At 43.5% G+C, this 60,948-nt stretch overlaps 1 long non-coding RNA gene across 1 annotated transcript; it reads left to right on the forward strand.

Annotated features, from left to right (window-relative positions):
- The first annotated feature begins 40,748 nt into the window (after nucleotides 1-40,748).
- LOC137341870 (uncharacterized) lies at nucleotides 40,749-60,721 on the forward strand. The gene is made up of 3 exons (XR_010967144.1): nucleotides 40,749-40,797; nucleotides 56,984-57,928; nucleotides 60,525-60,721. It is a non-coding gene; the product is annotated as an uncharacterized lncRNA (long non-coding RNA).
- Nucleotides 60,722-60,948: the final 227 nt, after the last annotated feature.

Genomic DNA, 60,948 nt, shown 5'->3' on the forward strand with positions numbered 1-60,948 from the left:
TCAGTGCAAGAATGATTGATTAGATTTCAAATTTAACTGGTGTACTTCTGTATTTTATTTTCAGAAAGTTCCACTCAATTTCAATGATTAAAATAATGAAATTAATCCTACTGTTGAAGAAGCCCATTTAAAAAAAAATCAGGCAGTGCTTTCCCCACTTCAGATTCTTTGGTTGTTACTTTGAACTCTGTAAGTAACTGTGAATAAGGTAAGTAGTGAAATGTTCAAATGTTCATCTGTTGTTCCATGTTCCCCAAACTTTGACCTGCATAACAACACAGAACCTCCACAAACCGGTGCATCCCCAGCTACACTTTGATCTGTCAAACCCTAACAATGTACAGAATAACATAGTTATGAGGTACCCAAAGGGCCATGTCTGTTTTCTAAAATTCCCTAGCTTCAAAGTACTTCTCAGCTGCTTGATTGGCAAAAATCCAGAGACATCATCTGAGAACTCTTTTGATTATCTCAATTTTCTCTTCATCTGAAAATTTAATATTATACATATGCTTCATATCTCCACTTCTGGCTTCAGAGGCAATATTCCTCTTTATCTGCGGACGGACTATGATAAAAGTTGATTTCACTTTCAAGATGGTCAATCTGTGCGAACAGCAGATGTGTCTGATTGTTAGATTGCCTGCACATCTGCCGAACCTCACAATATCATTAATCAATAAATCAAGATGCCACAATTAATATTTTATAATGGGGTAGCCACTGTGGTCAGTATCTGACAAATTAGCTGCAAGAAACTGGAAGGATGGATGGGGAATTCACAACGAACAGCATATGGAGGGTCATGTCAAACAATGAAGCAGTGTTATTGTGCAATATATCATGTTCTAATATGTTCTGAAGTTCAATGATTTGGATAAAAAGGTAAGCATCCTTCCTGTTTGCTTTTACTCCTACACTATTGATGCAGCCAAAGCAAAATAAAATGTCACTCAAGAATAAACAAACCTAGATCACAGCCATCATTAAAGAGTGGGAGTACTTCTGTATGAAGTAAACATCTAACCACTATCTATAAATTGTAATATGCAACATTGGAATAATGTTTGCCATCCTATAGGAAGTGATCCATAATCTGTTTTACTTTGGCCACAATATGAATGCATCCAACTTTGTTAAATTGAAGGTTTCTTGACATGGCCTTTTAGTCCCTGCAGGAAAGGAAATGTTTATTATGTGGTAGAGATCAAGAGAAAAGCTGTGAATGCTGGAAATCTAAAATAAATCCAGAAAATACTGGAAATTCACAGGTCCGTCAGCATCTCAAAGGGAAAGATAGGTTAATGAAGCAGTTAATGAAGTAATGGAAAGGGTTGATGAGGGTAGTGCAGTTGATGTTGTGTATCTGGACTTACAAAAGGCGTTTGATGAAGTACCACACAATAGACTAGTTAGCAAAATTAAAGCCCATGGGATTAAAGGGACAGTGGCAGTGTGGATACAAAATTGGCTAAGGGATAGAAAGCAGAGAGTAGCGGCGAATAGTTGTTTTTCAGACTGGAGGGAAGTTTACAGTAGTCTTCCCAAGTGTCAGTATTAGGACCACTGCTCTTTTTGATATATATTAATCACCTGGACTTGGGTATACAGGGCATAATTTCAAAGATTGCAAATGAAACGAAACTCGGAAATGTAGTAACAATAAGGAGGATAGTAACAGACTTCAGGAGGACATAGACTGGTGAAATGGGCAGACACATGGCAGATGAAATTTAATGCAGAGAAGTGATACATTTTGGTAGGAAAAAAGAGGAAAGGCAATATAAACTAAAGAATACAATTTTAAAGGAGGTGCAGGAACAGAGAGACCTGGGGGTGTATGTACACAAATCTTTGAAGGTAGCAAGACAAGTTGAGAAAGCTGTTAAAAAAGCATATAGGATCCTTATCTTTATAAATAGAGACATAGGGTACAAAAGCAAGGAAGTTATGCCAAACCTTTACAAAACACTGATTAGGCCTCATCTGGAGTACTGTGTTCAATTCTGGGCACCACACTTTAGGAAGGATGTCAAGGCCTTAAAAAGGTTTACTAGAGGCAGAAGAGATTTACTAAAATGGTACCGGGAATGAGGGACTTCAGTTATGCGGAGAGACTGGAGAAGCTGAGGTTGTTCTCCTTAGAGGTTAAGGGGAGATTTAATAGCAGTGTTCAAAATCATGAACGGATTTGATAGAGTAAGTAAGGAGAAAATGTTTCCAGTGGCAGAAGGGTCGGTAACTAGAGGACACAGATGTAAGGATTTTTGGCAAAAGAACCAGAGACGACATGAGGAAACATTTTTTTACGCATCAAGTAGTTGTGATCTGGAATGCACATGGAAGCAGATTCAATAGTAATTGTCAAAAGGGAATTGGATAAATACTTGAAGGGAAAAAATTTGCAGGGCTATGGGGAAAGAGCGGGGGAGTGGGATTAATTGGATAGCTCTACCAAAGACCCGGCACAGGCACGATGGGCCAAATGGCCTCCTTTTGAGTTGTATCGTTCTATGATTCTATGATTCCATAATGTCTTGGGTGTGACCCTTCATCACAAGTCCTCTAGTCAAGTACCCATGGCAGCCTGACTGAAAATAAAAATTCATGCCCCGCCATTCTGACATTACACATTGACATAGCAATGCCCAAAGCAGCTGCTACTTTATTTACTCTTTTGCAAAGTTCAGGCTTTGACGAAGGGTCCCACACAAAGCATTAATCAAGCTTTATCTTTCAAATGCTGATCAACCTGTTGTGTATCTCCAACATTTTCTGTTTTTATTATACTTGGGATGGTCCTGTTCAAACCAGATTAATTGCTGGTTTGGCCATCATTAGTATAAATTAGTTGGCAAGAATTGCTTTGGAACAGGGAGAACGTTACAAGTTTGATTGCATCTGGGGACAATCTCTTATCTATTGATACATTTTCATCATAGTGTATCTGGAATCACTGTCCTTCAGATTAGATACTACGATAACCTCTGCCTCACTGCCACCTGTCTCTCTGAATTATATATAAAGAACACTGATTCTAGTGTCTTGGTCTATTTTTTTCTCAAGAATATTTCCTATTTGTTATCTAGAGACTAAACCTACAAAATGGCCAGACATATTGGGCTCGATGTTACCAGGCCTGCGGGTTTCCGGCGGGTTGGGTTTCGGGAGCATGGTCAACACGCTCGGTGAAATTAGTGGGTTGCCCGCGCGATCGTAGCAGGCAACACACTAATAGGAATCAATTACCTGATCCTCCGGGGTCCACGCTGCTGGTCTGCGCGTCGGGCGGGCTGCGCATGCGCAGTACGATCTGTCAGCTGGAGGCGCTCTATTTAAAGGGGCAGTCCTCCACTGACAGATGCTGCAACCAATGGAACAAATTACAGCATGGAGCAGCCCAGGGGGAAGGCTGCTCCCAGTTTAATGATGCCTCACCCCAGGTATCATCAGATGGGGTGAGGAGGAGGGCGAAGACAGAGATCTTCCACCCGGCGGGCGGGAGGAAGTGGCCAGCCTCTGCCACCAAGAAGGCCTGGCTCGAGGTGGCAGAGGGGGTCACCTGCGCAACCAACATATCGCCCACCTGCATACAGTGCAGGAGGCGCTGCAATGACCTCAGTAGGTCAGCCACAGTGAGAACACGAAGTCTTTCCCCTACACTCCATCTGCCACAACACTGCCCCAACCCCACATCTCCTTCGGCACCGCCAACACTACTCTGTCACATCACCCCTCACACCCACTCAAACCCCATCCTCATCTTACCTCCACCTACTCACCTCGCCAGTACTCATCCTGCCACTAACACGCAACCCAATCCTCATACAATCTCATGGCTCTATCCCATACTCACCCTCTCGTGCATCTCCCTCACGGCCAGCCTCACTCAACCTGCCACCACCTGTGCTGCAGCCACAGGGCATGCATCACATATGTGCAGTAGGCAGCGTAAGGCAAATGTTTCGTGAGCATGAAGGGGGTGCACAAGGGTGTCGGAGGGTTTGCCATGGGTGTCACCTATATTGAATTTCAGAGCAACAAACAGCACACATTATATTGGCACCACCACTGCCATGTCTCCGCGAATCCTGTCTGTTGTGTCCAATAATGCCCGCTCCTGGGTATCACTATGAGGACCCACCACTGATGCCACCCATCGTGTTACTGCAGAGTAGGTGCAGGTGTATTTGCAGGGCTCTTCCGCGCAGACGACTGAGAGACATCGGCGGTGTAGCCGGCTGCACCCTGGAAGGATGCGGAGGAGAAGTTGTGGAGGGCAGTGGTGACTTTGACAGCGACAGGTAAGCAGTTGGTGCTGGGGCCAGCCAGGAGCAGCTCGGCATGAAAGAGCCTGCAGATCTCCACGACTACATGTCGAGCGAATCTGCGCCTCCGTGTGCACTGCTGCTCGGAGAGGTCCGGGGAGCTGCGCCTCGGTCTGTGGACCCTGTGGCGAGGGTAGTGCCCTCTGCGACGTGTCTCTCTCTGCGGTAGCCCTCCCTCCTGCTGTGCAGATGGGCGTGCAACAACACCGTGTTGGGGGGCTCCACGTCTCTGCGGCGGACAGCGTGGACTGCGAGGCTGCTGGGGCTGGTCATGCTGTTCGTCCTCCGAGGGTGTCCACGCCCCACCCATCTGGCAGGTGTTGGTCTGAGGGGTTGTGCAGGGTAGGTGGGTGGTTCCTCGGACTGGGGCTGCGGTTTCGTGTCGGTCTGTCCTCTGGCTTGGCGGGGGGTGGTGGGGGGCAGGGGTTGCCCTATGTGACGCGGTGGCCTCCTGCGTGGGTGAGGGCTCTCCCCCATGGAGTGCACCTTGGCACCTGCCACAGGCTGCTGGCTGCAACACGCCTGGTTGGAGAGAGACTGTTTCCCCCAGTGTGTGAAACACTCTGCGATGCAGGTGAAATCCCACACTTCCTCTTTTGACAGCTGATTCAGCTCATTAACTGACCTCAACAAGCAAGGTAAGTACTCTCAAGTGGAACCCCGCTGGCTTTAATTGCCTGCGGGATTCCCACCAGCGGGGGCCACGCACGCAGCCCCGCACGTCATCGGGGAACCCGGAAGTGGTCGGGATCGCGGCGCGATCCGGTCACGTGACCGCATATCGGGATTTTCGGGGCCCCCCCGCTGGAAACCCGCAGGAAACCCGACCCTAAAATCGAGCCCATTGTTCGGCACAGTGTGCATGAGCATCAAATGTGCACAAGCTGTGCTTAAGAATTTATACAGTAGTATTTGAGACTGAACCCAGCTCCCTTAGCTTTCAACATGAAGGAAGCATGTCAATACTTTTATTAAGGATCTTTAGAAATGCTTAGCCATGACCGTCCCTATAGAATATGTAATATACAATTGGATCTCTTATGTTTTAGTTACTATATCGAAGCATAGCTATTAATAATTTAATGGAAAAGCAGCCAGACCTTAATACTCATTTTGCCATAATTGTCTATGCAAAGTTATCCTATAGTGAAGTAGTTCAGTAAATTTTAAAGACACTTATATATCTATGGTTCTACCATGGGTAATGAGATTTAGATAAGGAGCTAGAAAACAGCTGACATGAATCAGTCAAGATTGCAATATCTTCCTCAGCACCTCACTCTTATACAAAATCCATCCTTTCATCTTTAGTCACACACAAAACTGTCTCCATCTCACACACTCATTCACAGACACTTTGCAATATCGCATATTCTCTCTTCCCCTCTCACATGCATTGTTTTCTGCTGGCCTTACACACACTCGCCATCTCATGTGTCTCAGGAGTGCTAATGCCATCTCATGGGAAGTTAACATTTACAGGTGCTGTTTGGATTCCATTCACCTGCCTGCTATTAAGGATTATTTTAAGTAACAGACACAGTTTCTTTTGAAAAATGTTCAACTGGAATAATGAAAAAGTAGATTCTTTTTTCTACATAGCCCAATTGAAGAGTAACAGACCGAAAATTTGAATTTAGAATGGGCTCACACCATTAGCAGTGACTTGGATTTTCCACATTCTGGCATAAGAAAAGGATTATAAATCAGTAAAGCTAGTTTGTATATGTAGAGCATCATTGAAGGTAGAAAGGTTAAATGTGGACATAGATGATTGTATAATCATAGAAAGTTACAGCACAGAATCAGGTCATTTGTCCCATTACATTTGCACCATTGTTTTTTGAACCACATGTCTAAACCCCACTCTCCTACTTTATTCTCCTACTCCAGTATTCACCTTGTTCAAGCAACAGTCTAATTCCTCTTTAAAAAGTATGGACTCTGCTTCAGCAACAGGAAATACTCTATGGAGATGAAAATTGTTCGTGGAGATACCATCTGTAGATTATAAAATTCTGGCATTTTGCTCCATTACATTTTACGGCCAGGGAGAAATTTCACAGAACTTTATTATCTTGGAAGCATTAGCTGTGGTTACCATCCTCCCCTACTTGATTAAATAAACTAGCAGATCTTCTGTGTCATCTTTCAGTTTTATATGTAATGCACAATGTATTATTCTGCTGCTAAGATACAGCTCTGTGCAACTGGTGTGTCTCTTTAAGACCATAGGTCTAATTCAGTAAATAGGTACATCTTGAGGTCAATTACAGACCAGTCGCTCTTAACCAGATCCGGAAAATAATTAGGCAGTATTTTCTGTTGCTGGGATGCTTCTCTGTAGATTGTCAGCTTCTTGTAAATCCTCAGCTCCTCTCAAAGGTCGGAGGAAGCCACCAAGAAATGACTGGCTTCTATTTTTTACACCTTTCTTTTTAAATGTAATGTGGAAATTTGCATGTGTAACACCTGATGGTCTGTTGGAAGGAGCTGGCTTAAAGAGCCAGAAGGCCTTTTTCATTTTAGACTTTCTTATAATAAATGGATGACCTTTAAAATATCAATAGTCTGCTCTTTAAGCCCAGTTGAACACTTAAATATATGATTATATTTTTACTGACTTTCATCAAGTTTGTTGTCGATTTTATAGAGTTTTGGGCAACCTACATCCCTGAAAATAAATCATTGATTTGCAGGCCAACATTGATATTAGAAGCCATGAAGTGTATATTCTGTCAACCTGCTCATGGTTAAAAAGAAGGAAATCACAGAGGAGAGTAACTAACTAAAGGAGAAAATAAAGATGGAATAATGAATCAGTTACAAAAATATGGACTGTCATTTGTTTTTTAAAATTATTCTGAGGAAAGAATACATATCAGTATCGATCAGCCATGATCTAATTGAATGGCAGGACAGGTTCGAGGGGCTGAATGGCCTACTCAAGTTCCTATGTTCCATATATACATTTTATGAAGTCGCTATGCAGTTTTGATATGGAGTACATGCAGGACAATATGTTGGCAAATTGGTGTGAATATTCATCTTTAGCACTCCCAGCATGCAAAACTCTGTATCAGGAGTGCAAAAGACAAAAACGTACCTTTATTGAGATATTGGCACAGTTAAATGAACGCTGAGAAAAACACCCGTTTGGGGATCAGAGTAATTTGACAGCGTTCCTCTGGCTCAGCTAAACCAGGAATATTTCAAGGGTCTTGCCTGCCTAGAGATGGGGTATCACAGGCTTAGGTCATTGCCCCATATGGGGCTTCAGTGGCATGAGCCCTTATTATCCATTTTCATATCACACTGAATGCACAGAGATAACCCATTGGTTCATTGGCATCATGTTGCAAATTTGATTCCTGGGAAAAGGGATGCTTCTGCTTTTATGCCCTTCAATCATACGGTTTGGGGCTGTTGAAGTGTGAATCTCGCAGGATTTATCCCATGTGTGAAATCAGCCCAGAACTGTTAAAAATGTCAAGGAAAAGGTAACAGCGCAGGGTGTTGATTTTAGTATATTGAACTGCTTTTGTATACCTGTCAGAATTATGTTATTACAAAAAGTCTAGAACAAATACTCCTTTATGCAGAATGCTAAATATTCCAGGTTGGCTCCCTCTTTCTTTCATGAAAACAGGTTTTGATTTTGATCTCTGGAGAGCTGTGTGTAAAAAAAGGTAACGGTTTGCCTTACTGCAAAATTAGCTCCCTCTGGATTTGAGGTGTAATTTTCCTACCATTTGATACTACACTTAAAAGTGAAAAGGCATGATAGATGTCATACCTATCATTTTAAAATACTATTATACGAAGGCATCAACTCCAAGCTAAAATCTGCAAAGTAACATCTTCCGTATAAAAGGAGTCAGAAGAAAACAGTAACAATAGAAGTAGGAACAACAACTTAAGCCATGGTTCAGCTTGTTAAGGTAGTGAGTAGTTGGGTTTCCACCACACTTCCGGTGAAGTCACTATGGATCAGGAGCAGCTCCAAGGAAATTCCTGGCAATTATCATGAAATAAAGTAAGAACAAGTCTATCTGAATCCTAAAACTTTATGTGTCCATATATATGTATGATTGTATATAGCTACAATAATGTAGTGTGCCAAGTAGTTTTCTGCTTGGGGACCACTCAGGTCCAATGATCGCATTCAAGAAGAGACACAGAAAGCAGATATTATATTTGTGCATCAAAAAAACGATGAATTTAAGTAAGCAATTGTTGGTGATAAAACCACACGTTATCACAATTGGCAACTATTTACAAAAAAGAACAGGACCAAAATTCTCTCTAAGATTGTGAATCAGAATCAAATTGTGAAGAGAATCATCCAGGGAATAAATATTAACTGGGCAGAGTCTGAGGAGAATGGAGTAGGTAGATGGCCACATGTGGCTCATAACAAAGGAGATTTATGCAAGTAATATATGAAAGAAAGATTTTATCCGATCCATTCATCTACCCTGTGACCTTTGCAATTAGTTTCATCTGTGACAGCATGGTCAGTGTCACAAAAACCTGACAATATAAATGGACATGTTTTCTCAGCACAAACAACAGTTAATTCTTATGGTACAGGTGGGATTTACTGTTCCATTAAATATTTAAATATTTAAACCATCTGATCTGTCCCCCATCATACTCAGACAGTTTTTTTAAAAAAATTGTGACATTCAGTCTATTCCACTTGAGTGGACAACAAAGCAGGAAACTTACACTCCTCACTGGTAGATTGAGATACTAAATTTGAGTCAAGTACCTTGATATATTGGGTTTAGAGAGAACTGTCCTGAGGTCAACCATCTCCCACTATTAATAAAACTACAAAAATGAATCCCAAAGCCAATCTATGAAAAATTTGCATTATTATCAACACTTGTAAAAAGTAATTGCATTATATGTATATGGGGTTACGTTAGTGTTTGTATTCAACGTAACCCTAACAGCTTTCTCCAGGATCAGATGGAGTTGAAGACACATTGCGGTCCTTCAAAACAGAACACACTACAACAAATGGCCAAACAGGTTGCAGACACATAATTTCACAACCACGCCTAGTAGTTTTGCTCCGAGCCACTTTAGTTCCTGCTATATTGCAATTCACTGCCAAGATAGATAGGGGAGAAAGAGAGTGAAACTCATGTTATAGTTCCAAATAGTTCTCTGCTTCCCATCTGACATTGTATAGGGCCAAGACATCACTTAATTTAGCCAATCAGTAACTACTTCACTGGGTTTGCATAATGCTCCAGCTTTCAGTAAGTGTCATCATTGATACCAAGTTACTAAATTATCCCATCACCATTTACAGAACCATAACAAATAGGTGACTAGAATCTTCACTCAAGTAAGTAATTGACAAAATAATTCCTTTCCACTGCCTGATAAAGATGATTGTTATATATCATCCATGACTTCTTCATGTCCTTCCAGCTTTTTGCTCACAGGCTATTAAAGCCATTAAATGTTTCTTGTGGTAGTAGTTAACATACTTAACCTTGAGCTCCAAAATTGTGAGACTCTGCTCCCAGCATAGAGTCACAGTTGACTGGAGTACTGAGAATTGGGCATGGCGATGAGGACGCCCCATCGAGGATACTCCTAATTTTCCAGCCAGAAAAATTAACGGGCAGAAAATCGAGAGCGCCATGAATTAAGCACACTGATCTGTGCAATCACTTCTCCAATCTGTGCACCTGCCGCACATCAGGAACAGAGTGGCAAAATTTCAGGGCTTCAATTTTTATTTCTTGTTCTCTCCTCCTCTGCACCCTCCCCTCTTTGTTTTGTTTTGGTTAAAGAGCTTTGATTATTTTTCAATTTCCAGTTCTGATGAAGAGTCAACATCTGAAGGTTAACCTGTCTTTGCTCTTTTCAGATGCTGACATTCCCACTGTGTATTTCCAGCATTTTGATTTTGGCAACATTTGCAGTTTTCTTTTTTACCTCAACAATAGAAAATAATGTAATTCAACTCACGACACAGGCACAGCCACTGTGTTAAAGTCTATAGTCTTAAAAGCCAGATTATAAAGTCCTATTTCTATCCATTACATCTATCATACATTTCAGTCATTATTTTACACCAAATAGGAGACACTTTCTTTCATTTTGTGAAAGACCACATCAGCACATATTCTGAAAATATATTCCAGACAGAGTTATGTACTCTAAATCAGGATTAATTAAAGTTAATTGCGTCATGCTGAAAAATTGCTATTTAAAAATTGTAATTGTTTTCTTGCAGCTGTGAAAGGCAAAGTATCTGGCGCATTGTCTAAAAACCTAACCATCTGGAACAAACCATATGAGCATTTCCAAATTGTTCTCAGCTATATCATTCTACTGACAACAGTAATCGTAAGCAAAACATCGGATTTATGATGAGTGGCCACATTAGGTCTATACACTCAGGGCCCAAAGCTTTTGCAGTTTCATAGGCCGATATTTAGATATAGGCCCCGATATCACCAAGGAGGCGTGATGGCAGCGGGGGGGGCGACTGGGCGCGTGAGTAACCCCTCCATTGAAATCGGTCCGTTCCCCACACGATCGCGGGTAAATTGAAGGCACTTACAGGGTTTCCGGGTTTCCCATCGACAACCTGCGCAGCGGGCGGACTGCGCACCCGCATCACAGGCTGTCAGCTGGAGGAGCCCTATTTAAAGGGGCACTCCTACATTGCTGCTCTTGCAGCAACCAACCAAAAGTGCAGCATGGAGCAGACCAGGGAAAAGGCTGCTCCCAGATTTAACGCTGCCTCACTCCAGGTCCTACTGGATGGGGTGAGGAGGAGGAGGGAGATTTTCTACCCGGCGGAAGGGAGGAAGTGGCCTGCCTCTGCCACCAAGAAGGCCTGACTCGAAGTGGCAGAGGAGGTCACCAGCAGCAGCAATGTCTCCCGCACATGGATCCAGTGCAGGAAGCGCTTCAATGACCTAACGAGGTCAGCCAAAGTGAGTACACTTACTCATTCTCCTACATTCCGTCTTCCACATCACTGCCCCCACCCCCCGACTCATTCTGCATTGCCAACACTACTCTATCACATCGCTCCTGACACCCACTCAAAACTCATCCTCAACTTACCTGCACTTATTCACCTCCCCAGTACTTATCCCACCACCACCACTCAACCCAATCCTCATACAATGTCATGGCTCTATCTCATACTCACCCTCTGATTCATCTCTTTCAATGTCAGCCTCACCCAAACCAATGCACTCAGCGGTTGGCCATGTCACCATCCCTCACACACGCCTCTCTACTTTCTCCCCTTATAGAAGGGAGCCTAGAATGCAGGGGAGAGGGCGAAGACCGGAGGGGAGGCCGCAACATCAGGTCATCCTCATGGATGCAGAGCAGGAGGTTCTTAAAGTGAGCCGCACCCTCGAGTGCCTGTCCGTCTGGGACGCCGAGACTGCCACCCGACAAACGGCTGGTGATGGAACTTCAACATTCAGCACTCACAATAGCAAATGATGTTAACAGACCTTGCCATCTTCAGCACCTCAACTTCTGTCATCATGCTTAATATTGCTTTCTGTTCTCTTACAGGGCCTTCAGCGACTGCTATGACGGCGGAGGGCGATTCCTCAGAGGACCTACCAGCCTCTGAGGGGGCACCTTCACATCTGAGTGAGCCATCCACCAGCGCAGATACACACACCTCGGTGGGTCCCCATCCTCAGTTAGTTGGGGTTGCACATTGTGAGTCACCACACACGTGAGCACGAGCAGACACTGGTGGCAGGGGCAGCTGTGGAGAGTCCGTGTCGGTGGGAGCATTCTTCTCCAGGCTCTGCTCAGCTGGACACAGATGCTGAACCCTGGGGGCCATCCTTTAAAAGGAGAATGATCGAGGGGCAGCAGCACATTTGCGAGGTGCTGGAACAGGTGCCACGTGCACTCTCTGCAATCGCGCAGAGGATGGAGGAGTCCAACTCCTGCATGAGTGGAATAGTGGCACAGGTAAAGGAGGGAATCTCTGAGATACTGTCACAGGGACGTGAGGGCATCTCTGAGATAGTGTCGCGGGTAATTGCGGGAATGTCTGTGATGGAAGGAAGGCTGGCCTCCATCGATCTTCAAGCACCAATTGCTCACCCTGACAATGGCCCTTCAGGCTCAGGGTGAGCAACTTTCTGCTGCCTTAAACAGGCAGATACACTAGCACTGGCCTTACAAGGCTTCACACATGTCCTCCAAACTGTTGTCCAGCAGGGTGGTAGGAGTGATGTGGGCCTGGCCCAGGAGAGGGATGATGGCAAAAGGGGACATGGAAGTGGGGATGCTACTCAAAGTGCTCCCCCGTCTCACCCGTTGCCCCCCTCTCAACCAGTACACGCAATGCTGCCTCCTCTCCAGGTGGTCGAGTCTGCTCCTGCACAGGTGCAGGTGGAGCAGTCTTTAGAGGGGCCCTTTCGGGCACCGAAACCCAGAGGGCATAGGCCCAAAGCATCTAATCGGTCAGGGCATGAACAAGAGCAACCTGCCACTACCTCTGCGGCAGCCACAGGGGAAGCACCACGTTGGAGTAGTCGGAAGCGTAAGGCAAAAGTTTTGTGAGCACAAAGGGGATGCACATGGCTGTTTGACGGGTTGTCATGTTTTTTATTTATATTTGATTTTTGTTACTGGCACGTTAAATATTATTATTGTCACCACGACTGCCACGTCTTGCCCATTCTTGACTGGCTTGTGTAATAAATCCCTTTCTTGAGGTTCACCATAAACACCCACACTTGGTGCTACCCATCGGGTCACCCTACAGTGGGTCTATGTGTAGTTGTATGACTATTTTATGCAGAGAGCGGAGGAGGCGGCTCGTGTGGCCGCTCCTCTGTCCAGGTGGTGAGAGGACTGGACTCTTCACACTGTCTGATGCTAGGAGAACCGTTCACATATCAGTGACTCCCTGGCCTCACGAGCAGCCAGGTGAGCCGCTGTTCTGCCCATGGGTTGCTCCTCCTTCTCATTCTCCTCCTCCTCCTCAATATGGGTGGCAGATGTGGATGGGGCCTCCTCCAGCGGCACCCCTCTCTGTTGTGCCATGTTGTGCAGGGCATAACAGACGACTATAATGCATCCCACTCTGTCTGGTGCATAGTGAAGCACTCCCCCAGAACGATCAAGGCACCTGAAGCGCATCTTGAGCAGCCCTATAGCCTGCTCAATTGTACACCTGGTAGCGATGTGGCTGTCGTTATATCGACTCTGTTGCTCGGTGGTGGGGTTCCTCAGCGGTGTCATGAGCCACGTGTGCATGGGGGTATCCCTTGTCCCCGAAGAGCCACCCCTTGTGGGTGTTCGGTGCGTGGAAGAGAGGCGGGATGTTGGATTCCCAGAGGATGAAGGAATCGTGGCAGCTGCCAGGGTATCTGGCGCACACGTGAAGGAATCTCTTGTGGTGGTCACAGATGAGCTGAGTGTTGATGGAGTGATAGCCCTTCCTGTTGATGAACAGTCCTGGCTCGTGTAGAGGTGTTCATATTGCTATATGGGTGCAATCAATTATACCCTGCACCCGTGGGAAGCCAGCCACAGCGTGGAATCCCACTGCCCTCTCCGTCTGGCTGAGGTCATCCATGGGGAAGTTGATATAGTGCGAGGCCCTGCGAAATAAGCCGTCGGTGACCTGCCTTATGCACTTGTGTGCAGACAACTGAGAGACCCCAGCGATGTCCCCGGTGGCACCCTGGAACGATCCGGAGGCAAAGAAGTTGAGGGCAGTGGTGACTTTGACAGCGACAGGTAAGAAGATGCTGCTCGGGCCAGCCGGGAGCAGCTTGGCATGAAGGAGACTGCAGATGTCTGCGACTACCAGGCGACTGACTCTGAGTCTCCGTATGCACTGCTCCTCAGAGAGGTCCAGGAAGCTGAGCCTCGGTCTGTAGACCCTGTGGCGAGAATAGTGCCTCCTGCGATGTCGCTCGCTCTGTTGTTGCCCTCCCTGCTGTTGTGAAGGTGCCTGTGGCGCAGCACTGTGTTGTGGAGCTCCACGTGGCGGAGGTGGACGGCATGCCTGGTGAGGCTGGTGATGTTGCTCGTCCTTGGATGAAGTGACGAATGCAGCTATGGCGCCCCCCCATCCTGACGGTGTGAGTTTGAGGGGGTCTGCAAAGTAGGTAAATGTGTTTGCACAGCAGAGTTTAGGGTATAAATTAATAATTTTGAGTGGAAAGACAAAGGTGTTGCAGCCAAAACTTTGTCTGAAGTGACAGAGTGCCCTGCTGCAATAAATGAGGTATTCCCCCCAACTGTCAAATAATCCTTTGCATCTCCCATTGGCTGCTGGCTGAAACACGTCTGCTCCAACAGGGAGTGTTTCCCACAGCACGGGAAACACGCTGAGGATCCTTCAAAATTACACCCCTGCCAAAATCTCCAGTCAATGAGGTCTGTCAAGTACCTCAACTAGCTAAATAACTATCTAAATTATCATCCCGCCGGGAGTTCCGCATGCGGGAGCTGCGCGCGCACCCGAACGTGTCATTGGGGAACCCGGAAGTGAGCGGGTTGGAGCCAGGCTCCAAACCCGCTCCGGGGTTCCGCCATCTTCGGAGCCCCCCCCGCCCACAACGCACCAGCTCGGCCATCCAAAAATCGGCCGCATACTCTTTACATGTGAGCAGCAAAACCAGTGATGACTGTTTTTACAGGAGAATGCAGCCTCTAACACTCAAAAAGATGTTTAAGGATGCACTTATTCGACAGAGTTGATTATTCTTTTTGCTGCACTTGGAAAATTGGAATTCCCCATGCACAGTGAAGGGGAGAAAAGGGCAGAGACCCCACTATATCAGGTGTACACCCTGGGATTTCCTGGGCCTGGGACATTCCAGGTTGACATAAGTGCCTGGGGTAGGTGCAAGCCCAGCAGCACCACTTTAATGAGACGGGAGGCAGTGTTCCCTGCATCCTGCCTCACTTTCTTGCCCAAACAGAGGCACCTGAAGAAATCTCGTGCAAGGACCTGTGCCAGGACCTGCAATGGCTTCAGCATTTGCGAGAGCCCTCAGGACAGCTAAGGATCACAGAGGAGCGAGTGTTAAGGTACTTTCTTCTTCTGCCCCATTCACAAAATGTCCTCTGGGCCTCAGGGCCTTCTAGCTGATACTCTCTTGTTTCTTTTCCAATTTCCTGGTCCAGAGCAGGAAAACAACATGCTCCTATCTTCTTATAGAGTAAATGTACCTTTCGATTATGTAAGAATTCTTACACCCAAGACGCAGGAAGAGGGCATTGCAAGTTCACCATGTTTCTTTATATTTGTTATTGGGATGTGAGAAATGCTGGTGAAGCAGCATTTATTTCCCATCCCTATTTGCCCTGAAGGCATTAAGAGTCAATCACATAGTGTGGGACTGGAGTCACATGTCTGCTAGACCGGGTGGGAGTGGCAGACTCCCTTCTCTGAATGGTATTAGTGAATCAGTAGGGTTTTATAGCAATGTAGCCCATAAATTACCAGATTTATTAAATTCAATTTCAAAACCTGTTATGATGGGATTTGAAGTCAAAACCTCTGGGGTGCTGGTCTAGTTCTATAATCACTAGGCTACAGTACCCATAACAGATGCACTTGTCCTAGGATTGCATTTTATATATTTTTCAGTGAGAGTCATTTGATGTCATTCGCTTTCATTAACATAGTGACATAACTTGAATGAATTAATTTGATTTTCTGAAAGTTTTTGCTGTTGATACAGGAATTCAGTGCAGATTAACCTGATTCATCCTAGAAATCTCTCAATTCTAAGATCCACTATTAGTGATTGCAGCAGATACAGAGGTAGAGAATACGTCTGGAACACAGAAAAGAAAGGAGGCAGCAGGGGAAGGTAGAAAATGAAGAAAGGAGACATACTAATTTCTTTTAATTCATTCAAATTTTCAGAAAACTCCCATATGATATCAGAACAGTTCTGAAATTTTCAGTAAAATTGGGCAAATTTCACCATTCTTTTTTAAGATAAAAAACATAACCATTATAGCTTTAGTAGTGTGTTAATAGATTACAACTATACACGTTTATGCACTCCAAGTGGTATCATTATTCAGGTTTCATAGGGTGAGAAATTGGGCCATGTAGCTCCTGTTGTTCCGGCGCTACGCGGCCTCCCAAAGTGACAAGATGGTGTCTTGGCTACGCACACACGTTTCCAGCGTGATGTGCGCCGGATGCCATCTTGGTACAGGTATTAGCGCCTGCGCAAATACCAAACGCCGGCAGCATATAAAGTAAGGAGAAAATGGATACAATCAGTGTGCCTGATTTAAAGTGATAGACGCCATTTTAGGACTTAACGCTCAACTCGACGCACAATCTTAACCACGACCATCTGAACATGTCTTAGAGTGCCTGGAGGATACCCCACCAGCGCTATTTAAAGGGACCGTGCAGGATTTAAAGGTTAGTGGCTGGATTATTGCTTCTGGCTCCTGATGCATTTGTAACTGTTTTTGGAGGTCTCCTATACCTGAATACTAGGACATGGGGACGTAGCCTAACATTTAGAGCCAGGACATGCAGGAGTGAAGTTAGGAAATGATTCTACACGCAAAGAGTGGGAGAGGTTTGGAACGCTCTAATGCAAATGGCAGCTGGTACTAGCTCACTTGTGAATTCTAAATCTGAGATTGATAGTTTTTTGTGAACAAAGGGTATGAAGGGATATGGGGCTAAGGTGGGTATATGGAGTTAGGTCACAGATCAACCATGATCTCAATAAATGGCGAAACAAGCTCGAGGGGCTAAATTCCGCTGCCACTTGCTGCCTCCTGTTATGCGCCACCTTCTCCTGCAAGAAAGCGGGACGTGTGTCTGGGTGATGTGCCTGTCATGGTTGAATAGCTACCAGTGTGTGTGGCCTGTGAGTTGTGGGTGGATAGCTTGCAACAGTGGTAATGTCTAAGGGTGAGAGGAAGCATCTGATTGGAAGAGTTGAGTACTGATGGAAAGAGTTGGTTGGTATGTGGACGATGGGGGGGTGTAGAGCATAGAGTAGTGGATGCGGCTAGTGGTTGATAGGAGATACCACTTGAAAGTTGACCTCACTCACCTTGATCACTCATGTCAAAGCATTGAACTTCTTCCTGCACTGCATCCACATTTGTGGTGCTGTGTGCCTGGCATTGACTATGTCCCCCGCTATCTCCCATTCCTTTTGGACATATATCTGGAGGGCCTCTTGCCCCCACCCCCCCAACACCCACCGCGGATATAGGAGGTCCCTCCTGCTGTCCACCTCTTGCACCAAGGCCTCTGGTGCATCACCAGAGAACCTTGGTTCACGCACTCTCACAGGCCTTGTACAAACTCAGATCGGCAGATTGGTGAGGTCTGGCATGCAGATTGGAGGATGTGGGATTTAATAGTGCGCAACCTTTATTCAATATTTTAACATAACTCATCAGTTTGTAATCATAGGGATGAGACCTCCATCTTTGTTTTACATATGCAATGTCTGATCTCCGTTCAGACTCCATGCAAACAGCAGACTTTTATTTTTAGCAATTAGAAGGTATAGGCGACCTTTAAGAGATTTTAAGAGCCCTTTAAGAGCTAGGGGCTCCCTCTACTGGTGGAAAGTGCGAATTGAATCCTCGTGTCAACGCTGATTTCCAACACTGCTTGAAGGTGAGTACTGAGGCCAGACAAAAGTCTCATCCTGCCTGTGAAGAGGCCATCGGGCGTGGGTTAATAGCGGATCATGCTACCCGCTCCCGAAAATAGGCTTTATCCAATTTTCCCCCCCATAGAGTTTTGGCAATTGCATGTAAAAATACTCGGTTAGATTTGCCAGTTGGTGGGCTCGGTCCCAATGGTGCAGAACACGTGAGTGATTGTTGTGAAAACGAGAACAGATGCCCACTCAATCAGTGCAACTTGCCATCCTCTCTCACAACAGGGTAAAAATTGGTTATGGCTCATTTTCGGGTACCACAACTGGGAGACCTGGGCTCGCCTGAAATTGGGCCTCAGGCCTCATTTCAAACTTTTGGGTGAGCTGCTGCCGCCGCCTGTCCTGCCTCAGGTAAGTCCTGGGAAAGGGTCGTATAACCAGGGGTGTGGGGAGTGGGGTGGGGGGCAGGCAGGGAGATGATCACAGCCCTCAGAAGTGATCTGGAATCTGGAGGACAAATGCTCCCCCTGGCTCCACAGGAACTTTTAATAAAACTTAACTATTTGCTGGCGGTAGCTGCTTAGGCTGCAGTGATCGCTGAAGATTGCTGAGGAGAGCAAGCCTACTCTGCTCATCACTCAACAATTTAGTGCATGGATCCTGAAACAGGCGTTAAACCCATCAGTTACATATATAAGGGCCTAATGCCTGTTTCAGGTGGGCACCATGAGCATCTGGACAGCTGCTTATGCCAATATGGCAGCGTCCAGCGTACCTGGCAATGACTGAGGGCAACAACTCCTCAGGCTCTGGATCAGCAGGGAGACAATTGTAAAACTGTGCCATCTGCTAGAAGATCACTTGCAAAACCAACTCAATAGGGATGTACCGCCAACACAAAAGCAAAATTCCGCGGATGTTGGTAATCTGAAATGGAAACAGAAAATGCTGGAAACACTCAGCAGGTCAGGCAGCATTTGTGGAGAGACAAACAGAGTTCACGTTTCAGGTCGATGACCGTTCATCAGAACGGGATGTACTGCCAGTGGCAGTCAATATCAGTGCTGCCTTCAACTTTGGGCTACTGCCTCCTTTCAAGCTAACATAGGGATTGTTTGTTCTCTCAGGCAATGTGCTGTCTATAGAAATATCAAACAGGTGACTGATGCATTGGTTAACATGGCCAGCACTTTCATGTCATTTCCCATCAAATAACAACAGCAACACGATAAGGCTGCCCAATTCCCTTGCACTACTACACTGAAGAATTTTTTTTTATTCGTTCATGGGATGTGGGCGTCGCTGGTGAGGCCAGCATTTATTGCCCATCCCTAATTGCCCTTGAGAAGGTGGTGGTGAGCCACCTTCTTGAACCACTGCAGTCCGTGTGGTGAAGGTTCTCCCACAGTGTTGTTAGGAAGGGAGTTCCAGGATTTTAACCCAGCGACGATGAAGGAATGGCGATATATTTCCAAGACGGGATGGTGTGTGACTTGGAGGGGAACGTGCAGGTGGTGATGTTCCCATGTGCCTGCTGCCCTTGTTCTTCTAGGTGGTAGAGGTCACGGGTTTGGGAGGTGCTGTCGAAGAAGTCTTGGCGAGTTGCTGCAGCGCATCCTGTGGATGGTACACACTGCAGCCACAGTGCGCCGGTGGTGAAGGGAGTGAATGTTTACGGTGGTGGATGGGGTGCCAATCAAGCGGGCTGCTTTGTCCTGGATGGTGTCGAGCTTCTTGAGTGTTGTTGGAGCTGCTCTCATCCAGGCAAGTGGAGAGTATTCCATCACTCTCCTGACTTGTGCCTTGTAGATGGTGGAAAGGCTTTGGGGAGTCAGGAGGTGAATCACTCGCTGCAGGATACCTAGCCTCTGACCTGCTCTTCTAGCCACAGTATTTATATGGCTGGTCCAGTTAAGTTTCTGGTCAATGGTGACCCCCAGGATGTTGATGGTGGGGGATTTGGCGATGGTAATGCCGTTGAATGTCATGGGGAGGTGGTTAGACTCTCTCTTGTTGGAGATGACATTGCCTGGCACTTGTCTGGCGTGAATGTTACTTGCCACTTATCAGCCCAAGCCTGGATGTTGTCCAGGTCTTGCTGCATGCGGGCACGGACTGCTTCATTATCTGAGGGGTTGCGAATGGAACTGAATACTGTGCATCATCAGCGAACATCCCCATTTCTGACCTTATGATGGAGGGAAGGTCATTGATGAAGCAATTGAAAATGGTTGGGCCTTGGACACTGCCCTGAGGAACTCCTGCAGCAATGCCCTGGGGCTGAGATGATTGGCCTCCAACAACAACTACCATCTTCTTTTGTGCTAGGTATGACTCCAGCCACTGGAGAGTTTTCCCCCTGATTCCCATTGACTTCAATTTTACTAGGGCTCCTTGGTGCCACACTCGGTCAAATGCTGCCTTGATGTCAAGAGCAGTCACTCTCACCTCACCTCTGGAATTCAGCTCTTTTGTCCATGTTTGGACCAAGGCTGTAATGAGGTCTGGAGCTGAGTGGTCCTGGCGGAACCCAAACTGAGCATTGGTGAGCAGGTTATTGGTGAGTAAGTGTCGCTTGATAGCACTGTCGACGACACCTTCCATCACTTTGTATAGGAGGTTACTGGTGGCAGTAATGGGATCATCTGGCCAGCAGGTTCCAATTTCTCCTCAGGCACCACCAGTTCTTCTCCTCACCTGTGCACTGTGACTCATGCAATGCCAACTCCTCAGCTTCAATAATTGCACCCTCTGGGATGTATGTAACTACGCTGGTGCTTGCAAATATTGGGAATGGGATGCAAGGTGGGATTTGGCCCTGGATCTAATGTCATGATTACATAAAGCGCTCTGGTATAAAGTGTGATGCATTTAACAGTGACATCTTACATTATATAAGTAAGATATTGTCCCATAGTCAATGTGTCTTTTGAAACATAGAGCACCACTGTAAACTTAAGTCTAATTCTCACCTTCAACCTACCAGTTTCAGAATGGGTTGGACATATTCCAGTCGATAGTCAGACTAGTTTCACAGTGTGCATTGAAATATCATGATTGTGTATTGACCTATGGGATGCTATGCCAGCTCCGCCATTATACTGGAGACCTGCTTCAGCCTCAAACCATTGTTGGTCTCACTGGAGGTGGATTTATTGAATTGGAGTATAATGTGGCTGTTCACACTAAGATTTTTGTGCCAAATTCACATTCCACCATTCATGATGGAGATTCTATTGTAATGAGGATAGTAAAACTAATGAACATCAGTTCAACCATAGGGGCTAATTATTTTAGCATTGATGCATTCTTCCAGCATTTATTGATTTAAAGAAAACTAATTTTGAGAAAAAATGCTGCACTAACAAGATGACTTCAGACATCCCTGGTGCCATCCTATTAGTATCTGCGTTGCCAGGCAATGACAAGATCCACTGGAATAGTAATACTTGTGTGAGTTCAGGCAATTGTTTATGAAATTCTTGATCGGAAAGCAACTTTGAGAGATGATAAACATCCCAGCTATAATTCTGATCTCTCATTTACAAGTATTTACTATGATGATATGTATAAAATACATTTAAACCAGATTTATATGTTATGATTATCAACTATGCGCTACTTACCTCCCCTCTATCAGATGAGGTATATCATTACTGTCTATTCACATGAGTGGTCCAGCAACATTGATAAGCTTGGATAACGTGCAAGTATTATATATTCAGGCCTGAAAACAAAAAGGACAAGGCCTTCCAGGTTTCAGATTTTCAGATTTCAGGGGAAAAAAATTCTACTGTATTGTCCTGCATGATGACCATAAAACGTTTGCAACAGTGAAAATAAAATTCAACTGCCAAAATCAAAAATAATCACCTCAATAAGTCTTCTGATCATTATTGCCTGTATGGAGTCATGCAAATGACTCCATACAGTCAATAATGACCAGAAAATAGCATCCAATCCAGACACACAATTACATCTTTGATTTTCAACAGCAGTACTTAAAGTATTCATTGCACTGTTTACAAAATTTAAATATTTATTTCTAGGTATAAAAAGCCTAACCTGGTTGGTGCATTGTATCCCAACAAATCAAAGGCCTAGAAATTCGATCGCGCCCAAAAATGGACGCAAAGAGGGCTGGGTGCCCACTGCATGCGCCTGTGGGTGTCGGGACCACGTGAAATTCATGCTGGCAACTCATTATCATGTGTAAGGCATGCAGCCAGAACTGATTATTGCGCCTGTTTGGGGGCAGCAAAGCAGGTGTTTCTGATACCAGCTAATGGCAGCCAGCACCTCTTAAAGGGGAAATGCACTGTGGTTGCAGACAGCTGGGACACTTTGTCCATAAGATAGTTCTGGAAAGATTTTGAGAGGCATTCGGTAGTATATAGAGATGTTACTGCAAGAAAGCAAAGCTTAACCAAAGAAAACGAAAGAGACTCTGCAGGCAGTCTCACCACAGTCCTCTACCAGCTGGCAGATCACTGTGAATATGATGCACAGTCTGATGAAGCAAGTTGTGACTGCATCACAGTTGGCCTGTGAGATAAAAGTTCTGTTGCAAAGGCTTCATCTGGAGTCTGATGTTGCTCTTGCAAAGGCAGTATAACAGACGTGACAAAAGGAAGCTGTTTAAAAAGTAACAGGCGGTAGTTAGAAACCAACCAGATGGGAATGCAAATGAAGAGACAGGGAAAATCTCAAGCAGCCTGCAAAAAATATTTAGGCAAACTAGTCTCTGAAACAAAGCACAAATGAAGAGAGATACCCACCAGTAAACGGAAAACCTGCGATGCTGCAGATGTCAATGCTCGTTGCCTATTATTCTTACATGTTGACAGGCTGCTCACACTGTCAGAAACAATGTGGCAGGCTGCTGTGTTGCTCCTTGAGGGCTCTCTTCCTACTGGATGAACTAATGAAGAGGACTAACCTTAGAAGACACGACAGTTTGTTGTCTGCTTTTGTGCTCTTACACCTGAAAAAACAAAGGTTGGCATGGTGTAATAGTAAGGAGATAGAGTCGAAAGTATTCTCTTGGGATTATATTTGTCATAAACTGGCAGCTCTTAGATATTTATTTTTCATTCCATACGCTTACAAAAGTTTAGGGAAAAGAGGATTCAGCTGCTAAGTAAACTTTCTGCCAGTTTTCTGCCAGGTGAAAAATTGTATTTTTAGTGGAGATTTAGGCTTTGGTCAAATTTTCACCATACTGGATCACTAGGCTACAGTACCCATAACAGATGCACTTCTACATCAACTTCACTTCCATATCTGCATCCTCTGGGTTCCTTTCTGGTCCATGGTTTGACTTATAGGGAGAGGTTGGATAGACTGAGACTTTTTTCCCTGGAGAGTAGGAGGTTTCGGGGTGATCTTATAGAAGTCTATAAAATAATGAGGGGCATAGATAAGGTAGATAGTCAAAATCTTTTCCCAAAGGTAGGGGAGTCTATAACGAGGGGGCATAGATTTAAGGTGAGAGGGGAGAGATACAAAAGGGTCCAGAGGGGCAATTTTTTCACTCAAAGGGTGGTGAGTGTCTGGAACGAGCTGCCAGAGGCAGTAGTAGAGGCGGGTACAATTTTGTCTTTTAAAAAGCATTTGGACAGTTACATGGGTAAGATGGGTATAGAGGGATATGGGCCAAGTGCAGGCAATTGGGACTAGCTTAGTGGTATAAACTGGGCGACATTGACATATTGGGCCGAAGGGCCTGTTTCCATGTTGTATGATTCTATGATTCTATGTCTTGCAGTGTATCAATTCCTCATCTAAGCTATTTGTACCTACTCCCTGGCATTATGTGTTGTCTTCTCCTGCGGGAGGAATGCATTATGTTAATTGACTGCTGCAGTGTCTAGTTCCTGCAGTCACATCCTGTCAGGATTCATGGAATTAATGGTAATATCAGTAGGTGGAAGGGAACAAGGACCTAGGATGAGAGATTTCAGTGGACTAGCATGTATTACAGGATTTCTGAAAGTTGACCTGAGAGAGATGCCACTCTCTCAATCATGGGGGAAACACTTATCTGAAAATTATTATTGAACAAGTATCAGTTTGATCTGTACAGCATAAAAGAGAGAACTTTTATGAGGTTAGGTTCAAGGCATGTTCCTCAATCCTTTCTCTCCTGAGTATGACATAGAATGATTGCCATATTTGACCACCTCCACCCAACACTATTTAGTGTATTCCATCCATGGCACATTGGTCAAGTGGTATATTTGAATGGAAGGAGTAACTAATGCTTAGAGGCACACACACAAGATAGGTTGACCAGACTTAGGTTAATCCTAGTTTGTGAATTTACAATGCAATATTCTACATTACTGACTTGAAAAGCTCTGCAAGCTACTATTTGATAAATAAGAACCACTAAATTCAATGATCCAGTTGCAGAGTCAACTCTATAGGGAATCTGTTGAAGATTTTCTTATACGTCGGCAGCCAGGAGCACAGCTGCTAGGCTCACATATCCTCCTAAATTTTTAGGTGCATGGCCCAGTCTAGGGTTGGACCTGCACCAAGCCAATGGCCCTGGGGAAGGAGAAACAGGGGCAGCTGCTTCCTCTCAGGCACAACACAACTGAGGTGCGCTATGCCTGTCAGGCACCCAGTGGGCATCCATGAAGGAAAATCTACCGTATGATGTCTACTCATAGCAGCAGCAAAAATATCGATTCTGTCTTGTTGCCATGGCTGTGACTACAGGGAACTTTTTAATTGATTGATTTGGGTCTTCTGTTCAATGATGGTAGTGTGATTTCTAGGGGGATGTTTGTTTAGTGTGCAATTTTTCATTAACATGTAGGTGAAGAGTTTGAGTTTAATCCATGAACATGTTCTTTTTCAACATATACAGTAAAAATTGCATCTCTTGGGTGCTAACCCAAAGGCATTGTGTGCATAATTCAGGGTACAGCATAAATATAATTCACCAAAACTAAACTGGGTTTTAAATAAAAAGCAAACAAAATTGCAAATGCTGGAAATCTGAAACTAAAACAGAAAATGCTGGAAACAGACAACAGGGCAGTCAGAACAAGGTGTAATCCTTCATCAGCACAGATGAACAAATGAAACAGAACAAAAGGAAGGGGAAAAAACACACACATACACATATGGAACAGGAAGAAGAATGACCCATAAAGTGCTTTAAAGGAAAACAGGCGATGGTTAATGGCTGAAGTGATATTGACATGAGATGATGGGAAGAAGCATAATGAACCAAATTAAAAACATTTAAGAGACGCAGACAATGTGTGAATGGTATGAGGCATTGGAAGAACAAAGTGAAACAGAACCCAGCAGCCTTGGGAGAAGGTAAACCAACATCAAAGGTGTGGACTACACCGCCAGCACAGTCTTCTGATCAAGGGTCCCACACCAAGTGCCAACCTGTCTTACTCCAAGTGCCATCCTGTTTTCATCCCCACCCTAGAAACGCTGACATACCCAATCCACATCACCAGAATCCGCTGCTGTAAAGAAAGTGGAAGCTAAAGTTAAGACCTGAAGTCAACGTTAAAGGACAGTAAAGAGCAGCAGCCAGATGATCCCCGGTGCTTTAAGCCATGTTGGGAATGGTTCTTAAATTAAGTTTAAAACTTGCCTGCATACTTTTTGAGCCTGACCCCCACCAGTGGATCCCTGCATATCCTCCCTTCCATGGGAGTCCAAGGGCAGGCCCTCACACCAGGTCTCTTCGGGTACCCCTCTGCTGGGATTCTCAACAAGCGAACTGAAGGGAAGAATGAGGTTGGAAGCAGGTACGACACTCTCATCTCACTGTGATAGCAACCTGTATGCCTACTACAGATGCATGCGCAGTTACAGCCAGTGGCAAGCCCCAGGAAATCCCAAAATGTCGGTGGAGATCTAGCGTCTGCACTTTTTTTTGTTCTTCCCTGTTTCTGGGAACACCAATTTCCCAGGCACGGGGAAGAGGAAACTCTCACCTCATAAATTCATGAAATCATGACACCACTGTGTGTCCATTAATTTAGAATGTGGAAAGCTCATTTTACCTATGGGGTAGTTCCACAATCCAGTGTTCTGAACGGAGAGCTGTGCTCACAACGAGATAGAGCTACAACAATGTAACATTAATCCTCTGAGCCACACTCCCTGCAACTGTGGCTCCCCAATGGGAATATGAGATCATGGAATTATCCCGAAATTCCTATTTTTGGAACTATTCTAAAATTAAGAAAAATTATCACATATTTATTTTAAATGGGGCTCATGTATTATTTGCTGTCAGATGTTAATTGTATCTAACAGTTCCCCAATTTGTATTATTTGATCTGGTGTTGGACAGAGCCAGGGAAAAGGGGGCAGGGAGAAAAAGAAAGGAATGCCTCCATTTGTCTTACACCATCATCGCTTCTGTCATTTATTCATCTCCTGTCATTCACCTAATCACAGGCCAGTCTTTTTTTCCTCTCCCTGGCCCCATTTCCCTGACTCTGACCATCCTTATAAGTTGTTTATCTGTAACACCTCCCGCTTCTGACCAAAGGTCATCGACCTGAAACATTAACCCTACCTTTCTCTCTCCACAGATGCTGCCTGACTTGCTGAGTGTTTCCATCATTTCCTGTTTTTTTTTCAGATTTCCAACATTGGAAGTATTTTATTTTTTGTTTCCTTAATTTAATGGACCTTTAGTCACACTATGTAAGTGAATATGGATTGAATAAAGCAGCTCTATTCACACTACTGGTTTCAGCAGGACATCTGCATGTGTGTATTTTTTGCAGATGTCAGCGTACTTATCCATAAAAAAATTATAATTGTCTTCATTAATTTATGGCAAGTAGAACAGATGGGCACCGCAGAGAATTGAATTGGGCTGAATTTTGTGGATGTGACAAGTGGAAGGATAAGGATGAAACCATAGTGTGAAATCTATTCCCAGAGGTGGGTTTTATTTTATGAAGGGACTAATTTGTACAATAAAATTTAGCAAGATTATATTGACAGACAGAGATTCCATTTCGCCAAATGCTGGCTCACTCCAACTTAATGTGAATGATGCACATGATCTGAACCAGGCCCATGTCTATCACACCTAGCACTATAAATGAACCACAACAATCAACAGAAAAGGTTACACGTTTGTATTAAGGCAATCGTAGCAAGGTTCACCACTACCTACCTGTGCTCACCTCCAGTTGTACTCCTGGGTTTTTCAGTCTTACTTATGACAACATCCCTTAGTTCATCTACTCTTTCTTTAATGTCTGTACCAGGTGGATGACATAAAATTGCAATGACAGTTCTCCCCAATGTTCTCCTCAGATGCTAAAGTTACTGTCCAGAAACAGAGCCATACAGAGCAGGAAGATCCCAGGTTCAATTTCTGCTGCACTACTGCACATCAAAGTAATTCATTCTACGTGAATGCATTGAGACCTTCCTGAGAGATGTGATAAGGTGCTATATAAGTGCAAGGTTTCCTTTCTTTCCTGGGTGGTGCCGAGTTAGATGATCTTAACCAGGATGATATAGGGTACTGCAATTAGATTCAGTTCTCTGGCATAGGGAAGAGGGAAAAAAAAGTCAGTCAGGGTTCCCACTCCTGATTATTCAGCAGCTCCTGTTGGAAAGTGCATGTGCGTGGATCAGATGAGGACACTTCCAATGTCTTTCAGACAGTGATGCCTCCACAGTCAAATGACTTGCTGATACTCACTATCTAGAATCACGCATCTGCCTGTGAAATCATAACCCAGCATAACTTGTTGTCTTTAGGAGAGGAGGAGTGAAAATTGGAGGAAGAAAAAATGCGATCAGCATTTGTGTGTACTAACATGCGCCAGCATTAATAAAGGTAAAATTCAATCCTTTCTACGTCCTGTCAATGCCGTTTTGACACTTTTAGCTGTACAGGACTGTCTCAACTATTTGTTGAGGCCAATAGAGTTCCAAATATTCCACTGGCCATTATAATTTACAAATACCAATAGTTCATCAAACTCAGATTCGTGAGAGAAGCAAGATTGAATGATGTGTTCTCCTCTGCTTGTAAGTTTGAAATAAAAATCTTTTTATTGACTGAGACATTGGATTAAAATGATAATCTAGTAAAAGTGTTTTTATTTTAATTTTACACAGAGGACAGTATATGCTCAAGTATCTCTGTCAAACATTACTGTATAGATTAGCATTCATACCTTTCACCAAGCTAACCCATTGTCCATCAATCATTGTAACTAAGATTTACTGGAACAGAAGATTCTAGAAATGGAGATTGCTGACAAATATTAATGTCCTACCACGGCAACATTCAAGAATGGCAGCCTCTCAAATGTCAGTTTCATGGGTAAGGTCAGCTGTCAACAATGGACAGCAATAGAATACAGAATGTTAGGGAGAATCAACAACGGTAAAATTAAAGGGCACTCTCCTTATGGAAAGGGATTTAGTGAGCCTTTTCAGTTTGTCTGCAAACACATGATTGAAATGAAAATTTGAAGCGAGGGACAAAAATGCAAGATAGAAAAATGGATTGCCACATCTCTTGCATGTGATATCACTGTATTGGAAATGGCTCATAGGTCACCAGGCTATCCGTTCCCCCAAAGAACCTCTTGATAAGACAATGCCCCTTTAAAGAAAAATGATTTTTAAAAAAAAAGGTTTGCAGGTATAATAATGCTGGAGATATAAAGAAAAACACACAATCGGGCAACTACGCTTCAGCAGCACTGCATTGCAGGGATTTGACAGTTGCCCATTAAAAGAAGAAAGCAAGCAGCATTGTGTATCCCTGAGCTCCAATGGACCGCAATGAATACGCTTCAAATCCTTTAATGTTGATTTTGTTTTGTGCTAATGGTACTTACAGACTTCACACTACCACTACCACAGCATACATCCAAAGCTGCAGCAGTTGGTGAGATCAAAAACGGTTTTCTGGATCCAACTGACCACACAGCAAGCAAATCAATTAGTTTGGCCCTCAACTATCAGCCAAGTCCCAGGATTGTTTTTCAGGTTGATCTCAGATTCCACACCGTTCTCCCAATTTTTCATTTCAGTCAGACACTTCATATTTTAAAACAGTTCTGCACTCAAATTTATTTTTTTCTTCCAAAAAATAGTGTGAAAAAACTTTCAACTGAATTCTCTTTCTCATTCGTGGCTGCAAGAAATCTCCTCATTCACTGACAATCTGAAAGATCCTATCTGAAACATTAACTTTTCTTTTCTATTTCAGATGCTAATAGACTTGCTGTAAATTTTCACCATTTTCTGTTTTTGTGTCAATTTTGTCATGTTCAGCTCAAGTTGACATAATAATCCATTTTAATGTGACTTACATCATTGCATCCTATGTTTGTAAATAAATGAGAAAATATTTGCCAAACACTTTTTCATAAAGACCATAGGGCAGATTTTGCGATGTTGCCGCTTCTTCTGCTGAACATTGTGGAGCAGGCTTTGTGCCCGTTCATGCTGCACGTTGCCAACCCTGCCACATATTGCATACTCTTACAGGATTGCAGCAGTAATTTAAAGGGATGCAGCCACTTAAAAGAAAATGGCTGCATGTGGGAGCAAAATCTTTTTCTGGCTGTCAAAAGTCTGTGTTGGGCAAAAGAAGTGGCTGTCAAAAACTAATGAATGGGGAAAAATATGAAGGCAGAAAACAAAGTCTATGGAGAATCAACACCCAAACTACCTATTAGATGGCTGGTGAAATGGAACTGCTATTGCATGAAGTAGGTGTGAGGAGATTTGGTCAGTTCGGCATTTCAGGGCACCCTCCACATAGGACAGCAGTGTAGCATGCCTGGCAAGGAGGTGGCAGCAAGGAAGAACACTCTCTATTGTACCTGAATTACTTGGGAATAAATGCAGAAGAAGATAGAAGACCTTAAGAAAGATGCCAAGATATAGCTAATGATAATAATCCTACATACCAGTTAGATGGTCCAACTATGCATGCTACAAAGTGTTGACTATCAACTTACTATACCTTTATTATTGGTGTCAAATTCTTAGACAACCTTGCAACTTTACATTGTTAATTAAGCATGTCCATTCTTTAGTAGGGCACACATTCAAGCGCTACAGCTGAAGACTGAAATCCTTGGCACACTGCACCTCATAAGGGCTTCACACAACAACCTACTTCCAAGATGCATGGTCACTTATTGACACAGGTTGCAGGTTGGGAACGCATCTGTCACTGTAGATGCTCCTTCAATGTACAACATTTCAAAACTATTCCGCTACTTGGAGGACCAGATAGCATAGTATAGAAAGGCACATACTAAACTGGAGGAGGGACCAGATATGACTAGTCATTAATACCTTGGAGGAAGCCACGTTGGACATCCTTGCCTATAAGATCGTCAAGTGGGATGGGGAATCTGAAGCTGAAGAGCTGTCCAAGAGTGGCCCACCAATAGTACCAATGGACCAGAACAAGATAGCATCTCAGAGCATCCTGCACCCTCTTACCAATCTTTGCATGCATCAGCACAGCTACGCACTGCCACTGGCAAAGCCATCTCCATGTTACGGGTTGATTGCAGGTGCCTTTGTGACTATTTAAAGAGTGACTCAAATGACAATAGCATATTTGAAAGTGCTACTCCCAAAAATATCAGTAACTGAATAGTACTCTTGGTAACCACAGTGTATCTCAGTTTACTCATACACAAAATTCAGCGTAATTTAATCCTTTTCAAAATGTGATCTGTGCAAGGTTTTCAGCTTTACCAAATCACATGACTATTATGCAAATTACCTGCCTGTTATCATGCCAAAGTTGCCCTTAACACCAATCCAGTATTAATATCAGAAAACTGAGAGCAGGAAGCAAATACTTCTGCTCAGCCCTAAATTTACATAACAGCTTAGAAATTACAGTTGGTGATTTTTATACTTTGGCTTCGATTTTGCAAACCAGGCAGGGCAGCTGTTATAATGGAGTAGGGGACTTACCCATTCCTTTCCTAGCCCGATCTGACTGACTGCAATTTTAAATTGCAGGTGGCATGGACACATACTCCAAATCCGGCAGGGTCCACTTTAAATATGCAGATTGGGTTCCAATGGTGTTATTGGGCCCGATCTGCCATTTTAACCTGAGGCCTGAATGGGGGAGCTGTGGTAGCTTCCCTGCCAGACAAGGCCTGCCAGGATCCAAGTCTGGGGCCAAAAGAGGCCCAGTAAGGTAAAGTTTTTATTATTTTCTATCTGTTTCCCTTGGATTCGGAGGATCAGGAGTGCTCCTCCAGGCCCCACAAGGCAATATTGGGCCTCCCCCGATCGGGATTCCCCACCTCGAGGACACCCTTCCTGTTGGTCCCCGGTGGCGGCCTCTTTCCACTCGAATTCACGCTCCCGCCCTCTGTCCAGTCGCTGATTCCTGCCGGGATCAGGCGGAAGTCCGATATTGATTGTGGAAATAAGGCCCAGGAGGTAATATCTCACTGGGCCTCAGCATTAGAGTTTGTCATTCACCCTGCCCCTGCCCCCGCCCCCTCAATGCACCAATGACTCCACCCCCCCACCCCGAGTTAAAATTGAGGCCTTTGTTTTAAAAATGTTCATCATGCTTAAGGGTCTCCCAATCAAACCACTGAGAAATCTATGTTAGTGAAGTTCCCATTTGCCTGACAGAGAGTGCATATTCTATCCCCATAGGGAACACTCTACTTATGTGAGCCTGGAATACCAAAGTGCCAATTGGCAAGACGAGGCAATGAGACCCCTAAGTGTGAATAGGTGCATTGCTGGAATTTAACCCGTGAAACCTGCAGCTTATCAGCACAGAACACAGGTAAGCGTCTGGCTGTTTTTCTAGCGAGGATCACTCTATCCATTAGAATAATGGCTTTCAGAGTTTTTTGGAACTAACTCCACAAATGCTCCCACAAATTTGCCTATGCTGCTCTTGAGCCTACAGCCAGAAGGTGTGAGAGGCCATCTATATATCATCCACCATATCACTACCAAGATGGTCTTATTAGAATCGCATTTGGGGAGAACACAACTTTGATTTCCCACTGTTCTGAGTTCATGATCTCACATGCACTCTTGTGAGCAGGTTTTCTACCATTCGGGGGAGAAAACTAGAGGGAATGTCGATATATAGATGCTCTCTCACACCTTCTAGCCATTGCTTAAGAACAGCATAGGCAGATTTGTAGGAGCAACACAGCACACCTTCATTCACAGGTTGTGTATAACTCAAAAAAAAGACCGGGAGTAAGTGTTCTGGTGATATGTCTTAAAAAAGGAACCAATGTGCGGATACCCAATAAACACAAAGAAATCAGTAAAGTTTCAATGATGATGCCTGACTTATGATTACATGAAGATTAGATGAAGATGAAGCTCTGATTAGATGAAAATTTTCTAGTATGACCTCAGTCAGGGGTCAGCCATTTAGGACTGAGATGAGGAGGAATTTCTTCACTCAGAGGGTTGGGAATCTTTGGAATTCTCTACCCCAGGGGGCTGTGGATGCTGAGTCATTGAGTATGTTCAAGGCTGAGATAGATAGACTTTTGGACTTGAGAGGAATCAAGGGATATGGGGATCAGGCAGGAAAGTGGAGTTGAGGTCAAAGATCAGCCATGATCTTATTGAATGGCGCAGCAGGCTCGAGGGGCCGTATGGCCTACTCCTGCTCCTTTTTCTTATTTTCTGACAAATCACATGATGACGTTTTGTTTGTTATTGACTCCTTGGTAATAATAAGTGTCAAAATCTTACATTGCTGATACTGGAGGAAACAAGATATGCATTTCCTTTTTTTCCAGTGGCTATTGGTACATCGACTGCTTCACATCATGGTGTTAATGCTCTTGAACAGAACCATAAAGAAAAGAAAGTTCCAACCCAATATCAAATAGCTTCTGGCTGATTAGATCAAGATTATTTAGTATGACCTCAACTTTGAAGTGAAGTTATTGTTTATTGTTGTGTAAGTCAAGCTCACAATTTAAACCTTCAAAGCCAAATACCGTGAGTTTCGGATCATTTAGAATTTAGCTTTGGAGAGCAGAATGAACTAAGAGAATTCCAAAGTCTGAATAGGAATTTAGCTATGGACCATTAGAGCTGCATCCAAATCTGGTCCTCATGATGTTCACCTTCAGTGTTGTACAGCTTACTTCACTTAAACAAATGCCAATTAAGAGTACAATATATTCTACTTAAACTCAAAAGTTATAGCGACACTAAATTTAAAGAGAAAGGGGAGTCTAGGAGAAATATTATTCCCCTGGAGCCTAGCTGAAGAAAATATGATGTATTTGTTGCGAATCAAATAAAATCTTCAGAGTACCGTCCATTCACACTATTTCAGTTCAGCTTTCCGCTATGGAGATGCACTGGTAATGTCAGTTATGGGCAGAGATCATGTGTGTCCCAGTGTGGCCCCATTCATTTCAATGGGGTTAATGCTTCAGAGAGTAACTAGATTTGGAGTTTTGAGCAAAGTTCTCTACGAGTTCAGTATGCAAGAGTACCAAGCTAATAGGATTTTTATTTTTGCAGGTTGGGCTGCTGGTCCAGGTTAGCTTCCAGGCCGATTTGATGTTCCAGTTGAAAAAAATTGAGCCATTCTGAGATACAAATGGCACATCCCCATTATGACATTGGGGGCAATTTAGAAGGGAAGGAGAGTCGGAGTACTAGGTCTCAGTTAGGCAGCAAATTTGAGGATTATTTTGGCAGGTAACAAATGTGACCATATTTTCTTCAGACAGGCAGTGTGAGTACTTGCACTTTTCCGATGACAAGAATTCACCATAATGCAACTTAAAAGTTTTGATTTCAGTTCAGTTTCTATTTTTCACATTCCAAAAACTAAATTTTGATGTAATTTTATGTTGACACAGCAGTGGTTATCCAATAACCTTTAACTGTGTTACTATACCATAGATTTTTCAGCCAAAGGTTGTGACACCCCTGCTGTCAGATTGAGGTTATGTCCCTGCGTTTTTATGGTAGAGCCATCATGATACAAGAAAAATTACAGTAACAATGCAAAATGTTTTATTGTAGATTACAAGTTATAAAGCCCATAGGAATTTCCTGCAATGGCGATGTTGGTGACGAACGCCATAAATTAGACCGTTGTGTGCCCTGATCCTCCAGTGGCGAATTTACGCCAAAATTTGCTGGAGAGCTGATTAAAATACACTGCAGCATGAATCATAGAGGCGAATCAGAAGTAGCACGGCCAATGACTTATATATTGATCCCCCGCTAATGATGTGTCAGACCAGCCCCAATGTCCAGAAACTGTGAGAATAACACTTTTAATATTTTTCCTATTTTCAGAGGATTTTGGTTGGACTGGTACATCAATTCCTGATTAATTATTTATTTGTGAGGACTTTTAATTTAAGGTCTCTCCATCTGCACGTCAAGTCACGTAACAAATGGCTACCGTCTCTTTAAGGGCAGGGTTTTAAGTGGCCGCTAGTATAAAAGTGATTGTCTGTGATCAGGGTTTTTCTTGGATTTGTGGAATCAGGAGACATGAATATTTCTCGCAAAGGACCCGGCTACTTCCCAAGTCGACAGCTTTGTATTGATTAAGGGAAAGATCCAGATTACTTAAGTTGTTTCCCAATAATGCTTATTACATGCTAATTTGGGTCAATAGAATGGGAAATAAAGCAACCTACTTCCTCATATACAAGTCCATAAATCACTCCACTGCCAGATTAAGTGGCAGCGGAGTGAAGAATGGCTAAAATGCAGCAAATTTGTGATCACCATTCATTTTAATGGGGGCAGAGCTCTGATAATTACCTCCTAGCTGTTTTCGGTGGAAGTAACAGCACAGCGGTGCAAAAGTCCCAGGAAATTATGGTGTGGTGTAAGTCACTCACGCCATAATTTCCTGGAAGTGCTGCCCTAGTTTTACGGCAGACACTGTAGATGTGCAAGTTTTCAGCAAATTCCAGGCCCATGTGTTTCTATATAGAGTAAACACTGTACTTAACAAGGCGTCCTTGCCCAAGAATGGGACATTTTAGAATTTTTTCTCCCAGTCAGTATCAAATATTCCCAGATCAGACACAGAATGGAATGCACTCAGGGCGAAGCTCCCTTTAACACAAAGTGCTCCAATTCATACTTCAGCCTCCCCCACCTTACTGCACCAGTTTCCATTTCCAATAACAGTTGACCTTCTGATCTCTCAGGGAGACTGCCAATTTATAGTTATCAAACAGAGGGGTTTCATCCGAATATCTGAACTGAATTCAAAACTGGTCCCTCTTGAAATAATATTTAAACAAATTTACTATTGTTAAGTTAATTATATTATGATGGTGCATAATGGCACATTACTTTGAGAACTTTTATCAATATTTATCAGTACTGTTTTGAAAAATTTCATAGGTTTTAGAATAAGTAAGGACATATTTTTCTGTCTTGTGAATTATGAATCAGGGTACAGTCTACCCCATGTAATGCTTTATTAACCCTTCATTAATCCAAAAGCCAATAAGGATACACGGAATCAATGGCCCAGATTTTGCTGAAAAACTAACAGCGTGTGAATGGTGCACAACGTCATTAATGTGCAAATCAGCCAGCAACTTGGGGCGAGGAAGAGAAACCCCGTGAATTGCGAATCGCCACAAGTTGCTGGCCGATTTGCATCGCTCTGCCGTTAGCTTCGCAAAAACGGCATCCTGCCCTTAACTTCCCCGTGAATTTTCATGAAGTTGCTGCATTTGCACATTAATTGCTCATTAAACTCGCCACAGAAAGTTAAGTCTAATAACTAATAGCGTAAGTACACTTTTAACAGTGTGATAATTGTTAATGACTGCCAATCAGCCTCTCTTGTCCAAAAAATGAACAATTATAAGTGTGGAGTCTCATTCCTTCTGGCTGTGAATTGTTGTTGGAGATTTTAAAGATGTCAAATTCCTTTCTGTCTCTTTTTTCTCTCTCTCTCTCTTAATCCAATCATTCTTTCCCCCTCTATTTCTCTTTCCGTACCTGATTTTTGACATTGAATTCACCCACTCTAATTCACCCTGCTTCTCAGTCCTTCCTCTGTTTATTTCTCAATTGTTAAATCGCATTGGTTAAGAAAATACACTGTTTGTCCCGTTCTTCACCAAGGTCCCGAATGCCCCGTTGCCCTCGCTGCACCATTATCAGCTCACACTTCCAACAACTTTGTGGGCAAAAAATTTGAAAACCTAAATGTGCACAAACAAGTTTAACTAACAAGGTATGTCGCGAGATGCCCCGCTCCAGCAAAATCTCTGTTAATGCAATTTTCCACAAATTGCAGGTGCTGAATACTATATAGTTGTATTTGACACATGTATAGATATAACATTAAGACAATATTTTCTGAATTTAAACAAATATATAAACTGTTTTACATACCGTACATCTTAACTATAGTTTCCTTCTTGATTCTGGGTGGATCTGAAGTACAGATCAAAGGCACTAGCAGTACTATATCTGGGATAGCAGCACATAATCAGTGGTAAATTCCCCACAGGCCACAGAAGAGCAAGTGCAGAAGAGCAAGTGCAGAAGAACAAAGGGAAACAGCAAGACATTTATCTGGCTTTCTCAATCATTCAGCTACTGCACACACTTCAATAAAAGGAGAATCATTTTAAAAATTGGAGTCCTAATGCAGGCAACAATGTGACTAAATCTCTTGTAGACAGCATGTTTTCTCTTAAAACTGGCGCTTCTAAGAACCCATGGTCAGATTGATCTTAACATTTACTTCTGTCCATATGCATTGAACTGGATACCAACAAAATCATTTTTGAAGAGAAAGATTTGCAGCATCTGATGTTAAAAGTGCAGAGAATGACAATACTATTGTTTGTTCCCTCACTCACTGTACAGAATGGCGTATATGCAATGTTTTAACAAATATATACTTCAAAAAATTTGCAAACTATGTAAGAGTTAAAATTGTGGGATAAAGGATGAGATGCTAAATCTTTATATAATGGGGCAGAAATCACTCACAAAATAACGGTGAGCTCAACTGCGCTCTCCATTGTTAGTGGCGAAATGGAGGAGCAAGTTCCAGCGTTCACAGATGCGAAGTGAAACGCAGAAATCCGGAACTTGCTGCTACTGGTTCGCCGGCGATATGACAGCTTCGAATGAAAGGTATGTCGCACACTGCAATCAGAGAAATCATTGAAAAAGTGCAAACTTGCTCATCTGCCCAGCTGGAAAGTAACTAATTATACCACCAAACAGGTACACCTAAAAATATAGGTTTAAACTAAGTTTTAACAGTCTTAATGACTGCCAAACTACTAAAAATTAACTTTTAAAAACGGTAAGTCTCATTACTCCTTATTTTAATAGTTTTTGATCATTAAAAAAAATTAAATTAAAAATGTATTTTTTAAAACTTTTCCCTTCTCTTTTATTTAATTATTCAATTATTTCTTACCCTCTTTTTTTCACTGTCTATAACTGTTTTTACATTGATTTTAATGTTGTACCTTTCACTTCCTGGTTTAAGACGCCAAGCCTGCAGAGAGTGTTAATGCAGCGTGTTAATACTGCCATCTGATTGGTCGAGGGGAAAGATCGCTCCAGGGTCCTAGCTTCGCTTGAACTGATGCTGGGCTCTTCTCCACTTCCTATTCGAGGACGTGCTCAACGTAAGTTAGTGGGTTAGTATAAATCTATGGAGTGGTGAGCAGTGTTTGTTCGCCGCTCCAAGCAATTTCTGCCCCATCAGTTTGCTAATTGCTAATAGCATAATTGGCAGCTGATATAAAGCCAAAGGTGAAATGGCTTGCAGCCAACAGTGGGTGGTAAAAAGTCTAGTGTGTTCAAATCAATCTTGGGATCAAGCTTAAACCCTGCCCATGGGTAACTATGGCAATGCACTTTTTTTTTAAAAAAAGCTGGTAGTAAAAGAATTACAAATTAGTGAATGTTATTCTGGCAAGGTTTGATTGTCAGATTGGACAGAAAGGTGATACCTTATGTCATCAGACAAGAGCTGTTTGGGGTCAAAGGCAGCAAGAGTGTACTTTCCCCCCAGCTACAGGTGGAAATGCTCTACTCTAGTTTTCAGTGGTCCATGACTTGAGTTGGGTAGTGTGGGTCTGGGAAAATGTGTGACTATAATTCCAGGCTTATGCAGCACATATAAATAAGAATGTGATAGTTAATGTGTTCTATATCCTCTCAAAAGGATTATCAGTGTAATTTGTAATAAAGTAGATACCTCAAGAGAGGTTAAAAATGTATAAAACAAGTTTATAAATGCACCTGGGCATTTCCGAACACAACTTTGCGGATTGTGAACAAATATGAGAAACAGCTCGATGTCCATAATAGGTGGTAGTGAAACATCACAGAAAACAAAACTGAACTACTGTGGTTCAGTATAGGGCCTGAGGCAGAATCATAAAGTATCTATCAAGCATGGAAACCTTCCCTGCCCTCTTACAATTCAGAGAGAGAAGGACCTTGAGAAATAGTCTGTACGGCAGGCAGCATCAGTGGCTGCTGATTGAAAGGCACTGAGTGTAACTGGAAACACAACCTGATCCTTTCCCTTTTTTGTCTCAAAGCCCTGTTCTCTTCCTTAAGTAGTCTCTCTAGTTCTCTCTTTCCTTTTCTGGCTAGACAGAAGGGTTTGTGAATATAATTGTACAGTAGTGAAAGAATACATTGTAGAAAATTGTGCTGCGTGTAATGTGGTGGAATTGTAAAATCTTAATTGATGTATTTGAATAAAGTGTGATATAGGTACTGTGTTGCTTTATGTGTTGTTTTGCTTTAGTGAATCCCTTTGCTTTCACTATAACACGTCCAGCATTCCATATGAATCCGAATAATGGGAGAAGTCATGTCCCAATTGGGAGGAACTACAGAATACAACCTGCGGCCCCAGTATACAGGGACTGAGCTGTCAATCAGGCACTCCTGGAAAAGAGCAGCGCATGTAGGAAAACACTGCTGGGTAAATTGAGGGATTGCTCGCCTTAGTTTTCCACCTATTTAAATGAAAGGACACGCAATCAGGGGCTGCAGATGCACAACTTCCTGACCACTGTTTTATGGGACTGCTGCTCTTTGCCGGGAACATTCGTTCAGAGAATCAGCCCAATGACCTACCCATTTGTACATCAGATATAAGTTATGGTTAACGATGAACGAGGAGAATGATTAAATTATGTGTTATACATTATGGCTATGTAGGAAATGATCCTGCTGCCTGCAATACTTTGTGTCAATTGGTTATTCCTCTCCACCTTGAGATAAGGTAGAGAATGTGAGTGAATATGAGGCTGAGCTGTGTGTAGACAGTATCAAATAAGCTGTTCCCATAATAGCTTGTATTGGGAAGAATAAATTGGCAGAATGAATGTATTTGTGTGTAATATATTAAATTATGCTTACCAAGCAAATGAAAACAGGCTTGAGAATGCATAGTGTTAAGATGATGCACAACATGGAGTAGCTGAATAGTCAAGAACAAAACAGGGGGTTTAAAGTAAGCAAATAACCTGCTTTTCTTATGTATTAATAAACTGCCTTTGTTGCTACCATAGATCTTTGTCTGGCACTCCAACTGAACTTGGTAATCAAGGAATGAACAGCTTTTTTTTATTCGTTCATGGGATGTGGGCGTCGCTGGCAAAGCCAGCATTTATTGCCCATCCCTAATTGCCCTTGAGAAGGTGGTGGTGAGCCGCCTTCTTGAACCACTGCAGTCCGTGTGGTGAAGGTTCTCCCACTGTGCTGTTAGGAAGGGAGTTCCAGGATTTTGACCCAGCCAGACAAGTGCCAGGCAATGACCATCTCCATGAAGGAACGGCGATATATTTCGGGATGGTGTGTGACTTGGAGGGGAACGTGCAGGTGGTGTTGTTCCCATGTGCCTGCTGCCCTTGTCCATTTAGGTGGTAGAGGTCGCGGGTTTGGGAGGTGCTGTCGAACAAGCCTTGGTGAGTTGCTGCAGCGCATCCTATGGATGGTACACATTGCGTCAATGGTGAAGGGAATGAATGTTTAGGGTGGTGGATGGGGTGCCAATCAAGCGGGCTGTTTTGTCCTGGATGGTGTCGAGCTTCTTGAGTGTTGTTGGAGCTGCACTCATCCAGGCAAGTGGAGAGTATTCCATCACGCTCCTGTCTTGTGCCTTGTAGATGGTGGAAAGGCTTTGGGGAGTCAGGAGGTGAATCACTCGCCGCAGGATACCCAGCCTCTGACCTGCTGTTGTAGCCACAGTATTTATATGGCTGGTCCAGTTAAGTTTCTGGTCAATGGTGACCCCCAGGATGCTGATTGTGGGGGATTTGGCGATGACAATGCTGTTGAATGTCAAGGGGACGTGGTTAGACTCTCTCTTGTTGGAGATGGTCATTGCCTGGCACTTGTCTGGTGCGAATGTTACTTGCCACTTATCAGCCCAAGCCCAAGCTATGGTGAATATGAAGATGGGCTGCACAACCAAAGTCTACTCTGGATTAACAGCAATATAAAAGATCCTTCATTACATGTGCATTTGATCTCAATGTTTTGCATTGTATGTCTAGTACATACTTTTCAATAAAGTGCATAAATGCTACAATGTTACTTAATAGGTTAATTTGGTAACATGCCCCAAATGCATAGCATGGTCATCACTATAATGCGTAGGACAGAGACCTCATTTTAAATGCTCCAGCGACTCAGAAGAAAAATGGCGAGAACAGAGGACAAAGAGAAACCATATGGTGTCACATGACTTTCTTATTCTTTTCCCCCACTGCAGATACTTCACCAGCTGTTGGAGGTGCTAATGGTGCAGTAGAACTCAGGTAAGCTCTGATTCCTCTCAGCCGAGAATCTGACTGGCTATCTGGGAGAAGCACTGAGCTGAGGCTAAGTGGTTTGACAGGAAGAAGGATAAAACGATCAGTGAGGCATTAACCTGTGCTGCTCTCGCACATCATTCAGTGTTCAAGGCTAGTATGTGAAAAGGTGAGTCCAGCCCTCTCAGTCAGGGAATGCGTATCACCTGAGGAAACCTAACAGGGGAGGGGAGAATAGTAAGCCGGAAGGAAGAATGTAAAATTTGAAAATACATATTTTGAATTTGATGAGCTTATTCTTTATGGTAAGGAGGCTCTTGCTGGACTAATTTTTTTGACCAATATAAACTTGACTCAGCATACATTCAAATATGAAGTACTAATGTGGAGCTTTTGCATTAATTCTTTAACATGTTCAATGGAGAAAATACCTAAACTAATGAATATTCTCTGACTGAAATGAAAAACACAAATACATATATCCATGCAGGTCTTGTTACCTGAACTTCCAATTATATGAAAATCAAGAAGTGTACTTTGAATATTGGGACATCTGAGCACCAAAATACCATTCCTTTCCAGTGCTATAAGATTAGGATTTTTATAATCAAATGATTATGATATTCTATTGAAAGAATGATACTGTAAGATATAATTAATTATCCAGCCCATGCATTGCTAAAATGGTTCTTTGGTCATTTGATTTATTATTAATATGCATAAAAGCATTTTAAAAAAATGAAATTTCCCACCGTTTAAATGATTTCAAGAGATTTTGTATTGAGCAACACAATTGAAGAATATTGCATTGCAAAAACTGTATGCAAATGATTTTCAATGCAAAATAATTAACTTAGTGCCACTAACATTACAAAAGATTAGAAAAAAACCTGCAGATGCTGGAACTATTAAGCTTTTCTGAAGTCATTATTCTATGTTCTGAGTATAAAAAAAACTGAAAATGCTGGAAACAGACAGCAGATTAGTCAGCTTCCGTGGAGAGAACAAATGAGTTAACATTTGGGTGTGGGCCCTTCATCTAATGAAGGGTCCATATCTGAAACATTAACTCATCTGTTCTCACCACAGATGCTGACTGACCATCTGTGTGTTTCCAGCATTTTCTATATTTTTTACACAAACCAAAGAATCATGACTTCAGAAAAGTTTGGCAGTTGATCTATTTTATGCTTAAGGACAAGAGCTTTGAAAAGTGTCCTGTAAGTAAGCTCTTAATTGATGCATTACTTTTTATTAATTTTGATATGTTAGAGAAATGGACACAATCTATTTCAAACAAATAATGTAATTCTGTTCACTTCAGCATAACGTTTAAATGGGTATAGATAGTTTCAACTTTTTGTTTGAACTTTCATCGTACATGCTACACTTTAGTCTTCTATACTTTTTAACTCTTTCTAAATAACTTTACTGAATAAGAAATAAATAAATTCTGATACAGCATGATTTCCATGAAAGATGCTCCAGAAATACAATGTACATTGAGATCAGCAGAATTCAAGATAAACAAGTATTTTTGGTGGTGATGCAGAATATTGGCACATTCCACAGAGGTTCACTAAATAAAACAAGGTAGCAATTTTGTTTCAATTAAAGAATATTGATTTTGAATTATAATGGCCCAAATCTTGCTGGCGTGGAACATCTCACAATGCGTGGTGTTAGTTCAACTTTTTCCTGCGCCCTTCAGCTCGAAAAATGTTTGCCCCGTTAGTTGATGGAAGTGCAAACTGATAATGCGCAGCAGGGCATCTGGGACCTTGGTGATCGACGGGATCAACTGTCTATCTCCTTAACCGATGAGATTTAAGGATTGAGAAAGAAAGAGAGGAAGAATGGAGAAGGATGATGAATTAGAGTCAAATCAGGTACAGAAAGAGAAATAAAGAGAAGGAAAGAAAGATTGGATTAAGAGAGAGAGGGAAAACAGTCAAAGGAAAAGTAAGAAAAAAAAATAATTTTAAAATTTTTTAAATCTCCAAGAAGACTTTACTACAAGCAGGAATGAGACTCAACATTTTAAATTGTTCCTTTTCTGAGCCAAAGAGGTAGATTGGCATTGCATTAACAATTATCATGTCATTATGTGTTAAATGTGAGGCCTAAGTTTCTGTGTCAAGTTTAATGTGCAAATCCAGCAAATTGTTAAAAATAACAGGGAGGTTGAGGGCGAGATGCCGTTTGTGCAAGGCAAACGGCAGAGCAGCGTAAATCGACCAGCAAGTTATAGAGATTTGCCTGGACTTGCTGGCCGATTTCCACATTAATAACGGTGTGCGTCGTGAACTCACCATTATTTATCCAGGAAGATTTGGGCCAATATTTCTGCAATTTCTACTGTATAATAAGTACAGTGGAAATTGCAGAAATATTGGCCCAACAGATACACAATGCTATTGAAATCTAAAAATAGAAATATTAAAAACATTAACAGATGGGTGACATTTAAAATTCGGGTATAGAATAGTTGTGGCTTCAGGAATGGTGGTAAGAGATAGAGTTGGGTATCATTAGCATACATATGGGGGTGGGTGCGAAGGTAAAAATCGTAAAAAAGTAAAACCCGCCTCCAACCTGCCCACCTGCGGTTTTAACGGAGACAGGTCGAGGAGCGGGTGAACAACCCGCTCTCAGGAGGCGGGTCAGTCAGTGAAATCTTTTAAGGAGGCTGCCGGCCACCATTTTGACAGGTATTCTATTTTTAACTCCGGGATTCCTGGGCCTCCTGCTTCACACCACGTAAGAGGCGGCAAGAAGGCCCGGATCAAAAGGTGAGTGCCTTTATTGCACTGCTGGTGGGCCAGGAGGAGCAGGAGTGTTTCCTCCAGACCCAATAAGCCGACCTGCCGTGATAAAACACACGCGATCGGCCGACTCCCCCCCCCCGCCATGTCCGACACCCCCCATGACCTCCAAGCCCCCCCCCCCCCACAATCTCCGATCCCCCCCCACAATCTCCGATCCCCCCCCACAATCTCTGACTCCAATGATCTCCAAACCCCTCATGGCTGTGTCTCTGATGACCTGCCTGATAGCCGCCGATCCCGACCCTCCCGATGACTGACCTTCCTGATCACCCTGACACTGACCCCCCAATGACTGACACCCTGACGACCTCAGACCCCAACCCCACAAGATGACCGACCCCTGATGACTGACCCCCTCAATGACTGACCCCCCAATGACCTCCGACCCCCCCCTCATTAGACCTACCTGATGGCATCTGCTGCCTGGCTGCTCTCCCGTCCGACTGACAGCCAGCCGTCAAAATCGTAAGGATATCCGGGAAACCCATATTCCAGGTTTCCCATCAAGAATTCCGCCCCCCCCACCCCACCCTGCCCTCTTCCAGGCTCCCCGTTAAAATTTACCCCTTGGCTACTGACCCGCATGCCTCAGAATAATATCTTAGAGGGGCAGCATGTAAATGAGCCTTTAACTGAGGCACAGTGCAAGAAGAAAACACCAAGAATGTCCATGAAAAAGTTCATACTTGCACCCTTAAATGACCCTGGGGCAATTGCAGACAGTTCACAAGGCAGTAGATGTAGTCCCATTGAATTGACAGGACTAAAGTATCCTCAGGATATGCAATTAACAACCCATGTTTATATCTCCCCAGATCACTAGAGGGATTGATTGACAACTGCATGGACAACTGCATTGTGTCCATTGTCTAATTGGGATTTGTTTTTAAACCTTGCAATAAATATAGTCCAATATGTGTTATGTGCACATTTGGAATCAGAACTCCAAATGCAAGATGGTTGTTAAATGCATTTCTAAGAAAGGGAATTAGTGCTGGATTTGGTGTCAACAAAACCTACTATGTTGGCATGCCCAATTCAAACCTTAGGTATTTTTATAAAAGGAACAGTTTTCAGTTCTAAATAAGCAAAGGACATGTCTGAAGAAAACAAGGCTCACTATAAAATGGCAAGTCTTGGCAAGTAGAAGTAAAAGCTATGTATGAACTGGATGGATGCTGTGCTATTAACAGATTGATGCTCTGCATGAGGGGGAAGTCTGAAGAAAACAAACATTGATGTAAAGAATAGTGGATTCAGTAGGGTTTCAGGTTTGTAAAGAGCCAGCCTACAGATGCTGGCTGTCTTCTTTCACAGGAAGTTTCAGCCCTGAACTAATGGGAAAATTTAGATCTTTTGCCTTCTCAGTATGTGGTAGGCCGCAAACTGTATTTGTTCTCAATGGAAATGATTCCAAGTGTCACTGTCTTTGACAGAATTGCACTGAACTCTTTGGCATGCTGACTGCTTGAGAGCTACAAAGGATTCTTTATCTAAGCAGCCAAGATTCAACAGTTCACACATGACAGAAGTGCATCTTGAAGTACAAATTCAATTTCATAGGACCATTGAAAGAGAAAAATATGAGGCATTTGTTAGCTTAACACTACTGCCCAACACAACATATTTTGCGACCTGTTTTGTTAAGCTTCAAGTGGCACCACAGAGAACGAGGCTGTGAGGCTCTCACCATTATTTCTACACTTGGATATATGACGGAGTGGGACATCCGCTCACACATCTGACCTGACACTCACCCCAGTGAATTTTTCCAGGTTCAGCTTAATTTGAATATTGTTGGTGGGCTCTCGGCAGTGTTTCTGCCTTCCATGGGAGAAGGGGAAATACAAAATCACTGCCGTGCAGGACTCTGATACCTGCAGCTGCTTACTGGGGTCAGGTCTCTCAGAATACCAGCTACACTGCCAGAGGGTGGGTGAGGTGGGGGAAGAGAACGCATCAATTGCACTCACTGGGGCACATCTGACATTACTCCACTGTTACTTATTTGAATATGTCTGAGGTCACGTCCGGCCGAAAATCCCAAAAGTGATCATAATCGTTGAGTATTCCTTGTATCAGCTTTCCGACCAAATCCTTCCTCCCCCCACCGATCTAACTGCTGGGAAAGCAATAATTCCTCAGAAAATCTGATCCAATATCTTTTACAATCTTAGCCAGTTTAAAATTAGTAATACTTGGACGTTTCCTGCATCACAAAAAGTGAAAGCCCACTAAATGATTAAAGCAACAGAATAGAGATTTCTTGCCAACCAGTGTAGTAATAAGCCATGTGGACCAGAAAGTTCCAAGTTAAATTCCTGGTCTTTCAAAAATTCCTGGGAGTAACTTAAGCCGACCTTTCCATTTATTGGAAATTGGATTACTGCTGTCTGTTCTTGCACCATTTGAAACTAAAATCTTCAGAGCAAGCTGGCACAAACCTACCAGAATTTCAGAATTATCCCATCCTTACAGTACACGAAGTGTAGGGACCAGACGGTGCACGTCGAGTGACTAAGTATGTACCATTAGCATCATTCATGTTTCCCTGTTTTGTCCAACTGCAATTGTTTAGTGCTACAAGCAGGATGGTGCTATTTAATTCCCTTCATAATATGTTATGGACAATGAGACTCTGAGCATGAATTATGTTTGTGTAAAGAGTTTTGGGCTAGAGAAGAGTTGGCCAAATAGGATCCTAGCAACATACTGTCTGTGGGAGTGAAATGTTGCACACTAGAACTAGCTGTCCTCCTAGTCAAGCTATTTCAGTACAGATATGACTATGTGAAAAATTTCCCAGGTATGTCCTGTTCACAAAAGCCAGGACAAATAGTAGAGAGAGCTTTCTCTGCACTGGGCTGTCCTTTACCTAACCTGAAAGTACTTAGTGCCAATGCTGCTGCTGAAACTTGGTGCCTAAAATGGAAAGTGAACCATTCCCCAGCTCACATATCCTTCACTTTGGTAAGCACAAGAAATTTAAAAGAGGAAACAATTTTCAATTTAAAAAAATTGTTAATTCAGTTGTGAAATCATGTGTTTGGACAATTTATGTACACTATTTGTACACAAATTGTTCAACTGAGATAAAATTATAGCAGCAATGCAAAATATTTTGGCTACAAAAATTGAAATTTTGATTAACAAAACCAAACGAGTTCCAGAGAGTGATCACACTTAGTTTTTCTATTGCAATTAAAATAAATGCATCATATTAGCACCACTGGAGGACATTTAGGAAACTTCTAATGAGAGTTACAAGTTTTTTTTGGCACTTGAGTAAGAAATGAAATGAGAAATAGTGGCCCTGATATTAGAGTGGAGGTAGGGTGGCAGTGGAGGGGTGAAAGGGCGTAACCCGAACAATAAAAAAAGGTCCATTTCCCACACGATCACAATTCAATTGGTGCCACTTAATGTGGCTTCCGGGTTTGCTGTCTGAAAGCTGCGCAGCGGGCAGACTGCACAGTCGCATCACAGGCTGTCAGCTGGAGGAGCTCTATTTAAAGGGTCATTGCTCCAATGGCTTTTCCTGGAGCAAACACCCACACACCACAATGGAGCATCACAGGGACAAGGCTGCTGCAAGTTTCAATGATGCCTCACTCCAGGTGCGACTGGATGGGGTGATGATGTGGAGATGCCGGTGATGGACTGGGGTTGACAAATGTAAGGAATCTTACAACACCAGGTTATAGTCCAACTGTTTTATTTGAAAATCACAAGCTTTCGGAGGCTTTCTCCTTCGTCAGGTGAGCAAGATACTTGCTCACCTGACGAAGGAGAAAGCCTCCGAAAGCTTGTGATTTTCAAATAAAACAGTTGGACTATAACCTGGTCTTGGATGGGGTGAGGAGGAGGAGGGATCTGTTTTACCCGGCGAATGGGAGGAAGTGGCCTGCCTCTGCCACCAAGAAGGCCTGGCTCGAGGTGGCAGAGGAGGTCACCAGCAGCAGCAACATCCGCGCACCTGGGTCCAGTGCAGGAAGCGCTTCAATGACCTAAATAGGTCAGCCATGGTGAGTACACTTACTGATTCTCCCACATTCAGTCTTCCACATCACCGTCACCAACCACCGCGCCCCCCCCCCCACAACTCATTCTGCACTGCCAATACTACTCCATCACATCACTCCTCACACCCACTTAAGGCTCATCCTCAACTTACCTACACTTCCTCAGCACTTCCTCACCTCCCCATTACTCACCCCACCACTACCACTCAACCTAATCCTCATCCAATGTGATGGCTGTGTCTCATACTCACCCTCTGATACATCTCTTTCATGGTCAGCATCACCCAAACCAATGCATTCATTGGTTGGCCACTTCACCATCACTCACTCACACGTCTATTCTTTCTCCCCTTCGAGAAGAAGAGAGCGCAAAATGCAAGGGAAAGGGCAAGGACCGGAGGGGGGCAGGAACAAATTGTCGTCCTCACAGAGACGGAGCAGGAGGCGCTGGAGCTCAGACAAACCCTCAAGTGCCTGTCCATTGGGCACGCCGAGACTGGCACCCGACAAACATCTGGGGACACCTTTAACATTCATCACATACAATGTGAATTGATGTTAACATGCCTTGCCATCTTCAGCATCTTAGTATGCTCATCACAACATGACACATCTGTGATGATGCTTAATATTGCCTTCTGTTCTCTTACAGGGCCTTCAGCAACCGCTGTGATGGCAGAGGGCGATTTCTCAGAGGACCTGTCGGCCTCTGAGGGTGCACCGTCACATCTGAGCGAGCCATGCACCAGCGCAGATACTCACACCTTGGTGGGTCCTATTCCTCAGTTAGTTGGGTTGGCACCTGTTGAGTTACCACATACATGTGAGCATGAGCAGACACTGGTGGCAGGGGTAGCTGCAGAGAGTCCGCGTTGGTGGGAGCACTCCTCTCCAGGATCTGCTCAGCTGGACGCAAATGCGGAATCCTGGGGGCCATCCTTTAAAAGGAGAATGATCGAGGGGCAGCAGCACATTTGCAAGGTACTGGAACAAGTGCCATGCTCACTCTTCACAATCGCGCAGAGGATGGAGGAGTCCAACTCCTGCATGAGTGGAATAGTGGCACAGGTACGGGAGGGAATCTCTGAGATAGTGTCGCAGGGACGTGAGCAACTGTCCGAGATAGTGCCACAGGTAAGTGCGGGGATGTCTGCGATGGAGAGAAGGTTAGACTCCATTGAGCTTCAAGCACGGCCCTCAAATGAGTCCATTCAGGCCCTGACAACAGCCGTTCGGACTCAGCGTGAACAACATTCTGCCGCCTTAAACAGGCAGACAGATACACTAGCACTGGCTTTACAAAGCATCACACATGTCCTCCAAACTATTATCCAGCAGAGTGGTAAGAGTGATGTGGCCCTGGCCCAGGGGAGGGATCATGGCAAAAGGGGACATGGAAGTGGGGACATCAATTAAAGCGCTCCCACGTCTCACCCGTTGCCCCTCTCTCAACCAGTACCCGCAATGCTGCCTCCTCTCCAGGTGATCGAGTCTGCCCCTGCACAGGTGCAGCTGGAGTAGTCTTTGGAGGGGCCCTCAAGGGCTTCAAAACCCAGAAGACAGAGGCCCAAAGCATCTAAGCAGCCAGGCCATGAACATGAGCAACCTGCCACTACCTCTGCTGCAGCCACAGGGGATGCACCACGTAGAAGTAGCCGCAAGAGAAAGGCGAAGGTTTTTTAAGCACGAGGGGTATATGCACAAGGGTGTTTGACAGATATTCATGTTTTTCATTTATATTTACCTTTTTGTTAAAATCACATTAAATATTATTATTGTGACCACTACTTGGCCATTCTTGACTGGCTTGTGATAGTGCCCTTTCATGAAGTTCACCATGAACGGCGACACTTGATGCCACCCATTGGGTCACTTTACAGTGGGTGTATGTGTAGTTGCAGGACTGTTTTATGCAGGGAGCGGTGGGCGGCCTGGTGTGGGCGCTGCTCTATCCAGGTGGTCTGAGGACTGGACTCTTCACACTTTCTGATGTTAGGAGAACCTTTCGCATTTCAGTGACTCCCTGGCCTCACGAGCAGCAAGGTGAGCCGCTGCACTGCCCATGGATTCCTCCTGCTCCTCCTCCTCCTCCTCAATATGGATGGCAGATGTGGATGGGGCCTCCCCAAGCGGCACCCCTCTCTGTTGTGCCGTGTTGTGCAAGGCACAACAGACAACTATAATGCGTCCCAATCTGTCTGGTGCATATTGAAGCGCTCCCCCAGAACGATCAAGGCACCTAAATCGTATCTTGAGCAGCCCTATAGCATGCTCAATTGTAGACCTGGTGGCGATGTGGCTGTCGTTATATCTTTTTTTAAAATTCGTTCATGGGATGTGGGCGTCGCTGGCGAGGGCATCATTTATTGTCCATCCCTAATTGCCCTTGAGAAGGTGGTGGTGAGCCGCCTTCTTGAACTGCTGCAGTCCGTGTGGTGAAGGTTCTCCCACTGTGCTGTTAGGTAGGGAGTTCCAGGATTTTGACCCAGTGACGATGAAGGAATGGTGATATATTTCCAAGTCAGGATGGTGTGTTACTTGGAGGGGAACGTGCAGATGGTATTGTTCCCATGTGCCTGCTGCCCTTATCCTTCTAGGTGGTAGAGGTCGCGGGTTTGGGAGGTGCTGTCGAAGAAGTCTTGGCGAGTTGCTGCAGTGCATCCTGCAGATGGTACACACTGCAGCCACAGTGCGCCGCTGGTGAAGGGAGTGAATGTTTAGGGTGGTGGATGGGGTGCCAATCAAGCGGGCTGCTTTGTCCTGGATGGTGTCGAGCTTCTTGAGTGTTGTTGGAGCTGCAATCATCCAGGCAAGTGGAGAGTATTCCATCACACTCCTGACTTGTGCCTTGTAGATGGTGGAAAGGCTTTGGGGAGTCTGGAGGTGAGTCACTCGCCGCAGAATACCCAGCCTCTGACTGCTCTTGTAACCACAGTATTGATATGGTTGGTCCAGTTAAGTTTCTGGTCAATGGTGACCCCCAGGATGTTGATGGTGAGGGATTCGGTGATGGTAATACCGTTGAATGTCATGGGGAGGTGGTTAGACTCTCTCTTGTTGGAGATGGTCATTGCCTGGCACTTGTCTGGCGCGAATGTTACTTGCCACTCATCAGCCCAAACCTGGATGTTGTCCAGGTCTTGCTGCATGCGGGCATGGACAGCTTCATTATCTGAGGGGTTTGCTAATGGAACTGAACACTGTGCAATCATCAGCGAACATCCCACTTCTGACCTTATGATGGAGGGAAGGTCATTGATGAAGCAGCTGAAGATGGTTGGGCTGAGGACACTGCCCTGAGGAACTCCTGCAGCAATGTCCTGGGGCTGAGATGATTGACCTCCAGCAACCACTACCATCTTCCTTTGTGCCAGGTATGAGTCCAGCCACTGGAGAGTTTTCCCCCTACAACTCCTACAAATCAGGACTACATGCATGCTAAACAGCGGAAGCAACATGCTATAGACAGAGCTAAGCGAATCCACAACCAACGGATCAAATCAAAGCTCTGCAGTCCTGCTACATCCAGTCGTGAATGGTGGTGGACAATTAAACAACTAATGGGAGGAGGAGGCTCTGCAAACATCCCCATTCTCAATGATGGCGGAGTCCAGCACGTGAGTGCAAAAGACAAGGCTGAAGCGTCTGCAACCATCTTCAGCCAGAAATGCCGAGTGGATGATCCATCTCGGCCTCCTCCCGATATCCCCACCATCACAGAAGCCAGTCTTCAGCCAATTCGATTCACTCCACGGCTGAGTGCACTGGATACAGCAAAGGCGATGGGCCCCGACAACATCCCAGCTGTAGTGCTGAAGACTTGTGCTCCAGAAGTAGCCGCACCTCTAGCCAAACTGTTCCAGTACAGCTACAACACTGGCATCTATCCGACAATGTGGAAAATTGCCCAGGTATGTCCTGTCCACAAAAAGCAGGACAAATTGACTTCAATTTTACTAGGGCTCCTTGGTGCCACACTTGGTCAAATGCTGCCTTGATGTCAAGGGCAGTCACTCTCACCTCACCTCTGGAATTTCGCTCTTTTGTCCATGTTTGGACCAAGGCTGTAATGAGGTCTGGAGCCGAGTGGTCCTGGCGGAACCCAAACTGAGCATCGGTGAGCAGGTTATTGGTGAGTAAGTGCCGCTTGATAGCACTGTTGACGACACCTTCCATCACTTTGCTGATGATTGAGAGTAGACTGATGGGGCAGTAATTGGCTGGATTGGATTTGTCCTGCTTTTTGTGGACAGGACATACCTGGGCAATTTTTACTTTAGCTACCCTCTTCCTTTTTATATACTTGTAGAAGCTTTTACTGTCAGTTTTTATATTTCTTGCTAGTTTACTCTCATAATTTATTTTCTCCCTCTTTATTATTCTTTTTGTCATCCTTTGCTGGTTTTTAAAGTTTTCCCAGTCTTCGGGCTTACCAGTAATCTTTGCCATGTTGTATGCTTTTTCTTTTAACCTGATACCATCCTTGACTTCCTTAGTTAGCCATGGTTGGTTCACCCTTTTTGTGGAGTCTTTCTTCCTCACAGGGATATATTTTTGTTGCGAGTCATAAAATAACTTTTTAAATTTTGCCACTGCTTATCCACCATCATACCATCTAATCTGTTTACCCAGTCCACTTTCGTCAATTCTGCCCTCATTCCTTTCTAATTGCCCTTACTTAAATTTAATACAGTCGTTTCAGACCCAAGATCCTTGCTCTCAAACTGGATGTGAAATTCTATCATGTTATGATCACTGCTTCCCAAGGGATCCTTTACTTTGAGATCATTAATTAATCCTGTTTCGTTACCCATTATCACATCTAAAATAGCCTGTTCCCTGGTTGGTTCCCCAACATATTGGTCTAAGAAACAGTCCCTAATACAAACTATGAACTCCTCCTCAGGGCTATTTTGGCAATTTGATTTGTCCAATCTATGTGAAAGTTAAAATCGCCCGTGATTATTGCATTATCTTTTTTACAAGCCCCCATTATTTCCTGATTTATATTTTGCCCTATAGTGTAGCTACTGTTAGGGGGCCTATATACTACTCCCACCAGTGATTTATTTCCCTTGCTATTTCTTACCTCCACCCAAATTGATTTGATATCTTGATCTTCTGAGCCAAGATCATTTCTCACTATTATACCAATTTCATCCTTTATTAACAGAGCTACCCCACCACCTTTACCTTTTTTCCTATCCTTCCGAAATGTTAAATAACCCTGAATATTTAGCTCCCAACCTTAGTCACCTTGCAACCATGTCTCTGTAATGGCCACGAGATCATACCCATTTGTTTCTATTTGTGCCATCAATTCATCTATCTTATTACGATTGCTGCGTGCATTCAGATAAAGAACTTTTAATTCTGACTTTTTACCTTTCTTTCCTATCCCGGCCCCATTTGCTAGTGCACTCTTATGTTTGTATGCTCTGTCCCTTCCTGACACACTCTGTTTACCATTACCCCCATCACTTTCCTGTACTACTTCCTTGTCTTTTCTCTTTATTAATCTAAACTTCGCCCCCACCTGAGCCCTCCTCCCCTCTATCTAGTTTAAAGCCTTCTCTACCGCCTTAGTTATTCAGTTTGCCAGAACACTGATCCCAGCATGGTTCAGGTGAAGCCTGTCCTAACGGAACAGCTCCCTCTTTCCCCAGTACTGGTGCCAATGCCCCATGAATCGAAACCCACTTCTCCCACACCAATCTTTGAGCCACGCATTCATCTCTCTGATCTGATTTACCCTGTGCCAATTTGCTCGTGGCTCAGGTGATAATCCGGAGATTATCACCTTTGTGGTTCTGCTTTTTAATTTAGTCCCTAGCTGCTCAAACTCCTTCAGCAGAACCTCTTTCTTAGTCCTACCTATGTCGTTGGTACCTACATGGACCACGACAACTGGTTCCTCCCCCTCCCACTCCCATTCCAAGTTTCTCTCCAGCCCTGAGGAGATGTCCTTAACCCTGGCACCGGGTAGGCAACACAGCCTTCGGGACTCTCGCTCTTGGCTGCAGAGAACAGTGTCTATCCCTCTAACTACACTGTCGCCTACAACAACCACATTCCTTTTTACTCCCCCCACTTGAATGGCCCCCTGAACCACGGTGCTGTGGCCAGTTTGCTCATCCTCCCTCCAGTCCCTTATTCGTCCAACAGGGCTGCAAGAACTTTGTATCTATTGGACAAGTGCAGATGCTGAGGCTCTGTGTTGTGGAACTCCAAGTTGCGGAGGTGGACGCTGTGCCTGGCGGGGCTGGTGATGTTGCTCGTCCTGGGATGTAGTGGTGAATGCAAGGCGCCCCCCCCCCCCATCCTGATAGTGTGAGTTTGAGGGGGTCTGAAAAATAGGTAAATATGTGTAAACAGAAGAATTGTGAGTGGAAAGTAAGAATTTTCAGTGAAACCACAAAGATCTCGCAGCCAAAAGTTTGTCTGAAAAAATTGAGTGCCCTGCTGCAAGAACTCACCTTTTCTCCCCATCTGTCAAACAAGCATTTGAATGTACAACTGGCTGCTGGCTGAAACACGTCTGTTAGAACATGGAGTGTTTCCCACAGCACGGGGAACACACTGAGGATGCTTCAAAATCGGACCCCTGCCTCAATGTGGAGAAAATTAAGTGCTTCAAGTATTAAACTATCTAAACAACTGTGTAAAGTATCATCCTGCCGGCTTTAATTGCCGGTGGGACTTACGCATTCAGAAGGCACGCACGCACCCAGATGCATCAGTGGGGAACCCGGAAGTCTGCGGGTTGGAGCCGGGTTCCGAACCCACTCAGGATTTCCGTGATTTTTCGGAGCCCTCCCGCCCCCTAATGCACCCGCTACTTCCCTCCAAAATTGAGCCCAGGATGTCCAAACTCAAACATCATCTCCATTTCTTTTGCTGAAGCCCAGTTTTGATTCAACAACAACATCTTGCATTTATATAGCGCCTTTAATGTAGTAAAACGTCCCAAGGCTCTTCACAGGAGCATAATCAGACAAAATTTGACACAGCCACATTAAGAGGTATTAGGACAGATGACCAAAAGCTTGATCAAAGAGGTCGGTTTTAAGGAGTGACTTAAAGAAGGAGAGAGGGGTAGAGAGGCAGAGAAATTTAGGAAGGGAATTCCAGAGCTTGGGGCCTAGGCAGCTGAAGGCACGGTCGACAATGCTGGAGCAAACGAAATCAGGAATGCGCAAGAGGCCAGAATTGGAGGAGCACAGAGATCTCAGAGGATTGTAGGGCTGAGGGGGGGGGAGATTACAGAGATAGGGCGGTGCGCGGCCATGAAAGGATTTGAACACAAAAGTTGAGAATTTTAAAATCGAGGCATTGTCGGACCGGGAGCCGATGTCGGAGGTGATGGGTGAGTGGGATTTGGTGTGAGTTAGGATACGGGCAGCAACGTTTTAGATGAGCTCAATTTTACAGAAGGTAGTAGGTGGGAGGCCGGCCAGGGATACAGCAGCCAACGCCATCTGTTTCATTTAAAGTGAGCAGTTTTATGATGTTTTTGGCACTGAATCTCAGATAGTGGTTATTGTTCAACAAAGACGACTTTCAAGGTTGGAACTGGTGAGCATTCGTACACCCAGAACACACCATCATGGCCATGGTGGGATATATTTTTCAACCAATGTGTTCTTGTACGAATCCTTAACAAACTTGTAATAATTCCCTCTGTGCACTTTTCTATCACAGACATTAGCCCATTTAAGCAGATTAACACCAGTGTTAAAAAATGCAAAAAGGGAAGGGTGTTAAGCATTTGTACAGAAACAGTTGGTTGGAAAATATATCCTAGTACTTCAGTCTTTTATGCATAATTTTAATGGTGAGGAAAGTTAAAAAGTAATTGTGTAAATTGCAGCAATGTAACAAAAATAATCACACATGAAGAAAATTGATTTCATTGTGTTTCAATTTTAGTAGTGAAATCATTTATATCTATTCAATTAATGCTGAAATTCTTGAGATCAACATCGTAAAACTGTTCACTTTAAATGAAACAAGTGTATTTTGTGCTCATTAAAGTAAGGGATGTTAGTGCTGAATAATAGAACAACTTCAGGCATCAAGCACTCCAGGTTAATTACAGCATGGTTAAGGAGAAGTGGAAGAAATCATAACAATAACGAGCAAGTGTTAATTGCATTAAGGAGCTCCTTCACATCACTCCAGGTCTACTCGTTTCTGTCTGCTATTTATTCACAAGTCCCCGAGATTATGCACTTCTGAGAAAGGTGTTCTTCAGTTTCTTACAGAACTTAGCTCAACTGTACCTTACTTCCTATATCAGTACCTCTATTATCTGGTCATGAATGGAATTTGCAGCCACGTTCTCTGGATTATTAGTCCATGCCTCATTTTTGACTCAATCAGATTAATCAGTCTCTTTCAGATCAACCAACATACTGGCTGATACGTTGAGAGTAAGTACAGTTAATGGTAAGCTGAGCTAAGTTCTTCTAAAAATCTAAGTTATAACAGATCTTTGGATCTCTCTGTGTGCCTTTTCCACCCTGGAGGTTAGTAGCCATTATACTCCACGTAGAGTTACCCAGTTATAATACAAGGATATAAATCATTTTGCATAATGTAAGAAAAAGTTGGGGTTAGGGGAGTATTAAGTGAGTGATGTGCTGGTTGCCCCTCAATTTGCAATGAGAACCGATTTTTAGAAGAACACAACATGAGAAAGTAAGGAAGAAAGAAAGAACTTGAATTTATACAGGAGAGGAGACAGGTAAAAGTGTAAGAAAAGCTCCTTAGAATAAAATACTATTGCTGTTAGTATTCCATGTCTGTGGTCATAGTAACAGATGCCTAATACAACGTAGTAACAATTCCTCATGAGAAGAATCATGGAGACTGAGGAAAACTAAGTTTGCCAAAGACCAGATGGAAGATAAAAATAGGGGGGAGAGGGGGGAGGCCTAGAAATCAGTAAGAGTAAAGCTGCAGTTTGAAAGTGGAGATAAATACCTTCTTTCCACATTAGCCCAGTAGATAAATTTAATTTCAGCATACAAAAAGAATGACCCAAATGGTTAAAGTGATTTCAAAGATTTAGAATGGCTTCAGGCTCAGATAATAAAGATAAACTCTATCAGATTACCGTGTTGATATATTCAATGTGTGAATGAGCTGAGGATAGCAGAGCTGATTTCCTCATTCACAGGGAAAATGGCCTTGAGATTGTGGCACACTGCTAGATAAGCCACATTCAGTGAGGTCAGCTCTTTACTATAATTAATATAGGCTCTCTGTACATTTTGCAGCATGTGGGTGGGAAATCTGCAAAATAGTACCTCTTACTGTTACTCATTTCTTCTCATGCAGAACATTGTGGCTGACTATGGTGAAAAGAATAGCTAAGCACCAAGTGCCAGAGCTACGACCTTCTACATGGTGACTTGGGATGTGCTGCTGGAGGAGGTGCAGTAGAAGGGAAGATTCCAAACCAAGGCAATATGTGACAGAGTCAATGTAGTCTCCTACTTCCATTGGTGGCGGGAGTAAATGAAGTTGTTATCTGGACCAGGGATGTGTGCCAAAGTACGGTTGACTAAAGTGTGCCAACTCAAATGAAAGGAATGCACGTCCTATGAATGCAACAAGCACTGAGTCCACATGGTGCCACATCAGCAATGCAGCTTAGAAAGGACTAGCCCCACCTCTCAGCTCTTACACACCTAACAGCCATGTCTGTAAAGCTGTAGCTGCAACTTGGTGGTTGCCGAAAGAAAAGGCTCCCTGTGCCTCGCTGTTGCATGTTTTGGCACCTAATACTACTTGCACACTGTGTAGTCATCCCTTCACACTGGATAGAATGCAGGCTGGTCATTGGAGTGCACCCCATATTACATTGAAACACTGAAAGCATCTCCTTTTAAAGGCGAGCACAACTAACAAAGGCATCTGCTCGTCTTGAAGGAAAGTTCATTTAAAGGGACAATGCCTTATACCTCTCATCATCACTGGATGCGTGCATTCATATGGGGAAAAACAAGTGTCCATGCTGCTAACGTTCCTTTAACACAATGTTAAAGGTGGTGGTGACTTTGACCGATACAGACGATGCTGTTCTCTGGTGACCTTTGCCATACCTGTTAGGCAGCAGCTCACCACTGCATAAAAAAGGCAAATGATTCTCTCTTCAGGCATGCCTTTCACTTCATTTCCTTCCCAATGGAACCAGAGAGAGAGCAATCTAGTTCTGCAGACGAGCTGGGATCCTACAGGTGCATGGAGCAATTGATGGAACACAGAAGGGACCAATTTAAGGTAATGGTGACTTTGACCGATACAGACAATGCTGTTCTCCCGATGGAAGTGGACTGCTGGTCTTCAGCCAGCAGTTGACATATCCCCCCAGTAGCCTCTGGTGATAAATGCAGCCTTCTGAGGCAGTGACATGCAGAGAAATCTAAATAAGAGTTTCTTGGTCTGTAAACCATGGTGAGTGGATATCTGCGTATACGGAACAAACATCTTCTGTGATACCTCACTCTAAGCACCCCCAATCTTGCCTCTTCCATCGCCGCTCCCTCCTCCTCCTCAAAATATAGGAATAAAGTGATTCACATTTGGAAATCCATGTCCCCAGGCCACAACTGTAATATCTGTAGAGCTGACTAAACGTGACAGTAACAGATTTGACACAACCCCCAGAGCACCAAACAGCTAAAATCAATATGCAGGCAAAGTAAGGCAAACCTTCAACTCCATATAAGAAAATGGCCTCTTCAAAGCAGCATCTGCCTCAGGGATACCACTTAGTGGCACACACCATCACTTATATAATGGCAGCAATATTTAGGGTTCGCTTTGGGGCAGAGGTTGGGGAAATTGTACAGGGGAGTTCATCAAGCCCACTTGACCATATTTAAATGTGTTGGGATAGGCTCCTTCTGGGCGTTAAAGGGGTTAAGCATTTTTTTAAGAGGACAATTCAGTTGCAGTTTTTACGAGTGAATTTGAGATGGTAGAAATTACTGCCTCATTTTACTTAGATTAGCATCCCAAAACAGCCTGAAAACAGATGCTCATTTAAAGGAAAATCCAGCAGATTGTCTACAGATGCCACCTGAAAGAACTTGAAAAGTTTCACAGTTTCACATCTGCCATCTTAGATCATTACTATGATGCTGATGGTAAGGTCACATAAAATAAGCTGAAAGTGCTCAGGCAATCCAATATGACCAGCACACAAGCAATGGTGATGAGGGTACAACTCCATTAACCAGAACACATCATCGAAGTGGATCACAGCAAGTTCCCAAAATATGTTTGCATTGCATGTGATGCTGTGCGCAAACATGGCAATCAATGAAAATGCAACAAAAAGGTTCTGAAGGCGTGATAAAAGTTCTATAAAATACCAATATGCAGCAGGGAAGAAGCAGATCATCCAAGATGCCAGTGCAAAATTATAGTCAACTTTGCCAATTTTGAGACCAATAAGAACATGATTTGTGATAGCAAGTAGATAGAAAGAAAATGGACCAGGCACAGGCCATCAGTGCATTTTTCTGCCCTCGTTGTAATAAGCATTGTTATTCAAGAATTGACCTCTGGCGGCATGCAGTGGCAGAGATGAGCAATGTGGGTGGTCATCATTATTCATGTTGGACAACCAGAAAGAAATATATGCAACAGTCAGCCCCTAGGCAGAGAAGCCAGTAACTGGAAATTATATACAGATGAATTATCCAGTACTCGGTGCACCCACCCATTCCTCTGTTGCCTGCTGAGCTGTCCTAGCCAAGCAGAAACCAAGGGAAGTCCTTTGCTCTGTTGCTGAAATATAAACAATCCCAAAACACGAAAAGTAATATATTGTATAATATTAGAATTCCGTAGCAGAGAGACTGCAGCCCAATCGAAAGTCATTAACAACAACAACAATTATAAAGCACCTTTAATGTAATAAATGTTCCAATTAATTACTTTGTTGTGAAACCATTCTGTCTATGAAATTGAAGTTATTTGTGGGTACCTGTTTGGGAACGGTCTTTAAAGAAAGAAGAACCACCAACGATTATTTTAAAATATACAGTTTTTATTTAGCAGATATTTCTAATATGTTTGGAAATACTGTGACCCATCCAGCAATAACTCGATAATTCTGTGCCAATCTGGTTTCAGGATATTGGAATAACAAAGCACAAAAGATGAGAAGGCATCAAATTATGAACAGCCTTATTCATAAAAGCAGCAGTCAGATAGATACTGAGCTGTTGCAGGCATACATTTTTGAATAGAAAGTTTCTAAGGGATGCTGTCAGAAGCCAGTGGTCTTGTGAATCAATCTGACTGCCTTCTCAAGGAAAACCTCCAGTGTCTCCGAATGCTGGGTTTTTAGGTGTTACATTATAAAAGCAGATATAATAATCAGAATCCAGAGTTCAGATTTCTCTATTAAAAGCAATGAAACGAGCCTAAGGGTAGACTTAATCAAAGCTAACTTTCCAGTAAGCTGCTTGTATAATTCATTGCCATGCAGATTCAAGGTATGAGATATAATACGAAACAAGGTGCCATGGTAACCAAAACAGGAAAGCAATAGAATATATGTTAATACAAAATGATCTAGTTTAAATTGTACTCCAGTGACTGTGAAATACAGAGCTACCACATAATGAGGATAAGGTAGCAAGTGTCACTGTGGTGTTTATGCTGATATATATGATTTCCAAAGAGAATGCCATAATACTCCGTTGAGTTTAAATTACGCTTAGCAATATTAGTATATAACTGCATTGATTTTAAAAGGATTATATCTTCACTAAGATATTGGCCAGAGAAATTTTGTACATGTTAAGGTGTTTCTTTACTAACATTGCAAAGCACAATTTCATCTTGGATTTTTTTTTTACAGTTTCCAAAACAAGTGCTCTGGCAACAAGAAGGTCTTGTGCTGCATTAACAACTTACCATTTCTTTGCCTTCTTCAAGAACTATTTAAACTGTGACCTGAACCCACTCACCACTAAGTTGCCTTTGTCCATCTGTCTATATAGTAACACATTTGTAATAGTACTAAACTGTTCAGAATAAAAAAATATGTATAATTTACCTTGATAGTTCTCAATTATTTTACTGCACTTTAAATAAAGAATAATTAGTAATAATAGTGGTGAGAGCAACATCTGTTGGTGTCGTGTTGCAATACTGGTAGTTTTTTTTTTATTTATTCGTTCATGGGATGTGGGCGTCGCTGGTGAGGCCAGCATTTATTGCCCATCCCTAATTGCCCTTGAGAAGGTGGTGGTGAGCTGCCTTCTTGAACGCTGCAGTCCATG

Source organism: Heptranchias perlo, chromosome 24 (genome assembly GCF_035084215.1).
Source record: "Heptranchias perlo isolate sHepPer1 chromosome 24, sHepPer1.hap1, whole genome shotgun sequence".
NCBI lineage: Eukaryota > Metazoa > Chordata > Chondrichthyes > Hexanchiformes > Hexanchidae > Heptranchias > Heptranchias perlo.